This window comes from Nelumbo nucifera, chromosome 1 (genome assembly GCF_055504915.1).
Source record: "Nelumbo nucifera cultivar China Antique chromosome 1, China Antique-T2T, whole genome shotgun sequence".
Taxonomy (NCBI): domain Eukaryota; kingdom Viridiplantae; phylum Streptophyta; class Magnoliopsida; order Proteales; family Nelumbonaceae; genus Nelumbo; species Nelumbo nucifera.
Genome location: NC_142649.1, coordinates 1,639,333 through 1,700,280, shown reverse-complemented (window position 1 = coordinate 1,700,280; position 60,948 = coordinate 1,639,333). Strand labels below are relative to the sequence as shown.

The following is a 60,948-nucleotide window of genomic DNA, read 5'->3' as shown; positions in this document are numbered from 1 at the left end:
GGTTTTAAACATCAATATACCAAATGTAACTACGCAATTTTTTATCCACCCAAAAAAAAAAATGTAACTAACATAATGCATTTATTTTATCATCCCTGTAGCATAATCTTCCATATTTTTTTTCTCTATTTCATTGAGTAAGCCAAAATGAAACTTCATTGATAAGTAATCATCATGATGGGAAGGGATTTTATAATTTAGAAGCAACCTACTTTTCTTTCCATTTTGGATACGTATATATTCTTTGTAGCCACTTTTAGAGCTGGGTGGAGAACATGTGAGGCACCAGAAATTGCATCGGAGAATGAAGAGGGGATAACGTATCAGAGAATGAAAGGGAAGGGGAAGGGGTTGTCTGCTCAGAGAAGAGCTTGGAGATGGTGGTTGATTCCAAAAAATTAATATTGGAATTTAAAAAATTCTATACATCACGTCGAGCAGATTGTAATGGAAGGCTAACAGATGCTACCAGCAGAGAGGATTTAATCAATTGTCAAAACAAAACTAGGAAATACTTTTTTTAAGTCAATTTCCTAAAATCTTGGGGGGCATTTAAAAGATTTACATTTTACTACTAATTATTATCTTTTTCTAAAGCATTTTTAGGATACTTATGGATGTAGTGTTTGTTTGAAACTTTGAACGAAAATACTTTTATCGGCGGCTAGAATTCCTCTTAATAGAATCCTCCTACAGCTACAGAATTTGCAGTTGTCTTCAACTACCACCACCGGCGTCATTATCATCAGCTACCCACCAATTGACACCATGCGCCAGCATAGTTTTGTCCGACCCCACTTAACGTAAACTTCATGCTGTTTCATTCAGTGACCATGCTGAGCAGGGTAACCACAATTTCAATTTCCATATCTCACATCAATTATTGTGGTTCAACTTCAACATAAGCAGGAAATATCAAAGGTCTGCCCTGTGTTAAGTGTGTTTGTCTGTTTGTCTGTTTGAGAGAGAGAGAGAGAGAGACAGACTGAAAGGGGGCCACGGTATCATAAAATCATTAACATAATGGTAAAACCAACAATTCGCACTAACTAGAGAAGGAAAGGGGAAAAGAAAAAATGGAGAGTTGGATTTCACAAAAATTCCAATTCAACCCACAGTAGAGAGAAAACGGATTACCCAGACACGCTAATAAAGCCCGGCCCACCTCTCCATAGTCTGACCCCATCACAAACAAATAACGAACGCCCCCTACAAACCAATTTCTTTCTTCTTTTCCGTTGAAGGAAAAAAAAAAAAAAAAACTCCCATAAATTGAGAAAAAATAATGAAGATTATAATGATAGAGCAAATATTATTAATATAATTGAAAGAAAACCACAGCCAACTTAACCCCTTCTCTTCCCCTCGTCACTTTCAGGTCTTCCCGATTTCCGGTGGCCTCTTCTATTATTCTCCAGGAACAAACCTCGGCAGTGTCACCAGTGTATTCACGCGTGAGACACCTTCAAGCGCAGACCATTCCTCTAGTAGTTGTGTATCCTCTGTTGCCTCCATTAAACCACCTTCCTCCTCCCCTTCCTCTGGTAGGATCTCAGCGCAGGTTTTCACTGTTCCTGATCGATCCAGCCTAGTTGGGGATGACGGCTTGTGGTTCTCATTGCCATCATCATGTTGGTCCAATGAGGATGGCTGCTCTTTAGTTTTTAGATAGGCAGTGGCTGAACTGCTTGATTCATTGTCAAGGAAGAGACAGACTACTGCACAATCATCAATCTTGGACGTTGGATATTTGAATCTCCATGCTCGAACTGCTGATTCCACCAAGGTTCGAGCTGCTGAGGACCGTGCTGGAGCTGAAGCTACTATTTCTACTACTTCCTTGTTTGAGAGTACATCCCAAACCTGGCCAAAGAAAGGAACCATGCAAATTATACAATTAAAGTGTGATCACCCAATCAAACCTGATCATTCCAACACACATACATTTAGACTACTAGTTTTCATGTTCAACAGTGATTAAATTGATGCCTTTAACTGAATGAATGGTTTGGTGTTGATAGAATTTCACAATGGACTGATGTGAAGGATATGAACTTGCACTGTAACAATACTCCACAAGTGACCAGAATAGCAAGTGAATACATCTAAAATTTACATTTTCAGTCTTAAAATATAAAAGCAATTCAGAGAGGGATGGTTCGATTTATTTCTTGGGCAGTTTCACTTTTACAACATGGGAGTTAGAATCAGACATGTTTAAGAATCTAACTATGCAAGATGAGGAAAAATGGATTCACTAACACATTTATGGAAAAGCATATACTATTAAAATAGTTCTTACATTTTGAATTCTAACATTGTATATACTTCCGGAAAAAGGATCTAAAATGTTGCCTCATGTACATATAAGCTGTTCATTTATGTCAAACAAGCTAGGAGAAGGGAAATGTTCCGTAGAAGTATCCCTCAATAATATGTAGAGTGTTGGAATCTGGAGGATGGCTGACACAAACATGATGTACATTTAGGACAATCCATGCAACATTCCTTTGGTTTACCTAAGAAAAGGGGGAAGGCTTAGGAAAAAGTAATCTCAGTGTGAAAGCCCCATATGGAAGCACTTGTCAAATTGAATTTTGATGGCCATCTTTGCGGGCCTAGTGGAAGAATCTACTAGAGCTGAATTGTCTGAGGTACTACAGGGAATACAGATTGCAAATGAGATGAATTTGGAAAATGTGGTAATAGAAGGTGATCCTAAAGTGGTGGTGAGATGGTTGAAAGAGCTGGAATCTGTAATTTGGGGCTACCTAAATGAGATGAAGAAATTTAAATGGTTGATAAGAATCATGAATTTGAAAATACAATGGGTGAGGACATCCAATGCTTTCGTTGATACTCTTTAAGCAAGGGGTGAATAGGGAACAATTGTATTGGGCACGGTTGTAATTGATGTAATTGTTTTTTCACTATGATGGGAAAGGTCACACCTCACACCTCGCACCTCTCTGGAATGCTTGTACTGATAATATTTGTACTGATGTCCACTTGTAATGCCGTTACTCACAGATTTAAGAAAAAGATAGTCCATGCAACATTGTTCATAGGTTACTATGTATGAATGGCAATTCAAAGAGAGTTATTCTGCTTAATGGACATTAGTCTCAAAGATGGAATTCAAGCTTTTGTTTCAAATTCTCAACTTAAAACACCACCATAGTTAAAAGTCCCACAACTTAAAACACCTCACAACTCTCTTAAGAATATGTAATACAATTTTGTCCATTAGTAACTTCTTTCTTAACTTCTAGTTTAAGGTGGCACTTTTTCAAGAATGTCTAGTGAAAGATTAAAAAATTGTGAAATTTTTTTTTCTAGTACTTGAGTCAAAAACAGTAAGGAATAAGAAATCAATTATTTCGGTGTATCTTCTTACCCCATCTGTAGCCAGAACTATAAACTCATCCTTCTCAGTGAGATGTCGATAAAAAATCTCAGGTACGGATATCAGACCAAAATCCTTGAGGCAGAAATCCCCAAAAGCCCGTGCCATTGCTAACCCAGGGGAATCATAATTTGGCAGCCAGACTCGAGCAACCTCAGGCTCATCCCTAAGGGCAAATACCCTCCCTTTACATTTCCGGATCCTCTCTGCTTCCCCTATAAGGAATATAAGAAAAAATAGTTAACACATTCTCTTTTCATAAATCCAAATCCATTTAATTACTTGCATGGCTCTAGTGATGAATATAAACATAGCAAGAATACCAATAGAAACATGCCTAAAATAATAGCTCACACTTTTGCATTTATGAAAAGCCTAATTTATCAAACATCTCAATAATTTATTACTTATCTATTCTAACAATAAAAATTTATATCAACATGGTTAAATATATTGTATTGTTAAATGCTAACAAAAGTGAGAAAGGATTTGGCCTTGATAACAAATGATAATAACATTAACTCCACAAATGTTTGTCTTACACTGGCAGTCCCAAGCCCAGATAAAGAATGGTTGCATCAGGTTGGAAGTTGGCATCAAAACTTAGCCAAACTTTTATCAACATGGTTCCTAAGCTGTCTTTTCATGCAAATGAATAGAATGAAATGGCAAAACAGGATTCATGCAGTTGATCCCATATGGTTGGAACAAGGGTTGGTGCTAGGTTCTGGTTGGCCAAATTTCATTACTTACTTTTGCTTTAAAATAAAATGTTTTCATTTCCTAGATTTTGGGATTAGTCGGTTAGGGTTAATCATCTTTAGCATTAGAACATATATGGGGCAAAGTTATGATGCTTTAGGAGTACTATACTTAAAGTTACACTGAAAAAATCTTAGGATTAGCCTTTAAACTTTAAGATTGTTGATGCACATACATGCATAAATGCATACATACAATATTTACATTTCTATGCAAAATGAATAGACATGTGGGTTTTGGGTCAGTCAGTTAGCCCAAGGCCTCAACCCTAACCCAACCCCAAGTTAAGTCAGGTTCATATTTTTCAACCAAACCCAACATAACCCAACTTTTTCAGGTGCAGTGAGGACTAACCCAGCCAAAGTTGCAGCATTAGCTGGCTTACATAAAAAATGCATCTGTCTAGGTGACAAGGCATCCTCCTAGGCCACAAAAATCACATAGCAGGAGCTATATTGTATAATATTATTACAGCATAGATACATATTATTGCTATATTTGTTAATAATTATATTTTTATGCTTTCTTTAAAGGTTTTACCATTAAATCTTCTCTCCCTCCAAACCCTAGCCTGAATGCCAAGGTTTACATAAAAAGGCGTCGGTCTAGGTGACTAGGCACCCTCCTAGGCCGCAAAAATCACATAGCAGGAGCTATATTGTATAATATTATTACAGCATGGCTAAATTTTTTTATTCAGTAAAAGTTGGGGTGCAACACGAGGACTTGAACAGGAGGTCACAGCATGGCTAAATATTATTGTTATATTTGTGAATACATATTATTTTTTATCCTCCCTCCACCCTACCTCTGAATAAATATATTTTTATCCTCTTGTAATTTTTTCATTTTCGTTATTGTCTTCTCTTAAAAATTGTGTATTAGTATAAAATTATAGCCTTCTATAGTTGATAATAATTAACCTAGAATTTAGTTTGCCTTTGTAAAATTCTATCACATAGGTGACTAGGCACTCCACTATCACCTAAAATCAACTAGATGCATTGACAAGTATGGCTTGATTTATAATGGACATCATCCCATTATCCCTTTATGGTCCTCATCAATTAGCGTTCGTCACATAAAATATCTTTTAAAATGTTAAACTTAATCCTGATATTCCACAATGAAGGGGAATAACTGGTTAGGCTTCCCATTTTTATATATTCAGTGAAATTTACAATTGGATAGTAATTAGATAAGATTTAAGGAGAAACAATATTGCAGTTTAAGAAGTAACTAAAGGAGAAATATTGATATTTGACATTATACTTTCAACATGAAGAAATTTTGTATTCATAAAATAGAAAAACATGTAAATGGAATTCCATAGTGGCTCCTTTAAATGCTTGAAATTGCCTTTTTGTCTCCGATTTTGATCCAAATTTTCAGTTTGAATTCTTACTTTAGAGAGCATTTGGTTTTAAAATGGCATTATAGAAGTGGCATAAGCAACACAGAACTGCAAAATGCACTTCGTATTCTTCTTTTTTTTTTGGTCTTGACTAAGACTCAATCTTGAAGAAATCTTAACCTGATTAAGGAAGTTACCTAATTGTTATCTTCAGCATACAAAGGCAGTTAGAACTTTGGGTAATAATAAAACAGATATAGTTCCAAATTAAATAGGATAGAGATGTACTTGGCAGATTTGGTTTGAGGTCCACGGTCAACTGAACTGCAATAAGAGAGTTCTCCTGATTTCTTGTACCCAATACAGCTCTAGAATCTCCAACATTTCCAATGACAAGATCTTGACCCTGTAATGAACAATGAAGGCATTGAGAATATTGTAAGAAGTCATTAAAATTTATTAGGATCAAGATTGTGATGCATATTACCTGCTTGACCAATGTGACAGCGGTTGTGCCACTGCAGAAACAATCAATATTTGGGTGAAGTCTCAGTTCCTTGTCCATAACTTTGAAAGCTTTCAGGAATGACTCTTTCAAGGTATGATAGATTTCTGGGTGCTTCTCCTTTTCTTCAAGATCCACAGATACCCTAGATTCACCACCTGTATGCATATAGGCATTTTCTTCAGAGCTCATACTTCCCATGATGCTGCTGCTGATTTCTCTATACCCATCTTCGCTACCTCTGGTTACTTCCCAGTGGGCACTTAGCTTCAAAGGAAGAGAATCCCTCACTCTTCTTGCAACCATGTGACCATTGGGACCATGGCCATCAAAAACACCACAGAAAACAGTGTCTGTTCGTGAACCAAAATTCTGGACATACAGATGAATTCTTTTAGGAATATATTTAATATGGAATTTAAATTTCCTGTCCAGCTTGCACATGCTAGTTATATTAGGAAACTAAGAAACTAGATGATGTGCTAGAAGAGAAGTTGGATATTCTCCATAAACAAGGAAGCAAAGGGTAGAACAGTCTAATTTCCATATGATCAAATGCATCATTGACAGACTCATCCACTACAACATTGGCAAAAATAAATGCACTGGGAAATATACTCTGTTTCAACTTTATAAATATATACATATTTTTCTTTTTTACACTAAAGGAGTATTGAGATCAAGTGAAATAATAGGGCTAAAGTAACATAACTCACTAACTGAGGCTGATTGCAACACACAAAAACAACAAAATCAACTCCATCTTTCCAAAGGAAAGAGTGACCTGATCATCAAAACAGTTGAACAGATTAACTTGGACTAGTGGTAGCATAATTAGAGAAAAACCTTGCATCATAAGATGAAGGAAGAGAACCAGTATTTTAAATTGGAAATAATATTCTAATGCCAAGCGAATGCATAACTGTACAAGAAAAGTAAAAAAGAAAATATGAAATTAACAACAAGAAAGAGATGAAGTGTTATAACAGATGGGAAATAAAATCCAAATATAGAGATTAGAGAGTAATTAAAATTACAAGTTGATATACATGAAAAAGTACAGTATCTGGGCATCAACCCAAATCCAAATAAAGCATTATTAATTGAGTGAATATTCTTCCATGTTCCAATTAAAAAGGACATAAATCCAAACATACAGCATGATCACGGACCATATAAGGTAGAAAATTGGTTCCAACAAAATGATAGCATAGCATATTGAGAATCTAAGATTCGTACCTCCCATACAATCATGGCATCTTGATTAGTCCCTTTCTTCCCTTGTTGGGTAAACAGCGAAGCAACTTCGCTACCTCCATTCAGGAACATTCTCCCAGGAATCCTATGCAGCTGCTCTTCCCTCCTCGAGTCAAAGGAAGAACTCCGCATCCCAGGCTTTTTCCGCATGTTCTTCCTCTTCTTAGGAGTGGATGTCGGAGAAGAAGGGAGCGAGCTCCCCCCATCCAATGATAAGCAGGACCCCATCCTGAGGGCCCTGATTATATTCAGTAAGCACTCCAGACCAGCGTAACACCCACAGCCTCTATTTTCAATTGAAGGCTCCGTTAGAAATAAATCGGATTTCCCCTTTCTGCTTTCAACTCCTTGATCGTGTGCAAAGCCACAAACCAGATGATTCACCTTTCGTCTGACCCAATCGGAAGAACTTCAACGCCCTGAGAAGAGACGAAATTTCTACTAAAAATCCTGAAAGGCCGGATTTTTTGTGGGATGCCCTTCAACTGGCTTAAAGTGCAAAGCCTGAAATCCTTGATGCCTCTTTTCTATTTATCTTCCCAACAATTACTAAAGGTTGAAAAGGTACGGCTAAAAAGTAGACGGTAGAAGACGATACAATAGCCGAGAAGTAATTCCAACACGATCAAGGTACTGTAGAACGAAAACGAACTCCAATATCCACAGCAACTCCCTTTTTCTTACTGATTCAATCACAAACGCAATATCCCAACAACACCAATTATATTGTCTGCGGCATAGAGATCAATATACGAAGTTTACGATCCCTTTGCATGCACACTGAACGCAACAACAATTTCTCTTCCTTGATCTCAAACTTATCCCTAACCTTTCCCCTTATTGAAACAATCTAGATTCAATAGCTTCCGCCAGAACAAGAGATCAAACCACAAACAGAGCCCAAAAACAGAGAACTTTCCCCGATCTTGTAACTGACCTTCTTCCTTTAAGAGATCGAGCGCAACATCATTGCTAAACGAAGAAAAAACTTACCGAAATTAGCCAATACTTCTGACAAAAAAGCAGAAAAAAGGAAATCCCGAATCCTTAGGAAGAAGATGTGCTCGCAGATCAGCAACCTACCATCCGGGCCAGATCGAATTCAATGAAAGTAATCCGTCCGAAAACAAAGTACCCCCATGCAGAGATAGCACAGTTATATCGAATCCACTAAAAGTTAGAAGAAACCGCGCTAGATCACTCGAGTAGGACGTGATATCTCTTCAGAGCGATCAAAGAGAAGACATTATTAAACCAGAAGACCAACTCGATGAAATCCTCTTGTCTGCAAATCACCCACCCCGTTCGTCGCTTTCAGCTCGAAACAAGAACCGACGAGACGAATAAACCAATCGATCAATAGCTTCTCGTCGTACAAATTGACACGAATAAAAACAATAATAAAAGCAAGGCAAAGACGGATCAAACAGAGAGAGAAACCCTAAAACTCTGAACGAAGATCAAGAGAAGGTAGGAATAAGCAGTAGCAGCCATTGACGAGATCTCTGAACAAAACAAGAGAACTTCTCTTTCCAGCTTCTCGATGCTTGACCGGATCGAGATTCCAATTCCAATTCCATGGCGTCTGTTTCTCGTCTTCTCTAAATTTTTATTTCTTTTTTATTTAATTTCCATTTATCATTCTTATATTTTTCCAATTTTCTTTATTTTTCCTAAAATCTTATCCGAAAACCACGAACTGTAGATTTGGCGGGACTGATTCATTAGTTATTTATATTCTTCGTATTTTACCCTCACTATCCTAAGTAATTAACTTAATGCCATTACCTTCCCTCTCTTTTGAGAGACTAACCTAACGGTAATCCACATGACGAAACATCGAACTTGCAAATCAGAACCGTATACTCTCACTAAATCTGATCTTTGTGCCACTCATCAACGGTTCTGATTTTCGATAATTAATCTGTCAAACTGGAATAGTTGGTTGGATTAGGATGAGAGTTTGTTGGATTTACGAGTTTGCCCTTTTGGCTTTGGATAAGAAGAAAGCATCTGATTGACAGACACGGTGTTCTCTGGTTGTTTAATTGGGTCCCACACGGAGAATCAACATTGAACAGCGTGGCACCCACCGGCCATCAGACATGTTCCGACTTCCGAGATTAATTTAATATGGTGTCTCGGGTTTACCGGATAATATGTGAAGACACGTCTCTGTTGCAAGCAGTTTTTGACACGTTTATTAAATGGGATTGCATGGTTGTATTCGGACTTCGGAGAACCGTTTATTATGGTTTCTAGGGTTCATCGGATAATGTTCAGATGAAGCGATGTAGATGTGACACGTGTCTCTACCAATTAGAACTGGTGTTCAGCGGAAATCTAGATAGGATTCCATTTTTATGGTCTATAGGTGGACCTGTATCACCACTCACCAGGTAGACCAACTGCAACTTGCAACTTAGTAGGATATTTTGGTTTATGAATGGTTATAGAACCGTCATTAATTGGTTCTGTTTCATCTTTAACTTGTTTATTGGTCTACTGATTTGATCAACGATTCGCTGATTTGGATGGTTGAATTATTGAGCCATTCACTCCACATAATAGTTTTGACCATTTTTATTTTAATTGATTTTTAAAGTTTTTTGTTTTGCAAATTAGAATGATCCTTCATTCAAATCAGACCATTGAACCATTAACCCAAAAACCGATAGTCCAAATGGTTCTGATTTCATATCAATTTTTAAAACATTGTGTCTAGAAATGTTAACAATTTGGGTTTGATACGGGTTTTCCTCAATCCAAACCCGACCTTCCATGTGCCATTTATGGTATGTCTATGCTGACTAAGCTTATATTACAAATATTTCAATGTAGCGATGTCAATGAATCGGGTTCACCATGAGCTTAGCTCAAACCGTAACTGACTCAAAACCCGATCAGGGCTGTTCAACCCTAACCCAGAGTGTTGGGTTAAATAGTTAACCCGGCAATTGGCCGATACCTCCTTTATTGTTAGGGATGTTAGTGGGTCAGAGTAGGTAGTTAACCTGTATTGATTTGACCCTACTGGGTTAGGGATAGGTTAGCCTTGGTTGCCATTTGGGTCAGGTTTGGGTTGAAACTAAACGTTGTCAAACCAACGCACTGATTTTGAATATATAACCTTAGTTTGGTTGAATATATATGTATATATTATTTGTTGGAGCGGGTCAGATCGGGTTTGGCATCGCATGTTATTTAATTGGGCAGGGTTTCCAGATGGATTTTATTTGAGTGATAACCATACTAAACCCGACCGCGTTGGCCTTTATTGGTATACAACTTCTAAAACAAGAAATTTTGAAAAGTTAAAACAACGACTTACTTGAAAGATGATAACAAAGAAAGTGACTTTTCCTCAAAAATCATTTTTCCTTTTCTCCATTTTTGTACTATTTATGGAGTCTTTTGGATTTATAGCATCTAAAATTGTTTCTCTATTGCTTGGAAAGTTGGAATCTTATAAAGTCTTTTTTTCTTTCTTGGAATAAAAAAAATGCTTTTTTTGTCAACCAATATTAATTTGTGAGGAAAAGCAAAAGCAAAAGCAATAAATTAGATATAGTAATAATTCTAAAAATGAAATATCGGAAAAACTTTGTAACCAACCAAAAGCAGTAACCCATGATATGGGATTTATCAAAATTCAACCGGGGAGGGGGGGCGTCTGATTGACCAAAACCCTTTCAATGTCTTTTTCAGCACCATAGGTTTTTTCTTTTCAAAGTAAAACTTCAAACCATTTTTGTAATAAGCCTTTGTGAGTACACAACATGTGATATACAATGAAATATTTACGTAATCCAACTTCAATGTTAAGTGACGTGGTTTAATTCTCAAAAAAAAATATTTTCAATTATTTTATTCATGATATCAAAGTCATTTTTAATTTATTTTATTAATAATAGTATGTCAACTTTTGATTAATTTTCGTTTAACAAATTAATGATATTTAATATGGGAATGCAATTAATTTTAAGAAAAAGAACTCTCTCTAAGAAAATCTCCATCTGAGGATTGTCGTCAGGTTCTTCTCTTTTTCCCTTCTTCCCATTTCAATCATTCATTTTCTTCCCACTCTCTCCCTTTCTTCTAAGTTTTCTTCTTCCCTTCTCCTTTCCCTCACTCCTCTCTCTTCTTCTTGATCAACTCAGTTTTCAACCCACTCTCTTTCATTTATTCTCCTTATTTTTTTCTTTCTTCTTGTTTTTTCTTTTGTTCTTTTTTGCAGGGATTTTTGTATAGGAGACAGAGTGTTGGGCGGTGGCCTTAATCGCTACTTTGATTCATCGTTGGTGACTATTTCCTTATTTTCCTTTACAGACATTTATAGTTCCAAGTGGATCCAGTTCCGATGATAACAAATTCGACGATTGCACTTCCAGGTGATTAACATTCCACTTGGTTCCAGTTCTGGCGACAACAATTTCAGCAGTTTTAGTTCCGGGTGGTTAAAGTTCTAGTTGATTCCACTTCCGGCAATAACAGTCTCAATTCCGGGTCATTAAAGTTCCAGTTGGTTCCACTTCTGGTGATAACAATTCCGAAGATTACTTTTTCCAAGTGGTTAAACTTCTAATTGGTTCCAATTTCGGCGATAACAATTCCGTCGATTATGGTTCTAGACTTTTAAAGTTCTAGTTAGCTCTAATTCATTAAAGTTTCGGTGTTTATGGTTCCAAATGGTTAAAGTTATGACGAATTGATACTGTGTTTATCCCTCTCTTTCGGTGGTTGGAGATGCGCTCAATTATCTCTTCTATTGGTGATTTTGCCTTACCTTTTGTCTATTACAGAAGTTTCTTCATTTTCTCCTTTATCCACTGTAAATATTTTGTTCTTTCTATAGACTTGTATTCTTGCTTGGCATTGTTACTACTTCTCTGTTTTCATACAATGTTTCTGTACTTTTTTGCTTGGTATTGTTACTACTACTCTGTATTCATACAAGTTCCATAGTTGAATGAAATATGATGTTTTTCTTTCAAATAAAAAAAGAGTACAAATACAAATATGTAGAGTGCAAAAGTTTGTATTTTGTATGTATTTGCACTGTACATATTTGCATTTGTACTCTTTCCAATCTGAGCCATAGGGAAGAAAATAAGGGTGCATATTAGGTAATGTGAGATTTGGTTAAAGTAAATCCTAACCTAACCCAACTTTTTTATCTTTTATTTCATTTTGCTAAAATGTTCTTATTTATTAGATTATATTTCTTAGATTTAAAGTTTTTTTTTGGGAAAAACACATGAAAACTTATCCATTCAACAAATTACTCAATTACATCAAATTCCAAAAAGAAATCAGTTGGTATGGACCAAGTAACAATAGATGAACAAAAGAGAGCAAGTTTGGCAATATAGTGTGCAACCCGATTACAACTAATTGGGGTGAAAGTAATTAAGGTGATATTTGGCATCAATGCTGATTCCTCACCCCTAATTTTTCAAAAATTGGTGATTACTTGAATCAGTGATTTCCCAAAAATCACCTTTTTTTTGGTTGTTTGGTATCGTTTCCTCCAAGCTTTGATATTAGTTTGTATTGGTTTTCATTAGTCATTGGAATTATTATTCCATACTGCACTACCATGACTATTGAGAGCTTGATTCTTCTGTTGTCATGGATTAATATTAGATCCATATTCTAAATTTCCACATGCAAACTATCATTCTTAGTTCCAAAAAAAAAACTATCATTCTTAGTATGTTATGTAATATGGAGTACTGGGATGAATGATTGCTTAGTTTATTTTCACATTGATTCCAACTAAACTTCAAAAAAAAAGTGTAAGGCTAGTGGTTCTTTGCTATGATAGGATAGTATTAAAAATGGTGTGTCATAAGAATATGTTCACATGGATTCTAGTTATTCTTTCACAAAAGTGCCTCATTATGTGTGTTATTTGCAAAAGAATTTGAACACTTGCTTGTGTTGAATAACATAGCAAAAAACAAGAGTTTTTAAACAATCGATTAAAGAAAAAACACTCCACCATCGCTAAACAAGTGAGCTTCCGGTGAATGATTTTGAGATCAAAGGAGAAAAGCATACCTTAGGTGGTGGCTTGGTGGTTGAGCTTCCGAACTTGAATTGAATAGAACGAACAAGAACCTGCTAAAAAAAACATTAGATGCCCTCCATTTATGAACAGAGGAGCTGTCAACCATCCATTGCAATGACAATTAATCCCTTTTGAAAATGAAAACAATATAGTAGAAATCATAATGTAGCCACCTTCCAGTGGTCATTTGCAGTGGTGGGTGGTTGCTACTCCATGAGAAAAGAGCAGAGGTAACATACCTCAAGTAGCGGTGTTCTCTTGTACCCTATACCCTAAACCCTAAACCCAACACTGTGAGATGGTGAAGCATTGAATCACTTTTTCCCTTGGCAACGTCAAATGCCACATCATAGGAAAAAAATCGAAATGGTGGGAAATCGAGGAATCGCCTAGGGCCAATTTCAAGGAATGAGTATCTGTCGATTTCCCAGGAATTGACAAAATCAGCCAACCAAACAAAATTTTCACCATTGATTCTTCTATAGCTAATGTGGATCCGATGTGGCACTGATTTTTGGGAAATCGACACCAATGCCAAACATCACCGAAGTATGAAGGAAGGTGATGATGATATCTCTTACAATTCATAATGAGTATGTGAACACTCCAAGGAGGTGTGGTTGAATCCTCCAATAAAAGACTGATGAAAGATTGTGCATCACCCTCAGCGATGGCAGAATTTAAGCTAAGAGAAGAGGCAAACTTGATGCTTTCAATAAGAGTTGTAGCCTCAATAACTAAAGCCTGCTTAGGCTCTAGAGGAATGAAACAAGCAAATAAGAAGGCAGTAGTATCATTCTGTATCACAGTACCGACACTAGAAGTAGAATTGGTATTGTGTTGTACAAAGTCCTAGCCAAAATAATAGCCACAAGACTCTCTGTATGTTGTTGGATAAGTGTGTTGCCCCTACATAAGCAACTTTTGTACCTAGTCATTAGATGATAGACAATGTTGTCATTATGCATGAGATGTTTCACTTTCCCAAACAACACAAAAGGGGTACTGGTTATCTAGCTTTAAAACTAGACATGCCTAAGGGTTATGATAGGCTATAATGGCCCCATCTTTTGGTAGTATTAAATGCTTTAGGATTTTCCTCAAATTTCTATCAAATTATTAAGGAATGTCCTATTGTCTCATTTTCAGTTTTCATAAATGGCTCTCCTCAACGTCATTTCTCTCCTTCCCATGGGTTATGCCAAGGAGATCCTCTATCTCCTTATCTTTTCATCTTAGCTATGGAAGAACTGTCTCGAATTTTGTTACATGCAAAATTTGAAGGACAAATTCAAGGTGTTTAAATCTCCCCTAGATCCCCATCCATATCTCGTTTCTTCTTTGCTAATGATATCATGTTATTCCTTCGATCCCATCACGATGAGCTAGATAATTTGAAGAGGATTCTTCAATAGTCCTGCTCATTTTTAGGACAAGAGATTAATTTGGAGAAGTTGGGTATTTTCTTAAGTAAAAATATACATCACTGCCATCAGAGAATGATTTATATATATACCTCTTTGTTGGCAGCATAATAAACATTATTCCATCAACAACTTGCTAGAAAACATTAATGCCAAGTTGAGTATGTGGAAAGCTTCAGTAATCAGTCAAGTTGGGAAAAAACTCTAATTCCAACCAGTTCTTCAATCGATCCCTCTTAATTGTATGGATATGACCAAATAACCTCATAAATCAACTAACCAAATTGACAAAAAAAATGGAATTTTTGGTGGGAAAAATCTTCTTCTAATCCTTACCCACATCGTTGGTGTGCTTAGAAAATCACTCAACTAAAAGCTTATGGTGGTCCAGTACTTAGAGTCACCAAAATTGTGAATCTAGTTTTGTTGAAGAAACTAGTATGGCATTTCCATGATGAACAGCATAAACTTTGGGTTCAAATGTGGAAATCTAAGTATTTAAAAAATATAGGTCTTTTTCCCTATTGCATTAAATCTAATAGTTCTTTAGTTTGGAAGTCCATTGCACTTATGATCCACTAGTTGTTTCATGAGGTAGGTTTTCTTGTAACACCTCAATCAAATGTAAGGTTACTTGAGACCTTTAAGTCCTTACTTATAGTTAAATCCTCCCCTATGTAAGCGTGGTGAGCTCTTGGTAATGACTTTGCATGTCAAGCACCACTAAGAGAGAGAGAGAGAGCATTAAGGTGATGACCATGTAGTCGAGCATTACCCTGTCATAAATGTGCTAGAGGTGACTCGGCCAAAGTCATAATACTTATTATTATGGCTCCACATTAATCTAAGGGTGAAAGGATGAGGATGCCCCTCGAGGCCTACAAGATGATAAGATTGCCCCTACATGCATGTTGTGTGTCCTTGTATGATGACAAGGGTGAATGTGGCTACATCACTGGTGATCCTTAAAAGTTTTTTTTTTTTCATTTCAAACAAACCAAATATAATAAATAGCTAAAGCGTACCAGCTTAATGCTAAGGAAACAAGATTTTAATTAGATAATAAATTAATAAGAGGACAAATGCATTTCAACCAGGAGCCTCGAAAGATAGTGCAAAGATTAATATTCCAAAATGCTGGAAATAAAATAGATTGAGAAAATGGACAATAAAAAATAGATGGTTTATCAATTCAAGTGTGTATTGGCAAAAAACACATTGAGTCTCCAAAGTGGAAGTAAAATTTTCTCTTTGATAGGTATAAAGACATTGATCAATCACCACAAAAACAATTGATATTAGGGAGGTCTAGGTAATTTCCAAATCCACTTAAAACATTTATTTTGGATATGAGAAAGGTGTCAGAAAGTATGTTGTTGAAGCCAAAGATAAGCATGTTTTGTAAAGAATTTTCCTGTGGAATGTTTAAGCCAAACCAAATTAACCAAGTTGCCCTCTAGATAAATAAGGGTTTGGTTAATGGTTGCTAAATAAGAAGGGTGGAAAAGATCTTGTACCGGGTTTCCATTCCAATGAAAATTTATAATAAAATAGGAAATTGGTCTATTCAAAATGATGGAGGGAAAACCGATTAAGGAATCATAGCAAACATATTAGACTTTTGCATTCAAGGTACTTGGTTAATAGGGCTTACACTTTCCAAGTCACTTAACTGCCAATCTTCCATTGCATTCCTACCACCTTGGCTCGGCTTCCTTGAGTCATTGGTTGATTTGACCATCGAAGTCCTCGCCCCTAGGACCACATCCCAAGGCCTTTGATGTCTTTTCTATGCTTACAAGTGGGACCCTTAGCCTCATTAGTCAAATTTTTATTCATTGGATCGTATTCTCACATTAATTTTGTTTTCAACTTTCTAATCCACCCCGTCACTGAAGAGGATTTAGGGAGTAAAACCACGTTAAAGGATAATTTGAGCATCCATTATGAAATAGATATAATTCTTTTCATTAATGAAGGCTTAATATCCTTACATTCTTGTTCCTTTAGTGGCATTTTCTTATTAAAATCACTTTCTTATTTAGGTATAGTGAGTAGAAACCTACAAAGCTTGGGATCAATGGAAGAAGCCAAATTACAAGTTATTATAGAAGGAGTCTAAGAAGAAACAGCATTGTTGCAAAGATAACAAAATCTAACGGGCAGAGCTACTACACCTTTATCAAAGAGGATGGCAAGCCCACCCAGAATGAACCTAAGAAAGCAAAAACATAAGAGGTATGTGGACAATTGAATTAAATACTATATTGCGAAGAATGACCATATGTGGTAGAAACAGTCATTAAATGCTACTATGTTTGAAATGTAAAGTATGCTTCATATATTTTTCTCATATGATTCTCCATTGTTAATCAAGATCGTTCATTTAAATTCAACACAATTACTAGTGCAACCAATCATGGAAACTTCTCTATCAATGCATGGTAAACCAGGTTATATTTCTTACAACAAATAAACATCCATTTCAGAAAATATATTGTACTAAAAAACGCTCATTATAACAAAACATCATTCGTAATGTAAACTAGGTAAACGAGAACAAACCCCAACCCATGTTTGATTCAAACCTCAAAAAATATATATATAAATCCCCAACTAGAGAAAATTTTGCAAATAGGTTGAGTATAATGAGCTAGTAGAATACTGCGATGAGATTAGTCTTGCCGCAAAACAGTTATAAGACGCAAATAGTATATAGTAGAAGAACCCCTAGAAGATATCAACATCGTAAACTCAGACAATGAAAAGAATCCCTTATTTATCTCAACAAGATTATAGGGCAACCACAAGATAAGCCTCTTAGCACTATTCAAGGGTAAGTCCCACATTAAAACTTCCTTATTTATCTTGTACTAAACTTAGTCTGCTCTAATAACAAAGTTCCAATATGTCTTTTCTTGGTTGTATGACTAGATGTCTAGCTTGAACTGCAATTTATTTAAACATTTACTCTGCATTGACCCTAATCGCATACCAATTAAATAGCCCCATGAGTATTCAAATCAAAATTTGCACTACAAGTGAAGGAAGAAGTGGAAATCTTTTATTCATAGACAAAAAGTGGCCCCAATGAGTATTCAAATCAATATGTCTTTTCCACTTCCTGGGCCAAAAAATGGAGATACTCATAGATGAATTTCCCCTGCCCAACATGGAGGTACTCATAAACACAATGGTAGACAATGAATTGTTCTCATTCTTAGATGCATATAACAGATATAATTAGATCTTCATGGATCCCTTAGATACTTTCCATATAGCCTTCAATACACCTATACGAAATTTCTATTATCAAGTGATGCCTTTGGATTGAATAATGTTAGGGTAACCTACCAAAGGGTGATGACCTGTGTATTCTGCAATATAATGCACATAGAGATTGATAGTTATACGGATGACATCATAGTCAAAGCAAAAAAATGAATGATCATATAAAAGTTCTTAGGAAAATATCCACAAAGTGCATGTAGTACAATTTGTGACTAAGTCCTCATAAGTGTGCCTTCGAAGTAAAATCGATGAAGTTCCTAGAGTATAATGTTAATCAAGTAGCATACACCCAAACGATGCCAAGGTAAATGTTGTATTAGAACTTCTTCCTAGAAACGAGTCACAACTATAAACCTTCTTAGACAAAGTCTGTTGCTTGTGAAGATTCATCCCAAGACTAGTACTAGCAGTGTCCCCACTCCTTAAATTGACTAAGAAGGCCAATAGTTTACAGTGGTCTAATGAACATAATAGAGCCCTTTAGCAGATAAAGCAAGCCTTAGCCAATGCACCAACTATGTCTCATCTCCAAAGTTGTAAAAAGTTCAAGTTGTACATCACATCAAATCCAGAAGAAGGTGGGTGCCTCATAGAACAAGGCAATGTAGAAGGACAAAAGTGTCCAATCTACTATGCTAGAAGAACCCTTAAGTAAGTAAAAAAAAATATTCGAATATGAAACAATCATGCTTAGTCTTAGCGTTCATAGCGCAAAAATTTAGGCACTATATTATAGGCCAAAAAGTAATCTTTATCACAAAAAGTGACCCCATCAAGTATTTTATAGATATACCTCATCTATTTGGCAAATTGGTGAAATGGTTGATATAGCTTAATAAGTATACAATTGAATATACTGAACCTAGAGCCATAAAGTGCCAGGCCATAGGCGACCTCCTAGTAGCCTTCCCAATAGATGAGCCATTAGAGATATCTGAAGAAATATTAGGAAACCCACCCCTAATCGTAGTATTAAAAGATGGAGAATGAGAATTAGTTTTTTATAGGAGTTGTGCAAATTCTTCCACGAGAGCAAAAGTCACCTTAACCCTCACCCTTTGGTACAATTACAACATATTTCTTTAAACTATAGTTCCCTTGCTTATACAATGTCATAGAATATAAAATATTTGTCTTGCGATTAACCATTGTAAGAGATCTAGGTGTGGAGAAGATTCTAGTGGTGGGTTATTTGTAGTTGGTAATCAGACAAATGGATGGAACTATGATGGTGAAGGAGACCTTCTTGTTATCCTATAAGACCCTCATCCAGAAGTTAACCAAGGACCTCACCATCACATACTGACATTGCAATCAAGCCAAAGAAAGCTATGTAGATGCCTTACCCACCCTAATTTCCAAAATCAACCCTATGATAAATACACAATAGTCTATGTCCAGATGTAAGGAGAACCATCCATTGATAGATTGTCCCATTGGGTAGAAATACAAGATAGGGTTTGTAAAAGATATTGGAGATATCCCATCTTTCAAAAACATAAAAAAATCTCACTTCCTTAATCTTAGGACAATAAAGTCTTATTGTGATATCAAATTAGTGAATTGGGTCCTTTATTATAAAATGGCTGACGGAATGCACATTCAGTACCTAGGGTTTGAAGAGAGTAAGGTGGTACTAAAGGAAAACCATGAAGCATGTTGTGAAAGCATCATTGTCACATTGTATAGGATATTACAGTGCATGGGTTACTATTGGGCAGGCATTAAAGTAGATGCAATGAGAATACAAAATGGTTGAGAGAAAAGGCAGACAAATTTCAGTATTTGATAGTGGGTGTAGTTGATTGTAGGGATTCTTACATCACATATCTAATAATAGGCGCCCTATTAGCAGAAAAAATTATAAAGAAGAAATTGTTATTTATGATGTATGAATAGATTTGCTATATTGTAGATCTTTTAATGACAAGCCTTTAAGATGCATAGCTAGTGAAAAAATAGAACAAATCATAGAGGCTTCCCATAGCCAAGAGCTAGCAACACACCAGGGACAGAATGCCTTGTGCAATCAAATCTTACATCTAGGGTTTTATTGGCCAGCAATTCTTGATGACATTATTAAACATGTGAAAAATGCCATGTCTGTCAAATCTATTGGCGAAAAATACACAAATTAGCCAATGAGATTCACTTAATAATCACACCATGGCCATTTCACACTTGGGGGTAGATTTTATTGAAAAAACTTACATACCATTTAGACGGTTCTACTTCAGTATAGTAGCCACTTATTACTTTACTAAATGAGTTGAAGCCTTCCTCTTGAAAAGAATAATTGTCTCTAACGTTGCAAAATTCTTACACCAATACATCATTCATAGGTTTGGAGTATCAATGAGAATCTTAACAAGTAATGGATTATTAATCAAAAATAAAAAAGTTAAAGATCTACTGGGACAGTATGGAATGCGACTAAGAATATCTACCACTTAATACCCATAGGGGAACGGGCAAGCTGAAGCCACAAACAAAACCCTATTGAAGATGCTAAATAGAACATTAATTAAATACCAAAGAGATTGGGTAAATAAACTTTTCAGTACATTGTAAGCTTACAAAACCTCCATCAGGAAAAGACAAAATCTAACCCATACTACATGGTCTATGGATAAGAGGTAGTATTGCTCACTGAAATATAAATAGTTTCAGCGAGAGTGACCCATGTAATGGGAAAAACCTTTAACACAAAGGAAATGAATCAGTTGCGATGTGGCATACTTGAAGTCCTAGATGAAATTTGAGAAAAAAATCTTACACTTTCAAGTGAAATACAAATAAATCGTGGCCTCAAATTTCAATAAAATGGTGAAACCACATTTTCAATGAAAGTAGTAAAAATGATGCTACAAGTTAGACAAAGTAAGTTTACGAATAAATTCACTATAAAGTGGCTAACCCCTACACAATTAAGAAAGTACACCCATCTGATTATTATGTACTTTGGAACTTTGAAACCAATAAAGAGGATGAGACTATTAACGACAAGTGGCTAAAGATGAACTATGATTGAGCAGTGCAATTTGTATCCTATCATCAATGAAATATTTATGTCAATCTCATTTTGAATATGTGCAACAACTTATGTACTCTTTAATACTATTGTAATGTTATTGTCATCTTTACAAAATTTAAATTCATTGCATGATTTTTTTAACTATTTCAGTTTGTTTTATTTGGCAAAGTTACAAATGCACAACATAACATGTTGATTTTTCATTATTCATTATTAGCTTTTTATAAATCATAGAATTCACATCAATTTAAGCCATAGAAAACCACCCCCATTCATCAATATAAATGCAGAGACCTATTGTCACAAGTGTTCTCTTCGCCACGCCATCAAGTGCCATCCATCGTGCCTCCAGCCGCCACTCCAATGTCCAAGTGTGTGTCATGGATGGGCTATGCATGTATTTTTGTATGGGGGTTGTCATTGGCATTCTTGTAATTACCTAGTATGATTTTTCATCCTTTTGATGTATCTTTATGTCACTCCCCCAAAAGTTAACGTACTTTTTGAGGAGAGGTAGGTAGTCGAGTGAATTAAGAGCATGTAAATGTTAAGCATGAAATCCCGTCGACACTAAACTGTGTGCTTATGCTTGCCATCCATTAATGCAATACAAGTTGTCTTTTGTCTAATTTGTGTGTCATCTTTGTTGCCTTCTTTTGTGTTGTTGCTTGTTGCTTAGGCTTACTCGTCGCATTCGAGTGCCGCACGGGGCCCCAACGACTAGCCCCGTGACACTATGGCAAAGTCCATAAGCCTCACACAAGGTGCAATAACAACATGTTCAGCATAAATCCCTATGAAAAAGCTCATAGACTTTATACAACGTGCATCAACAATATCTTTAATGCAAAACTATATGGCAATGCCCATAGACTTCATACATCATGTGACAAATACATCTACAACTTAGAACCCCATGGAAAAACCCATAGATCTCACATAATGTGCAAATAGATCTCTCTAAGCACAAAAATCCATAACACTACCCACAAACCTTACACAACATGCAAAGAAATCTCATACAATAGGGAATAGACCCGTGTAAAACTATATGGCAATGCCCATAGACTTCATACATCATGTGACAAATACATCTACAACTTAGAACCCCATGGAAAAACCCATAGATCTCACATAATGTGCAAATAGATCTCTCTAAGCACAGAAATCCATAACACTACCCACAAACCTCACACAACATGCAAAGAAATCTCATACAATAGGGAATAGACCCGTGTAAATAGTGCCTACATGCCTCACACAACGCCCACATGTTGTAAATAACACGCATTGCGATACAATTCCATGGCAAATATATACTTTGTGCCGAAAGACTTTAAATCATAATACAATTTAATTACATCTCCCTGGTGCCCAATACCCAAGTACCATATAGTTATGATTGTTATGTGTGCCAAATACTATATATCACAAACTACATCTCAATATCATAATATTGAAAATGTAATGTTTAATTGTTGATTGCGAATCACATCGAATAACTACAATCATAGCACATACGATGCAATGTCTAAGCACAATGACTTATGATTATCCACATGCATTATTTGCTAAAAGAGTCAACAATACCTAATCACATCGCACATTTGCATTGTATCTTATATTTGCCATTCCTACCATATTACAAATCACATTGCATTATATATTATTATAGAAAGCACATACATTGGTGAAATAATATGCAAACGAAATTATAAATATCGCTAGAATGTTCTTGACTTTTGCTTTCATACTTAGAGAACTTTGATGTCAACACTTATTAGTGCATTTACAATTTAAATATGTATTGAATCGTGATGCTTAAAATAAAGGTTTCGTATAAAGACAAAAGCAAAACAATAATCAAAATGCAAAAAGTTTCATTTCATTTATTTAAAAATTACAAGTTTCAATATGATCCCTTTGTCTAATTCTCTTTGCAGGCAAAATTTCCTTCGTAGGAGTGCCATTGATGAGAATATGAAACGAAATATACTAAATGCATTTCATAACCCAAACAATCTAGTGATGATGTAAGTTAGATTTAACAAGGACTTTTTCCATAAAATCTCATTCCGTTTTATTGTATGTTTTCTCCATATCAATTTTACAAGCCATAATTTTAAGGAAAAATTCCCGATTAGTACCTTGTACTTTGGGCTAGTGACACTTTGGTCTTAAAATGTGACAATTCAATATTCAAACTTTTATAACCTACCAATCCAATACTTGTCGCTAATCAATTTGTTTAATCAACTGTTAAGTGACAATTGAAAAGACACAAATGCCTTTTGAGTGTCATCTAATTCTCTTTATCAACCATCCAATCATTAATAAAAAATGAACAGTCCTAAATCTTTGCCTCTCATATTCAAAAAAGTTGAGATCACCAAAATGCCTATCGAGACATGATCCCAATTTTCTTGAATAGAAGAGGCAAGGATTTAGGACCGCTCATTTTTATCAACGTTTGAATAATTGATAAAAATTGCTGCATTTTAAAACACCAGTTAACGAATTGGTTAACGACGGGTATTGAATTGGTACATTATTAAAGTTCATGTACTAAATTGTTACATTTTAAAAGTTCAAAAATAAAAGTATCACTAATCGGAAATTTTCCCTAATTTTGAGGAAATAAGATTTTTTTTATTTATTGGATTTGATAATGGAGATACCCATCCTCCTACCATAACCCCCGAAGGCCTGAACCATGGTGGCAGCGGTCAGGTCTCTTACATTAACCATCGGTTGGTCCAGTTTTTCAGATACGATGTCCCTTAATTAAACGGCGCATATCTTGGGATAAAAGCCAATCAAATGTAGGAATACTATAAGGGTGTTTTCGTCTTTTTATCGGACAGAAGGGGGGCCTCAGGATTAGATGCTTAGAGTAGATGATATGGAACCCACTTCAGGAGCGATTCAGATGCCACGTGTAAGTATTGTAAGCAGCGACGAAAACAACAAGACAGAGAATTGCGACTGTTGAAGAGTGGAGAGACTTGCAGTCGTTCAGAAAAATCTCGCCAACTTCCCTGCCAAATCCCTGTCTTCAGCTGACTTTGTTTTGGCAAAAGAAGACAGTGGAGAGAGAGAGAGAGGGAGAGAGAGAGGGTTTTTCATTTCCATTTCCATTTCCATGGTTTTGTTGGTTGAGTGGCATGGTGCAGAAGGACTAGTTGAGGAGGAGAGGGGAGATCAGAATATTTTTCACTTCTATGCTTGAGAGAGAGAGAGAGAGAGAGAGGAGTAATAAGAAAGCTCTTTCACTCTAGAGCGAGAGGGAGATCGGAGAAGCCAGAAACCCACGATAGAAACCAGCAGTCCAAAGATTGATACCCATAAAAAAATTCAAAAGAAAATGGCAAAATTGCCATTCACATCTTCCTCTTCGAATCCTCCGAGGAAAACCTTAGTTAGGGTTTTAATGATCACAATACTCTGTTCTGTTTCTTACATCATAGGTTCTTACAAAAGCTCAGCCTCAATTATTCCAACCCATTTTGAAGGTTCTCACTGTCTGCAACTCAACCTCTCAGTTCTCAAAAGCCCTTCATTATCCCTAGATTTTGAACCCCATCACACAATGTCTCTCCCTCCGGACGCCTCAGAAGAACCCGAATTCTTTGAATTCTGCAGTGAGAACTTCACACATTACTGCCCATGTCAAGACGCAACAAGGGAAAGACAGTTTAATATGGAAAAGATGTTTCACAGAGAGCGGCATTGTCCGGGGAAGGATGAGGTAATCCGGTGTTTGATTCCTAAACCAGTTGGATATAGGAAACCATTTCCATGGCCGAAGAGCAGAGAAGTTGCTTGGTTTAATAATGTACCGTTCAAGATGTTGACTCAGTACAAAAAAATGCAGAACTGGGTACGCTTGGAAGGTGATAAGTTAGTATTTCCAGGAGGTGGGACATCTTTCCCCATGGGCGTGAAGAATTATGTGGATCTGATTAAGAAGGTCGTCCTGTTAAAATCGGGGAATGTCAGGACAGTTCTTGATGTTGGTTGTGGGGTGAGTTAAGTTTAAAGGCAAATTTTTTCTTGGAACTTCTTGATGCCATTATTCTTCTGTTCTGTCTGTGGTCAAAATACAAGTGTTTGCTACAGTGGTCTTTTTGTTAATATGATTTTTCTAATTGATCAGGAAATCTGGTTTTGATGCAATGCTGAGTTTCTCAGTTGTCTTGTTGCATCTGTTTCTTGTGTGTACTCTGCATTTGATTCATTTGTATACGTTTGCCTTATTTGGTTCTTAGTGTCAATGATGAATTCATGATCATTAACTTCATGGTCAAGTGAGTTGGATTTTGGCTGTGTTTTTTTTTTTTTTTGTTGGTATTTTGATTTGCAGCTTTGAACTTAAATGGGGTTATTAAAAGGAGAAAAGAATTTAACTAAGAAATGGAGTAAAGAAATTTCATGCTATAATATTGTTGACCATTAGCTGGAGACCACTGCTTTGGATGGCCTGGGTAACTGATAATTTAACTGTTTTGACAAGGGTTTATCAATTATTGTTGGGTTTAGTGGGTATGCCTTGGCGGTGGCTGCAAATCATGTAATGGCCCTGCAGATGCTAATAATAAATCTTTCCACAGCATTAGGAGACCTTGACTGATGGTCTTATGAAATGACACGGAAAGGCAGAGGTGCATCATTGCTCACCTGATTCCCAACCAAAGGATATGGTGGGGCATTACCGCATTGGTCCATGGGGGTGTACTGTTTAGAGATGTAACAAAGGTTAAGGCTGGGCATATTGGCCTGTTCAAATTTGAATTTGAAGTCTTGGTTTTCTTTGAGAGGTTTTCCTTTATAACACTCTCACTTCAAAACTCTTTCTCTAAGAGGTTTTCCTCTCAAGCTTGGTCATCAAATGGACGGCGTCATTTGATAGAAGTTTGGTCATCAAATGGACCAAACTTGGTTATTCTCTATTACAGATTTGACAGAAGGTTTTCCTTTATAACCCAGACCATCAAAGCTTTTCCTTTATAACACTTGGCGTCATTACTTGGTTATTCTCTATTACAGATTTGACAGAAGGTTTTCCTTTATAACCCAGACCATCAAAGGTTTTCCTTTATAACACTTGGCGTCATTACTTGGTTATTCTCTATTACAGATTTGACAGAAGTTTGGTCATCAAATGGATGGCAGAAGACTTTGATTGGCTAGATACCTTTGTTTTTCAGGTTTGCATACATGGCCTCCAGGTGGTGTTTTTGGGTTTGCCTATGTACCTTCATGGCTTTGCTCTGTTTGTTCCGATTCTGCCATGCTTGACTGTTCAGTTGGTCATGGCAGTTCCACGATTGTTGGGCCTACACATGTAGTTGGCGGCATAAAGTTTGCAATCATGGGCATTATGTGGCATTATCTCGGGCTGTTTGAGTGCCTTTTGGTTCCTATCTTGGGTGCTATGTTTGGCATCATCTTGAAATCCTATCTTGGGCAACTTGAGTGTCTTTTTCCTTGTGTATGCTAACAGTGGCACATCTGATCTCTACTCTTCTTGTCTATTTCCTTTATCTTCTATTGGTCAATTGTTCCTTTTTTTGTATATGCTTAGTATCATGATTGTATTTTGAGCAGTTGAGTTGAATGAAATAGCCTTGTGGCCTCAAAAAAAAAAAAAAAAAAAAAAAGTGAAGGCCTGGCCTTCAATGGGGGAGTGTATTTTCTGTTGGAACACTGATTTATTCATTATTGAAATAAATTCAAAGGGGTAGAAACCCAAAATAGTTTTTTACATAACTGCTTATTTGGCCATTTTGAAGGAGAGGTGATGGACATGGAGACAGTGGAGAGATGTGCCTTCAAATCTTGGCAGTCTCTGTAAAGGTAAAAGCAATAGTTGTCAAAATGTTATGGTTTGTGATGGTGATTCTCAAAGGTTTCAATTCAAATATTATGTTTGAATCCTTTTTGCAAAGATCTTACAATTATTGTGTAGAGATGTTGGGCTAGATGGGCCTTAACTTGCTCCTTTCTATTTGTTATCCTCTGTAGTTGTCTTTTCTTGCAATAGATCTCCTTTTTATTCATTTTATGTTTAATAAGTCAGCCTCCCTATTAAGGGCATCCATGTAATTACGCCATTAGTTAATTACATAATTAATCAAAGGGATTAAGTGGATTGGAGAGTGATACGATACTCTCTTCTCCTTCTCCCTCCACTTTCACTCTTCTCCTTGCTGTGATCTTTCTTCTTTCTTCTCTCTTTTATTTCTTGTGATAAGTCTTCAACCCTTTTGATGCATTCTCGTGACGAAGTTCTGAAAATTGTGAGACAATTTCATGAATTATTCTTATTCAATTTGATACTTGTATCGAAATATTCCGATTTGATAATGCTAGGGAATATTTTGGAAAGAGTCTCTCCACGTACCTTAAAAATTTTGGGGTTGTTCACGAGATTCTTGTGTGCACACTGCACAACAAAATGGAATGACAGAAAGAAAAAATCATCACATTGTTGAATTTAGTCTCCTTTTTTTTGCTTCAAATGTTCATATGATTTATTTATTTATTTATTTTTTTTTGGGGGGGGATGCTATTGTTATAGCAACATATCTCTTTAATCTATGCCATCTAGAGTCTTTGGATTCAAGTCTCCTTTCAGTCTCCTCTTTCCTAACATCGATATGTTTTCCCTTCCTCTTCGTGTTTTTGGATGTATTTTCTATGTTCATATTCTTAGTTCTTAGAGACACAAATTTGAACTTAAGGCTTGGAAATGTGTTTTTCTTGGTTATGCCTTCACATAGAAGGGCTATTGTTGCTATTACCATGTTAGTGGCACCTGCTTTGTTTCTTTGATTCTCACCTTTGGAGAGTCTATCCCCTTCTATAGTCTTCCATGTAAGGGGGAGCACTCCTTCGAATTGTTTGACCTTCCTCTCCTTGCTCCTATCTTGGTGAATCAAATGAATCTTCTCCCATTTCTTCTGCTCCTCCTATTGAGTCATCCTTTGTTCCTAACCCTCCTCCTCTTGCTAATCCTCTTATTTTATTACTCCTATTATCAATCACAAGTGGTACCAAAGGCAAAGGCATAGGGATTAGCAAGTTGTTTCCATTGCTACAACTGCCATACGCTTTCAGTTCTTGAAGAGACAACATATTTTGTACCCCCTCCTTCAACTTCCCCACCCATCTTTCTAGACCTCTTGGACCTACCTATTGCTACAAGAAAAGGCAAAAGAATGTGTATGGCTCTTTGTATCTCTAAGCACCTTTCTTATGGCTTCCTTCATTGTCCTATTACTGCATTCTAGCCTTTGTTTCTTCTCAACTTATTCCTAAATTTGTTTCAGAAGCATTATCCAAACTAGAATGGAGGGATGCTATAAAAAACTGAAGTAGAAGCATTACTTAAGAATCATACCTAGGATATTGTTGAGTTGCTTGAGGGGAAGAAATTAGTTCGATGTAAGTGGGTCTATACTGTAAAGTACAATGCTGATTGTTCTATTTAGTGGTTTAAGGCTGCTTGGTGGCAAAGGGGTATATACAAATGTATGGAGTGGAGTACTCTGATGAAATTCACACCACCGTGGCATGTGCCTATCTCTTCCTGGGTTCACATGTGGTGGTTGAGGTGATATTTCGATCACTTTGTCTTTGACTTATGTTTTCATGATTAACAGTACTTCAGTCTTGCTACGTTCAAATAGTGATGGTGGGCTGGCTTATCTCCTCTTCTTCCACATGTTGGCGTTGTAGGATAGGACATTTGCCGCGGTCTCCTGTTCACTGCATAAGGTTCTTGTTCCTGTTGCTGCTATTGAAATCGGTTTTGTGATTCCCATCTGTTGGATTCGAGCCACCTCATTGTCCTTGTTGTGCGTTTAGTGCATTCCCACAATTGGAGAAGCTTTGCAACTCCGGATTCTGTAGAGCGGCCTTGTACCGTGGCTGCATTCCCCGCACACACTACTCAATAAAATCCTTCTCCAACATGTGCTCATGGTATACTACCTGAGTCACCTTTCTAAATCAAAGAACATAATCTGTCAACTCTTGTTAATACCTCCATTCTACATTCTACAGGGTCACCGTCGTCATCCTACGTTTCATCGTGAACAACTGTCCAATTAATTTCTTGACTAACTCCATGAGTCAATGCTGCATAGGGCTAGATTAATGAACCACGTTTAAGTGGGATAAGTAATGTACTTTGAGGTTCCTATCTAGAGCAAAGGGACCTAACATATCCTTGAACTTGCTGATATATTCTTGCGGGCTTCCTGATTGGCCATCATAGAGATGCCACTGTTGGGGTGGATGGTAACCACTCGGATATTGTTTTTGGGTGATCTTGATACTGTGCAGTTTCTAGAATGTGGAATTCATGTGAGGTTTGCTTTGTCTTGTTTTGGCCATGCTTTACATGTACTCTTAGACGTCTTTTTTGCTAACGAGAAGCTGTGGTGCGAGGTGAAGTTGCGATACAAAAAGAAGTGAGGTTGCAATACGATGCAATTAGTGTTTTTCATTGCGTGTTGGTAAGTTGTGAAACTGTTCACATTGCTATGCTGCCGTTCATTGCACTGCTAGTGATGTGCGATGGCTAATCGCAGTGTCCTATAGGTACTAGAGGCAAAGGCAACAGAACAGGTTGTTCCCCCGCCTTCAATTGAGCTTCAGGCACTTGCAATTTTTGAAGAGAGGAAAAGTCCTTTACTACCTACTCCAATACCTTCCTTCCCAAACCTCGACTTACCCATTGCTCTGAGAAAGGGTAAGAAGTGGAGATGTAAACTAACTACATTTCAAAACGCCTTTCAACTTGTCGTTATCATCATACTATTTATTTCTAGCCCCTATTTCCTCTCAACCCATCCCCAAGTTTGCTATAAAAGCCTTGTCCAAACTAGAACGGAGGGAGGCGATGAGAATTGAAATAGAAGCACTTTGCAAAAATAATACCTGGGGCATTGTAGACTTGCCTATTGGGAAGGAACCAGTGGGATGTAAGTGGGTGTGTACCATCAAGTATCGTGTTGATGATATAATTGAGAGGTATAAGGCCCGATTGGTTGTCAAGGGTTATATAAAGGTGTATGGAGTAGATTACATGGAGATTTTCTCCTTAGTGGCCAAAATGACCTCAATGAGAGTTTTATCATCTTTGGCAGTGAGTTATGATTGGCCTCTATATTAGTTAGATGTTAGGAATGCTTTCTTGAATGGTGACTTAACTATAGAAGTTATATGTCACTTTCCCTAGGTATGTATGGTAAGGAGATGTGGGGCAAGGTATGTAAATTGAAGAAGTCCCTATATGACCTTAAGCAATCGCTTCAAGCATGGTTTGATAGATTCCAACTGCACTTGTTCAATTTGGCTACACCCAAATACAACTTGACCATACCTTATTTGTTAAGAGGGGAGATTCTCGAGTCACCTTCCTTATTGTTTATGTTGATGATATTGTTGTTATTGGTTGTGACACAAAGGAAGTTTAGGCACTCAAGATTCAGAGTTTGAGATTAAGGATTTAGGGGAGTTAAGATATTTCTTGGAGATTGAAGTTGTCAGGTCTAAAGATGGCATCTTCATCTCCCAAAGGAAATATATGTTGGATCTTTTCACTAAGATTGGGAAACTTGGTGCCAAACCTGCCCCTACTCCTATTGATGCAAACCATAAGCTTTCAACCAATGATTGTGAGCTCTTGGCAGACAAGGGAGTGTTCCAGAGACTTTTGGGGAAGTTGCTATTATCTTTGTATGACATAATTGGACATTTCATATGCTATCAGTGTGATTAGTTAGTTTATGCATGCCACCAGAGACGTACATATACTACAATAGAGAGGGTTTTACGTTACTTAAAGGGAACTCCAGGAAAAGGCATCTCCCATGGGTTGGTAGTATAACCGATAGAAGAAGCAGTTTGTGGTAGCTAGATCTTCAATTGAGGTAGAGTATAGGGCTATCTCCCATGGGTTTCAAAGTTGTTATGGCTGAGCGATATAGTCATGGGCACATACTTATAAAAAAAAGGTGTAGTCATGGACACACAAAGCAGAAAATAGTGTAGTGATTCACTTGCAAAGAAAGGGGTGAGTTCACTAAACAAGAAAGAGGGGCTAGGTAGCAGTAGCTAGCCTGACTAAACAGTAGTTAATCATTGTACTAATATTCTTTTAACATAATTAATAAAGATCACTGTTTCCAATAAAGAATCACTTTGTGTCTAGTCATCCTCCAGAGATCACCTAGGTTTTTGGGCCCAAGAGGTGGCTTGAGAGACAGATTTGAAAAAAACCAATTAGCTCGACAGTTTTGTGAGTCAAAAAATTTGATCCATTTTCTCTTTTTTCTAACATTTTTTTATCAATTCTTTTTCTTCCACTTTTCTTCTCCATGGTCTACATAAAAAAGGTAAAAGAAAAATCTTATAATACCCATATTAAAAGGAGTTGCCAAATATATTTTGATCAAATGCCCTTTTGTCTAATCAAATCCATTAATTCCTTTTATATCCTTTTTCATGTCCATTGAACCTTAAAATTTTTTGGTCTTCCCTTTATTTGAACCAGACATATTAATGCCTTTTATGACTTTTGAACCTTGTATGTGCCTTACATGCATTGGATCTCTAGAGTATTTCTTAAAGCCTATAAGCTCTACTGGTTGTAACATTGCAGGTTCAAGTCCTATATACCCATTTGAACATCAAAATCAAGGTTAATTCATCAAAACATAACAAACATCCAAGTGAAATCTACCTAGATTCAAGTGAGGTGCATCCATAAAATGAGTTTCTCCTGTGAGGCACGCCTTTTGAAATATTTCCATTAGCTAGAGAAATTTCCTTAAGAAGGATTTTTTTTTTTTTGATCAATAACAATTTCATTAATTCAACATAAGAATAATTACAAAGAGGAAGACAAACTTTCTTATCTTCCAATTACAACTTGAGCCCCCAAGAAAAGAAAAGAAAAAAAAGAAACAATAAAATTACATCTGAGCCCAAAACATTGATTCCCTCTCCACCCCTTGTTTAGCTAATCCATTAGCAAAAGAATTAGCTGATCTTTTAACCCAACTAATCTTAACTTCCATCTCTCGCACCAGCCACTTAAATTTCCTCCTCACATTGCTGTAATTCCATAAGCCACTGTTGTCTTTATTCAGCCACCCTACCACCACCTCCGAGTTCCCTTCAATTATGAGTTTTTTGATATTCATCTCCCTAGCTTTTTGGACTCCTTCCATAGCTGCATAGATATCAGCTCTAAGGGAGTCACCCACTCCAATTGGGCCTAAGAACAAGGTAGAAACAACCCCATTCTCATCCCTAAAATCACCCCCACTCCCTTAGTGTCCAGGATTCCCCCTACTACTCCCATCAAAGTTTAGTTTTAAGAATCCAGCAGGTGGGGGGGGTCCCAGACACACTCATTACTGTTTTGATCTGGGTATAGTTTGCAATCTCACCCCACTTCCTCAACATGTCATCCACTGTGTAATCTGTGAATAGCTCTAGGGATTTCAGCCACTGCACAACCCTTATATGGATTAGAGCCCTCAGTTCTTCAGCACCTCTCTCTACTTTTGAGAAAATCCTGGAATTTCTTTTTTCCCATAATGACCAGCATACTGCAGCCCTCAGTCCTCTCCACATAGTCCTTCCCCTTTTCATACGCCACCTGAAAAAAGAAGGGGAGAATAGACTTTGCAAATCTGATGGAGGGTTCCAACTACACCCAAAGAGGGAGAAAGCCCACTCCCAAATTGACTTTGCAAATTGGCAAGACACCAGTAGGTGAAAACTAGTCTCCCCATTAGCTTTGCATAGACACACCAGTGAGGTGACAAACAAATATTGGGTCTCTTCTTTTGGAGTAGATCACCAGTGTTGAATCTTTCCAGATAGGCTTCCTAGCAAAAACTACCAACCCTAGGAGGAATTGGTCTGCACCAAACCTCATTAACAGGGAAAGGGAGGGCTACAAGATTGGTGGACTGGCTTAAAACTTTGAAGAAAGAAGCACATGAGAATGAGCCAGTGGGGGTGGGGGTCCAAATTGTAGAGTCCACCTTAGTAGGGTGTAAGAAAATATTATCAAGAAGTTCAAGGAGATTCGAAATACTGTCGAGGTCTGAGTCCCTCACAACCCTTCTTAAACCCAAATTCCACCCAAGCCCAGAACTGGAAGAGGAAGGGGTAATGAAAGAAGAAACAGGCTCATTTTTAAAATCAGATAGGGCATACAAAGAGGGAAACTGGTCCTTTAGGGGGGCATTCCCCACCCAAGTTTGTTCCCAAAATTTTATGGAGTTACCTAAATTCAAATCGTACATGATAAGAGGGGAGAAGACTGACAACAAATCATGAATGGCTTTCCAAGGTGAAACACTTGTAGTCCTGGCTCGGATTCCAGCATTTCATCCATTTTGCTCCAACCCATGTATGCTTGCCACTATTCTAGCCCATAGTTTCTCCTGCTCCAATGGGAACCTCCACAACCACTTCCCCAGAAGGGCCATATTCCTTTTTCTAATGTTCCCAAGCCCCAAACCACTACAATTTTTACTCTTAGTCACCACCTCCCAACTTACTCTATGGTCCCTCTTCTCCTCTCTCGACTCCCAAAGGAAATCTCTCATCATCTTTTCCAATCTACTAGAAACCTTTATTGGGATTTTGAAAACTGACAGGAAATAAATGGGTAAATTTACTAGAGTGGCCTTAATCAGTGTAGTCCTCCCATCAAGAGAAAGGTAATTCTTTTTCCAAGAGACAAGTCTCTTTTCAAATCTTTCCACCACTAGGTTCCAGAAGCTCTCTCTTGGGGTTATCACCTAATGGAAACCCTAGATAATTCAGTGGCTAGCCTGAGACTTCTAGCACTTCTACACTCTCCCTAATCTCTCCCTCCAATTTCACACCCACTACACAACTTTTTCCCCAAAGTTCACCTTCAAGTTTGAAATTTGTTCAAAGAGTTGTATCACCAATTTCAAGTTCTTGATGAATCTCACATTACCTCCTTCACAGAACAGAATTGTGTCATCAGCAAACTATAAGTGGGTGAGGGGGGTTTCCTCCCTTCCAACTCTCCAACCTCTAATGAGGCCCGTAGAGTCTGCTCTGTGAATCAATTTCCCTAAAACATCAGCAATTACAATTCCAAACACACCGCATAATCCATTTGCACCATCTAGCCCCAAACCCAAATTTGGTCATAACTTTCTTAAAAAATTCACAGTCCACCAAGTCATAAGCCTTTTCTAGATCCAACTTACAAACCACTCCATTCTTTCCGTCCTTCCTGAAATTCTCCACACTCATTAGCAATTAGGATTTGATTAGTAATTTGTCTTCCACTCACAAAAGCTCCTTGATTTGGTGCAATGATATATGGCAGTACTTCCTTCAATCTCAAAGACAATACCTTTGCAATAATCTTGTACAGGCTATTTACCAAACTGATTGGCCTGAAATTCCTTGGATGGGATGCAGCTTTCTTTTTTGGAACCAAAGCTAAAAAAGTGGAATTAACACCTGGGTTAACAAGTCCTCTCCTATGAAACTCCTTAAACACCAACAAAAGGTCATCTTTCAAAATATCCCAACAGTCTTGATGAAAAGCCATTTTGAACCCATCCGGCCCTGGAGCTTTTGTTCTATCCATAGAAAACACAACCTCCTTAATCTCTTCCAAATCAAACCTTCTTTCCAACCTTCTCTTGTTATCCACCCCTACATCTGGCCAGTCCATTCCTTCTACCCACACCCCTATACTTACAGACCTTCTTAGAATGGATTTAAAGTGTTCTACAAATGTCCCAACTATCTCCTCTTGTTGTGTTAACTCAATTCCATCCGCTTCCAATTTGGAAATAAAATTTCTCCTTCTCCTTCCATTTGCCAAAGAATGAAAAAACCTGATATTTCTCTCTCCCTCTTGCAACCATTTACATCGAGGTTTTTGCCTCCAGCTTATTTCCTCCTTATGTAGGCAGTCCTCTAGCTGTCTTCTCAAACCTCTTCTTTGTTCCTTGTCTGCCTCTCCAAATTCTCCCCTTTCTTCTTTAGAGTCAAGGTTCTCAAATTGGTCCATCAGAGCTCTCTTTCTTTCTTCTAACCTCCCAAACTCCAATTGATTCCACTCCTTGACCCTTGCTTTAAAAAATTGTAGTTTTTTATGAAACCTCATCCCCTCCCATTCCACCATTGGATTACACTAGAATATAGGGTTTGCATATTTTACTTTTCAAATCTTTTCAATATGCTGTATGCATAAGCTTTTTTTACTTGTGGATACAGTCTCAATCCCTGATTCATGATATCCCAACTTTGATTTCCCTAAATTTTTGTTTCCTTGAAGTTGATTGTTGGTGTCAGAATGTTACTCTTTCTCTGTCAGGTTGCAAGCTTTGGTGCTGCACTGATGGACTTTAACATCTTGACAATGTCAATAGCACCGAGAGATATCCATGAAGCTCAGGTACAGTTTGCACTGGAAAGAGGGTTACCAGCCATGATAGGTGTATTAAGCACCTATAGGCTGCCATTCCCAGCGAGGTCCTTTGATATGGTTCATTGTTCAAGATGCCTAGTACAATGGACTGGCTATGGTAAATATGAAACTCTTTGATTGAGAATGGAATATATGCTAGAAACTCATATGCTGACAATTAATTCTTTTATTAAATAATTAGATGGGCAGTATTTGATGGAAATTGATCGGATCTTACGTCCTGGTGGTTATTGGGTATTGTCTGGACCACCTATCAATTGGAAGGTCAACTACAAGGGTTGGCGGAGGCTGCCTCAGGACTTGGAAGAAGAGCAGGCTAGCTTGGAGGATCTTGCAAGGCGATTATGTTGGAAGAAGATTGCAGAACGGGGTCCAATTGCAGTATGGAGAAAACCTTCTAATCATGTTCACTGCACACAAAAGTTAAAGGCATGGAAGTCTCTACGTTTTTGTGGTAGTGATCCTGACGCTGGTTGGTGAGTCTTCACTTGTTTGCCTCTTTAACTTTTTTTTAGTCTACTCATTTTGAAATTCAGTAAATTTTCCTCCCGTCAGGCAATGAAGTGTGTTTTGTGACTTTTTGGTGCCTATTATACTTTTGACTTTATGGTGTCTCCATTGAACATGCTGAATATATGCAAGAGGTTCAGGTTATCCAATTTGGCACTTGATCAAAATCTATGGCCCTCAACCATATTGGATAACTCTTTAAGCCGCTTTAGTTTCCTTTTTTCACTGGGCAGTGGTTATTATTACCTGCTGTTTGATCCCCAGACCTTTGGGTGCAAACCCTTCAAAACTTCACTAACTAGCCAAATTGCATCTTCTACGATAAATCTCGTTTAGTCATGTTTTTTTTTTTTTTTCTTTTTATCAATTTCTCCTTCCCTTTTGACTTAGTAAATGAATTGAATGTTTTAATGATAGGGATATTTTCTTTTTAGGAGATATTCTTTAAGATTTTCTCCATTGGATGATTTGCTTTGACTGCTTTTTTTATTGTAAAAGAAAAAAAATTATTAAAGAAGACTGATTACAACCACTTAACAGGTTTTAAGAAAACACCTCACAAAGAAGAAAACACTGTCTTTTAGATCTAACCATTCACTTCACTGGAATGGATCCACTTTTGATGGTCTGGGTTTTAAGTCTACAATGCCTTTTTATCATGTAAATCTTTTCCTGATAGAGGCTGAAACAGGTACAAGAAGATGGAGACATGCATTACTCCTCTCCCTAAGGTGAGAGATATCACAGATATATCTGGAGGTGCTCTGGAGAAATGGCCTAAACGGTTGACTGCAGCTCCACCAAGGATCAGAGATGGGACCATTGGAGGAACTACTGTTAGGAACTTTGATCAAGATAATCAGTTATGGAATCATCGAGTGTCCTACTATGGGATTATTCTTAAATCTCTCCCCATGGGTAAGTATAGAAACATAATGGACATGAATGCTGGCTTTGGGGGTTTTGCCTGTGCACTGTCCCAATATCCAGTTTGGGTTATGAACGTGGTTCCATTCGATGCAAAGAACAATACTCTTGGTGTCATCTATGACCGTGGCCTCATTGGGACTTACATGAACTGGTATGCCTTCAAAGCTGTAACTACAGCAGTATCTGATTGAAAAATTGGATATTTGATTGTTAGCAAACTAAAATAGAAACATTGCTATGTCTATAATAAGGGCAAAGATTTTATAATCAGGCTAAGTAATGAACTGTGCTAAAACACTATACCTGTTTTTGCCACAGTGAAGATCTCTGTGATGAATCTGAACTGTGCACCAGATAGGTGATCCTCTGAATCAGCTGCGTCAAACTCCCAGTCCACTTCATCCATATACTTGACATTGTATTCTAGTTTTCCTTGGTGTCATAGTTATAAAATTTTAGTTTAAATAATAGCTTCAAAGAAGTGTTTGTTTTGGGAAGTGGCAGGGTTTGTCTTGAAATGTGCCCCATGAATAAAGGGCAGTAAGAGTAACATGGAGGGCCCTTTTGTGTCCCCCAAACACATTGACACATGGAAGTTTCTGTGTCATTTAGATTCCCTTGCTAAATGACACAATTAGCAGACCCATCTCCTTACCTTAAACCTATTTCTGCATTACAAAATTATTCAAAACTGGTCCTGGCAGTACATGATTGAGATCAATTTTTTATTTGAAATCAAGAAAATGCCAAACAGTTAGGTCTTTATCCAGTCCACCCCTCCCAAGATTCCAAATAACTGGGACCAACATTGTGTAATGGTCTTTTTTATGAGATTTTTCCTGATAAATATTTCAAACTAAAAGGTTTAAGGAGAAACATGGGAACTTTAATATGACGTTGGGAAATGCATGAGATTGATAGCATGGTGCTTTTTCCTTGCAGGTGTGAGGCATTCTCAACATACCCCCGCACATATGACTTGATACATGCATCTGGGGTTCTCAGTATGTACATGGACAAGTAAGTTGTCTGGATCATTTCATTTTCTCAAGAAACCGATAGCACATATACAGGTTATCAAACCCAACTCATCCATACAAACAACTAAGTCTTCATTCAATCTTTGAATTATACTCCTGCTTGTTTTTTTTTTTTTTTTTTTTGATCAATAACTGAATGAGGTTCATTAAATAAAAATCAAGAAATTACAAAGAGAGGAGGGGAGATAAACTTTCTTAGCCCTTCTGCCCACCCCTTGCTTGGCCAAAACACCAGCCAAACAATTAGCATCTCTCTTAGTCCAATGCAGCTGAATTTCCATGCCTTGAGTTAGGAACCTGAATTTCCTTTTTTCATTCATGTAGTGCCACCAGCCCGTTTCCTCCTCCTTTTGAAGCCATCCAATAACGAGTTTTGTGTCCCCTTCAATTATTAGCTTGGGAATATTTAATTCTTTGGCCTTCTGAACTCCTTCCATTACAGCATAGATTTCAGCTCTCAATGAATCACCCACTCCAATAGGGCCTGAGAAAAGAGCCCTAATGAAACCATCATCATCTCTGAAAACACCTCCAATACCTGAAGGTCCTGGATTACCCTCACTACTACCGTCAAAATTCAGCTTGAAAAATAAAACACTTCCATTAGATGACTTTGCCCATTGTTTAATGAAATTGATTGGAATTCCTGTCTATTTTCATCTATATCTGTACTACTATAAAAAGTAAAAATGGCCTGACATTGTATCTGGAATTTTAATTTGACATAAAATGCCCTCCTATCTTCCTGTTAACTACACATTAAAAAGGGTAAAAATGTTTTTTCAAAATCTATATTTAATACATTGTGTTAAAAGACATTAAAAGACGAACACTTCCCTATGCATTAATAAGTTGCTACCCATTAATGCAATTGAAGTGAAATTTATACTATTATTAAAAGTGAGAATGAGAGTGTGAAACTTTTGCTTGCCTAAAATACCACAATTTTTTGAATTTGGTCCCTCTTTAATTGTAAGGACAGAAATGTAATTTGAATAACCACTTTCTCCTCATTCAAATCCCTCTCATTAAATCTTATATTTAAGGTATTAATTCTGATTATTATTCATTTGACTCCTACTCTTGATCAGAATACTCCTATTTTTGAATTTGGTCCCTCTCTAATTGTGAGGGCACAAAATGTATTTTGAACTATTACATTTCTCCTCGTTCAATTTCCTCTCATTAAGTCTTACATGTAGGGTATTAACTCCCGTTCTCTCATTGAATCCTATACTTAAAACTGTTTTTCCACCAATAAATTCTATCAATTAGATCTATATCCAATACTTTTAACGATATAAAATACATGCATTTTTAAAATTGACTAGAAAATGGAATCGTTCTTCCATCCTTGTGGCAAGTAAGCAATTTAACCATTAAGGTAAAATGGGTCATCCGTGATGTCATAGATGTGATTCAGTCCTGTAAAATCAAAATAGAAACCTGGAAAAACTAAACAGAAATAGAGAAGAGAGGAGAAACAGTGGAAGAGGAAGAAGAAAAGAAGAAAAGAATGAAGAAGGGAGAAGAAGAAGAGAGTTCAATCAGATATTTCTATTCTCCTAATCCGTTTTATTAAAACTAATAATTATGGATCAATTACAATCTTGCCCTTAATGGGGCGGCCAGCTATTACAAAAAATAAAAATATAGAAAAACTGGGCACATTCTAATTGGTTCCCTGGAAACATAAGGGTCTGTTTAGTTCTTAATGACGTTGGAATGAAATCTAAGGGTCCATTAATAATAATTAAGTACAAATAAAATATTAATATATAATTAAAGTTACAATAAAATACTAACATATTAATTATTAAATATTAATAAATTATGTTTAAAACAACAAAACAAAAACAATAGAACATTAATAAACTAATAATAGAACATAATAAAATAATAAGTTATTAATAAAATAATAATAACAAAGTACTAATAAAATAATATTTATATATTCATAAAATATTAATAAAATAATAAATAGGCTGATATAAAATTGAAAAAAATTTAGTTGATTTTGATTCCAACTCCAATTGAACCAAACAACAATGATCGAAATCTGATTCTGATTCCTATAAGAACTAAATAGGCATTGGGAATAGGCGATTCCAATTTCGATTCTAGGGGATTCCGATTTTGATTCCAATTCCAATCCTGATTGCGAACCAAATGGACCCTAAATTTAAAGCTAATCTATGGTGGTGGGTCAACAATTCAACATTTTGAGTCAAACGTGTCAACCCTTGAAGGAAGTTGGAGTGACTTTCAAATGGGCAAGGAGATCAGCAAATTTTGTGGCAGATAGCTTGGCAAAACAGGGGACCTTCAGGGAAAACTTTTTTTGGGCTGTACTGTAATTTTTGATGTCATGTTTGGGGTCAACACTCTTTGTTTTTAGTGGCTGACAGTACAAGATGTAATTTGGTATCCTTAATGAAAGTCACCGTTTCCAATAAAAAAAAGTGTCAACCCTTGATATCATAATTAAATAAAAATTTAAAAATATAAAAAAACACAACAACCTTATTTAATAATATTGAAATTTATAAAAACCATTTAGGAATTTATCTAATATTTTATATTAATCATATCAAATAAAAATAAGTGTGATAAATAATAGTCGTTTTTATTAATTATCAAAAAATAATAATAGTTGTTTTTATTGATGTTGGAAATAAAATATAAAATTTAAAACTGACCCAAAATGAAATTATTTCCCTCGTGGCGGATCAACAGTTCAACCTTTCGGGTTATATGTGTCAACCCTTGATCTCATAATTAAATATCAAATATTTAAAAAATCATAGAAATACAAAAATATGAAAAATATAAAAATTCTATTGAAAACATTTGGACACATCTCTAATATTTTATATTGATCATATGAAAAATTAAACACGATAAACAAAATTGTTTTTAACTTTTTATTGATGATGGAAATAAAATACAAAATTTAAAACTAACCCAACAGTGATATTATTTTCCCATTTAGTGGTAGATCAACAATTCACCCTTTCAGGTTAAATGTGCCAACCTGTGATGTCATAATTAAATATAAAAAATATAAAAACACAAAAGCACAAAAATATATAAATTATGTAGAAAACCATTGTTCATATCTCTAATATTTTATATTAATTAAAAATATTAAAGAAAAATATGAGTGACAAAGAATAATTGTTTTGTCTTTTAATAGACTTTTCATTTCTTTCTCAAAAAAAAAATATAATTGTTTTTATTGATGATGGAAATATGGCGCAATTTAGAAAGAGTACAAATACAACTATTTACTGTACAAAGCTTTTTATTTTGTATTTCTAAACCTGTATTTGTACTGTACATATTTGTATTTGTACTCTTTCCAAACTGAGCCTAAAATACAAATTTAAAACCAACCCAAAAATGGAGTTGTTTTCGTGTTTGGTGGTGAGTCAACTATTCAACTTTTCAGGTCAAATGTGTCAACTCTTGATGTCATAACTAAATAATAAAAATTAAAAAAGATGAAAACACAAAAAGTATTAAAAATACAAAAAATGGTAGAAAAATTTGGGCACATCTTGAATATTGTATATTTATCATATTAAACAAAAATATGTGTGACAAATAAGAATAATTTTTATAAACATAGAAATATAAAATAATTGTTGAAATTTTTGGAAACAATTTATTTACTATCATCATCATCATCAAAAATTGTCACGTGCAAAGCACGCGCACACTTACTAGTTGGATTAAAGGTAGAACAATTGTTGCAATTGATAAGAGGAATGCACATTATGGATATAAATATCTAATATAAGTGTGTTAATTTGGAAAACTGAAAAATGGGCTACATTACATTCACGGTTAATATGATCAATATCACAAAGTGTACAGGAAAGACAATTTTAAGATATGTATCAGGATATGCCTAGGAAACGACATGGATATGGTGGAACAGTTAGGATATAAATCCAAGAAATGCATCAATAACACCAAGTCTAAGTCTCAAATGATCAGAAATAAAGTATAAACACATAACAAACACATGCTTTTAATGTTTATATTAAATTTGAAAATGGTAAAATCTCGGGATGGCAAGCGCTGGAATGCTGGTTCAAGTCTGAGAACGGCTACTTTGTGCAAAAAAATGCCAAAGATCTAAAGGTTAGGACTGTATCCAATCTATCCCAAGACCCCATATATCTGGGGCCAACATTAGGTAATGGCCTTTTTTGTATACCTTAAGGAAACCAAAAATAAATTCTCATTAATTCTTAAAATACTAATTTTACTAATCGATTAATTGTTTTCTTTCTATTTTAATTTTCTGGTAATGGTAATAACCAGAGAAAGTTCATAAAAGGTGGCTTAAACTTCTAAAGCTTTAAAACCAATGTTATCTTAATGTGATTTTTAGCATGGTATAGTGGCAAAAGACTCTTGTCTGTCACCTAGGTGACCAGGGTTCAATTCTTGGCAATGATAATAATTCTTGAGTCTGACTATGATACTGGAAAGGCATTATACCTACAAGGCCGATAACCAACCAATAAGAGTTAATAAGTTGAATAGGTTTTAAATACATAATTAATAAGAGTTAATATGTTTTAAATGCAGGGGGTGGGAAATGCATTAGCCTTTACACCCATGATTGATACTTTGCATTTTTGATATAATACGCCCTTTATCAGCCATATCATATTGATACTTTGAACCATGATTGCATTTTTCTTGATAGCCCATAGCTGATTATGTTAATTGTCAAACTCAGATACATAGAAGGTTTTTTTTTTTTTTTTTGATGAATGACTGTAAATTTTATTAAATAGAAACAGAAAAGGTACAAACACCCTAAGAGGAGGCACGAGGTGTTGCCTTGCCTCAAGGATGGATCAATCCCAACTCTTTTTCCAGATTACAATTACAAAGTATCCCAAAACAAAGAATCCCTTGAAGCCCCTTGTTTAGCTAGAGAGTTTGCCATAGTATTGGCTGATCTTCTGACCCACTGAAAACTAATCACCATGGTTCTTGTAAGCCATTTGACTTTTTTGATGACGTCCCTATAGCCCCAAACAATAGTATCCGGGCCCGACAACCATCCCACTATCACCTTAGAGTCTCCCTCAACTATCAAGTTAGTCACGCCAAGGCCAAGTTGGTTGACAATCTGTAGTCCTTGTCCCGCAGCTAGTAGTAGTTCAGCCCTTGTTAAATCTCTAAAGCCCACTAGTCCTGAGAATAAGGAGAGAATGTTACTATCCTTGTTCCTCAAGATCCCTCCTATACCTGAAGGTCCTGGATTGCCTTGACTGCTCCCATCAAAGTTCAACTTTACAACCCCTTCCGAAGGTGGAACCCACCTTACTTGAGGTTTATTTTCCTTGGGTGAAGTGGAGGCCACTGCTGCCCAACTCCTTTGAAGGTCATCACTAGAGTAATCCACAAAGAGATCAGTAGTTTTTAACCAAAGGATTGCCCTTGTCAGTATATACTCCTTTATTTCAGCAATGCTTCTCTCCTCCTGGAAAATTCTAGCATTTCTTTCCTCCCAAATGGTCCATAAGAGAGCTGCCCTAATATATTTCCACATTAACTTCCCTCTCTTGGTTGGCCATCCAAAAGTAGATGGGTCGATGAGCAGATTTACTTCAGATGGCAAGTTCCACCTGCACCCAAATAGCATAAAAACCCAAATCCATATCTCTTCAGTAAAGGAGCAAGGGATCAATAGGTGAAAACAGTCATCATTCTGCACTTTACATAAGATGCACCAGTTGGGGGACAAGCAAAAATAAGGTCTCTTCTTCTGTAGGTTATCCACAGTATTAATTTTACCATAATAAACTTCCCAACAAAACCCAACAATTTTAGGTGGAATAGGCCTTGACCAGACTTCTTTAACTGGTAACACCAAAGGGGAAGGAGTAGAACAAAGAGACTTAAAGAAGGAAGAACAAGAGAATGAGCCACTTGAATACAAAGGCCAAATTCTTCTATCTGGTTTAATAGGGTCCAAACAAACAGAAAAGAGGAATTTTGGTGTAAGAGGGTTCAAACCTCTATGGAACCCAAAATCCCAATTAAGAGACAACAAGAGAATGGGGGAAGAAAGAAACCTAGAGACAATCTCCTTTTTATAGAGGGAAATAGAAAAGAGGGAGGGGTAGAGGTCTTTTAGGGGTTTGGTTACCCACCCAGACATCTTCCCAAAAAGCACGTAATTACCATTGCAAACATCATACCGTACAAACTTGAGGAATTTTGGGAGGATGCTGAAAATTGCCTTCCAAGGTGTTGTGAGTGAGGCCCATCGAGATATCCCATCATCCCAACTAGATTCAGAACAGCCATGGATACTAGCCACCACCTCGTGCCATAGTCTCTCTCTTTCCAAAGGTCACCTCCATAGCCACTTGCTCGAAAGAGCTTCATTCCTATTAACTAGGTTCCCTAACCCTAAGCCCCTATGTTCCTTACTTTGACTCACCACCTCCCACCTAATCAATGATCATTTTTTACTTCGCCTAGCTCCAACAAGAAGTCCCTCATCATCTTTTCTATCTTCTTGGCTTCCCTAGCAGGTATCCTAAAAATAGACAGAAAGTAGATGGGTAGGTTGGCAAGTGAGGCCCTAATCAAAGTTATTCTACCCCCTAGATAGATATAGTTCTTTTTCCATGCCGCCAGCCTTTTTTCAAACTTTTCCACCACTGGACTCCAAAACCTAGTTTCCTTTGGATTTGCACCTAGGGGGAGTCCTAAATAGGTCAAAGGCCAAGCAGAAACAAGATGCTCTAAACAGGCAGCAATAGACTCTAACTCCTTTCCCTCCACATTTAGCCCCACCACACAACTCTTCTTGAAATTAATTTTCAAGTTTGAGGCATTCTCAAAGAGAATTATTAGATTCCTCAGATTTTTTACCCTCCACAAATCACATCCCTCACAAAAAATTATGATATCATCTACAAACTGAAGGTGGGTTACCGGGACTTGATTTCTCCCTAATCTCCAACCTCTTATTAGTCCAGCTTTGTCTGCTTCTAACAAAAGTCTGCTAAACGCATCAGCAACCAATGTGAAAAGGAAAGGGGACAACGGGTCACCTTGTCTCAAACCCCTACAAGCTGGGAAGAAGTCCTTTATAACCCCATTTACTAGAGCTGAGTAGTGGCAAATTTAAGACAACCACCTATCCACTTACACCATCTATCCCCAAATCTACACTTCCTAAGAACCTCTAGCAAAAACTTCCAATCCACTAAATCATTGGCCTTTTCGAGATCTAATTTGCAAACAAATCCTTGCCTACCTCATATTCTCATCTCTTCCACACTTTCATTTGCTATTAGAATCTGATCAACTATTTGTCTACCATGAACAAAGGCACCCTGAGCTTGACTAGTGAGGGGGGTAAGTGCCTTTTTAATCCTCAAAGATAAGACCTTAGCCATGATTTTATAGATGATTGTTGCCAAACTGATTGGTTTAAAATCTTTAGGATGTTTGGCTTCTTGATTCAATGGGACCAGGGCTAAGAAAGTAGCATTAAGTCCACGACTAATGACTAATTGTTCCTTAAATTCTTTGAAAACCTCCAACAAATCTCCTTTAATTATATTCCAGCTATCTTGAAAGAATGCTATAGTGAAGCCATCTGGCCCCGGTGCCTTCGATCTATCCATTGAAAAAACTGCTTGCCGGATTTCCTCCTCCTCAAAAAATAACTCTCCAACCAAGATTTTATTTCTTCAGAAAGTGTAGGCCATTCCAGTCCAACTCCACTCAGCTAGCTAGAGGTTTCCTTAAAATAGATTTGAAGTGGGCTACGAAACAATTGGTTATTTCCTCTTGAGAGTCCAATTCCACTCCATCCACTTCAAGTTTAGTCACCAAGTTTTTCCTTCTTCCATTGGCTAACTCATGAAAAAATTTGGTATACCCGTCACCTTCCTTTTCCATTTGTGCCTTGATTTCTTCATCCAAGAGATCTCTTCTCACAATAGGACCTCCTCTAACTCCTTTTTCAACCTCCATCTTAATTCTCTTTCGTGAGTAGTCATGGTTCTTTGAGATTCCTTCTCGTCCAAATCCTCTATCTGAGTCATCAAATTGGATTTCAGTTCCTCTAGTCTCCCAAAATGGTCTCTATTCTAATCTCGTAAATTCATCCTCAATCTTTTCAACTTCTTGTGAAATCTCACCCCTTTCCACTTCACCCCCCTCATCTCTTGACTCCACCACTCTTCAACCCTTTTTACAAAATCTGGGTGTGTCAGCCACATGTTTTCAAATCTGAAGGGTCTAGGTCCTCTCCTAAAAGGTTCTTGTCCTAGCTCAATGGGGCAATGGTCAGAGGTAACTCTAGGTAGAGCTTTGGATAGCAATTCTCTCTGATGATTTTTCCAACTCTCACTAAATAGGAGTCTATCCAGCTTCAAGCAATTTGGGCTTTCTTGGAAGTTGGACTAGGTAAAATGGGTTTGTGCAAGAGGAAGCTCCTTGAGCTCACTACAATTAATGAAGTCATTGAATTTTCTCATACTAGTTGTAATGAGTTGTTGGGGGTTATTTGTCTCATTAGTAAAGCGGACTACATTGAAGTTACAACCCAAACACCAAGGACCCTCCCACAACCCTTGGATTCTATATAATTTTTCCCAAAATTCATTCCTCTCCCTGTAGTTGTTTGGGCCATACACATTGGTCGACACCCATACAAAGCTATCATCCACCGATCTGAACTTTATAGACACTGAAAAGATTCCTATTAACTCCACATCTGCCTCTACAACACCCTTTCTCCACAATGTGACAATACCCCTTGAGGCCCCCCAAGAGGGTGCAGAGACCCATCTTACTCCTCTTGACTTCCAAACACTTTTGGCCCATCTTCTATCGAAATCAGCTAATTTGGTCTCCTGTAGCATCACAATATCAGACCTATTCCTTCCGAGAAGATCCTTAACTAATCTCCTTTTCCTTGCACTCCCTAAGCCCCTCACCTTCCAACTGATGATTTTCATGGAAACAGAATTTGATAACCCATCTAAGGTTCCAGGTTCCTACCTAGGAGCCTTTCTGCTTCCCCCTCTGCCACTAAACTCAATGTCTCCTTCTAGATCTGAAAGCAGCCTCTCTACCTCAGTTCTTTTACTTTTTTTTTCCTGGTTATTTCCCCCTCCCAAACTGCTTGGACAGTTTTTTAGGTTCTTATTCTCTTATGGGTTTTCCTCCACATATTCCTTCGTGTGCTTATACTCCTCAAGTAGGGTGCAGATTTGCCCCCAAATCCTCTCTAATTCCTCTTCCTGCAGCTTCTTCAAGAGCAGCTCTCCCCCCTCATTTTCACAGCCTTTGTCCACACTCTCCCCACCCATCTCCTCTCTCCACTTGTACTCCTCTAAAAGGGCACATATTAGGTTCCGGATTCTCTCTGTCTTCTGCTTTTTTCTCAAATAAAGTTCTCTCCTTTTCACCACAATCATTATCAACTCTCACACCTTCCCCTCCATTAGCTGTTCTTTCCTGTTGAGAAGCTAAGATACCTGTTCCAAGCACATAATCCACATCAGTACCATTAACCTAAAGGACAGACATACCTGGACCAGTAGGGAGAGGAAACACAGGGTCTGCAACCAACCCTTGTGTCTGAGGTAAATGTGGGAGTGTATTAGATTCTATTAGTACTGTGTTAACTGTCGCATCCAATTCCACCTTAGAAGTTTGTCCCCCAACCACTGAATCTCCGTTCTGTGAGAAGAGAGAGTCCTGTCCTTTTGATTCGAAAAAGAGAGTGTGCTGTTCTGTTGGAATGGGAATAGACTCTGGGGTAGGTGTACCTTGTTTCTCCTTTGTAAATTCTGCTAGTTTCACCACCACTTTTGGTGATCTTAGAGTCTTCGAACAATCCTCCTGGACATCTTCTAATGGGCCCAAAGCACCATCTTCTAAGAAGAGCAACTCTGTATCGAAACTTTCACCCTCTGAGAGACACCTTGACTGCCGCAGATACATAGAAGTTGTCCTTTAGAACTAGAAGCTGAGAACAAATAAAGCTCAGTTCAGAGAGCCAAGAGAGATCACATTGAATATCTTGCTTGGCTACGAGATGAGATGCTTTTATTTGCACTACAAGCAATGTATTGTACTGAAACATGTAATAATTAACTATTAATTTCCTGCAATTGGATATGATTGATCTTACAGGCCATGGTGGATTAGTTGCTTCCCACCAATAGTATTGGGGTTACTTATATAACAAGTCTCCTTCCAATATTATCGAGCTTAAATATACAATACAAATGCAGCCAATGCTTCCTTGATTTCATTATCACCAAAGACCATGAAAAATTGCACACCACATATTATCATGGAAGATCTACTTTGACAAATTCTCTCTGGTTCGGTTTGCAGGTGTGACATCCTTGACATTCTTTTTGAGATGCATCGTATTCTTCGCCCTGAAGGGGCTATTATTATAAGAGACCATGTTGATGTCATTGTGAAAGCAAAGAGCTTCATTGATCGGATGAGATGGAACAGCAAGATTGCTCATAGTGAGAAGGGGCCTTTCGATCCAGATAAGGTCCTCATTGTTGACGGTTCAGAACAATAAAAATTTGCTATCCATGCCACAAACAAAGAATTACTTGTTAGTCAACTGTTGTAAATAATAGCGAGTTCACAAAATTGAATGAAAACTTTTTTTTTTCATTTTTTCAGTAGTTGAGCAACTAAAAAGGCGAACTACGAACAAAACAGAAGTGCTTAACAAAACAGGGGTGATCTTCAGCCCAGCCCGGACCCGCATCGGGCCCACAAATTTTAGGGCCGGCTTGGGCCCATATTTCAAGCTCAACCTGAAAACAAATAAAAGTTCAAAAAATAGTTAATAAAAATATCAAAATCACACAAAAATAATGATTGGGTTGAACATGGAGGTTTCTTTCTGTTTCAATTTCACTTTAAGAAATCTCATACACACGCTAAAGCAAGTGATAAAACTCGTGAGTGAGTTTTATCAATTGTTGGCATTTTAATAGTTTGAATGTCGAGAGTTAGGATCCTCCTAGATGTTTGTTAGGGGGAGAGAGAGAGAGTAGCAAATTTAAAATCTCATAATTAAAATTAATAAAAAATATTAAAGTTAATAAAATGATAAGCTTTAGCAAGTTTTTTTATCTAACAATTATTAAAAACTAAGAAACTAATAAAAATAAAATACATATGATTTCCATTTACAAATGATGAGGGGGTGATTTGGTTTTCCGTTGACTTAGCGACACGTGGCATTCGTCTTCGTCGTTTGATACCTTGGCACCACGCGGATAGATGCGTATCTTGTTGAGTCAAGGTGATGCACCTCGGAATCAGTCCAGGGCACCTCATTTGCAGCTCGGGCACCTTGGTAGGGTGGCTAGCAGCACCTTGTCCAGGGCCGACCTGTGGTACCTCCTCGTTATTGGTTGAAGTGATCTCGACGTGGGGAGCGACCTCTCAAGAACTTGTTGACCTGATTGAGATCTAGTGGTGACCTGCGAGACGTGCTCGCCGACCTCCTCTGTGTGCATCCCGTCATTCTCAGGTCTTTCGGAAGTTAACTCTCGTACCGAATATTTTGGAGGAAGGCAAAAAAACCTATTCTGCATGCGAAATTACCCCCGAGGATTTTGGATTGGTCAGCCACGCTTTCTCGGAGATCTCGGACACGGTGCGTGGAATTTACACCAAACAATACCTATATAAAGGTCTTATTTCCACTTCAAGAGGTATGCATGATTCAACTCTTTCAATACATTAGCAATATTGCTTTCAGGTCTCTTAAAAACCTCAAATTCGCTAACTTAAGCATTGGAGTGCCCACATCAAGTAAAACACCTCGAACACTCTGATCTCTCTCTTCCTGCAATTCAACTAGATGACTTCCCTAGCCCGATGTTCGAGCTGTCCTCCAGTAAGGAATTGACAGATCGCACATCATCAACAAATAACTAATAGAACGAGCTAGTGACAACACAAATTGAGCCACCCATCAGTTGGGTGGCTTGGAATCAGCTTGACCCATGTTTATCTATATTTCTACTTAAATATCATGGGATCCTTTTGCTTTCAACTTATCATCTTTTTCCTTTTCTGTTTACAGTCAGTTTCTCAACCCAAACCCTACGAGGATTCTCCAACATGAGATCTACCTCTACACAGACACAGAGCTGCCGTGGTCTTGGTTAAATGAGCAGTAACCTGATCCACTTTTAAAACCCTACCAGACACCTGTGCTATGGATCGTACAAAATTATCATTGTAGAAGTTCACTAGGAGTTTCGGTATAACCGAAAGGCTCCCACCCCAATTCCATTCTGGTTCAGAAAAAGAAAAAGAAAATCTTTTATTCTGACTACCTCTCAAAGGCACACCCTAAGAAATTCTACTTCATCAACAAATCTGATCGACCCATGCCTTAGATCGAGCGATGTCACCACCACTGCATTCTTTTAGATGAAACGTTCTAACCAGGAATTCCCTTGATCTCACCCAAGAATGGTCGGCCATGCACGCTTTTCCCTACCAAAGCAAACTAAAGATGTTGAAGAGATTTCTCACTCTCTTCATCTATAAATTAAATAAACTAAACTGTTGGTTCTTCCCACTTCATGGACGGAACCTTAATCGGAATATCAACAATACGTGGATCTAAGCAAGCCGAAAAAGGATTCGCATTTGACGTAAGAACTGCAACGAAGCTAGGATTTTCAGGGAGCGGGTTTACCCACTATCTCTCCCGGCCATCAGGATGTTGAGTCATCATCCTTGAGCAACATTGGATGGGCTAGTTTGCTTAGTTTCAAGAAACCTGTCTAAAATATAATACACTGGTTTGATACTTCTTAGCTAATCTCTCTTTCAATCCAAATGAAAATAGGTTGAAGACATTAGCCAATGACACTAGAGAAAATATATATATATATAACACCTACTGAACTCGGAAAATTCTTAAAATTTCATGTAAGGAACCTATGATTTATGAGAAAAGACAAAAGAAGAGGATGGCCAAAACTCATGAATATTGCTAGTTAAGGGAAGTATTTGAGGATCCCCATATTGATAAGTCCTATTGACCAAAGTCGAAGGATTTAAATGTTCCTATAAGGGTTTTATATATTATAGTAGCCAAAGGAATCCTTCTAGAGAAAGGTTCCTTTTAAGGGGGCGTTCTTTTTTTTTTTTTTGATTTTGAGAGGGGGAAAGTTGGTCAATGGGATTTTGGTTCCCATTGATCAAGAATCCCATATTCTTTTTTTAGATTTATGTGGGGATCAGGGAAAGTTTATTTTCCTGTATCTCCTAGGTGGGTAAATAACTTTCCCACTTAGGGGGAAAGTTGCCAACACTTGAGTTGAACAAAAATACCCCTTTTAATAATGGATTTTTATGGCTAAAATGGTCATTGCCTTATTTACATGAGAAATAAAAGAACATGGGTAAATGCACTTATCCGGGTAAGTGTTTCCTAGGAAAAACTTATTCAGGTAACTGCATTTACCTAGGTAAGTAATTTACCGGAAAGCGAACGGGGCCTAATTGTATTTCTGGCATGGAACTACTTTTATTGTATTGCATCAGGACTCTCATGCCCTTCAATTTGCCTTATGCATGTCATCATGAGGCACATGTCACAAGCAACTTTAAGTATGTGTTTGGCATCGATGTCGTTGCTTAATAGCCATTTTCTGAGAAAACGGTGCTATATGAATGAGGGTCTGTTGCACCATTCTCAAAAAATGCATCATTTTTTTTTTGTTTGGCATTGATGCTGCCACATAGTATGTTTTTTAGGGAAACAACACTGGTTTTGTTTGATACCGTGTTGTATAATTGTTTTCAGCATTGGTCTACATTATCCTAGGGGTGTCAATGGACTGGTTTTGGATTAGATCCCATCAGATCCAAACCTTTTCAAATCAGATTCGTATAGTCCATTATAATTATTGGATTGGGCCAATCCAAAATAAATTGGTCCATATTCTTGTCGGTCTAAATCAAACATAAACCAAATTCCCAATAATCCGATCATGAGGCCAAATCTTATCCAATTTGAAACCGATCAAAATTGAAGCTACCAAAAAAGCACTTTTACGAAAGCACTTTTACAAAAATAATTTTATGAAAAGTACTTTTACAAAAGTACTTTTATGAAACACTTTTACAAAAGTACTTTTGCAAAAACATTTTTGTAAATGTACTTTTATAAAATCGCTTTTATGAAAGTACTTTTACAAAAGCACTTTTATGAACTGAAGTACTTTTATGAAAGCACTTTTACAAAGTACTTCTATTCATTCACTTTGGATTGGATTGGATCCAATCCGATCTGTTTGCATTTTAATTGGACTAGATTGGATTGCAGTAGGTGTTGTAGTTTTTTTATATATTTTTTGGATTTCTCATTATTTTGGTGTTTGATTCAATTTGGATTGGATTGAACCAAATCTGGTCCATTTGCATTTTATTTGGATTGGATTGGACTTGGTTTGTATGGATTTGGTCCAATCCATTTGTAAATGGACCAAATCCAGTTTAATTGTCAGTCCTACATTATCTAATGCTTTAAATGATGCCACATTGGTGCCACATCATTGTACTGTTAGCAGCAACGGGTTGGAACCTCAGAAAACATTGAATTTAAAGTTTTCTTAGACCATGCATTCCCGGTTTCCAAGGCATGGTCTAGGGCAACATTTTTCTGAAAAAACAAGCCAAACATGAGGCCTTTTTATGGGACAATGTTTTTTTTTTTTCTGACGTGATGCCATTTTCTAGGGCAACAACATCGATGTGAGGTAGTACAACTCCTTTACCCTATGGAATGATTTTGGTTGATTTATTCACTTTTTTGGGGGGAAACTTGAAAATGGGCCAAATGTTGGTATTGAGGATTACAAAATCATCAATACTAGAGCCTTCAAAAACATTCATAAGGACACAAGGGGAATTTGCATGGTTTTTAAAAACGATCCGGAGATTGAACCGGTTAGGGTCCGGTTATCGGGTCGAATGGTCAGCCTATTCTGATAAAAAAATTAAAAAAAGGTCAAAACCGTTCGAACGATTAACTGCCTGGATTAGTGATTTGCTGACCAAAATCAACAGTTTTGGACAAATTTTTGGTTTTGAAAACCATGGGAATTTGGGTCGACAATGAAAGTGAAGTGTCTTGGAGAAAACGAGGAATATAGTGATCCCACACACGTCAAGGCAACCAATTTGAGGACTTCATTGGCTTTTGTAGGGATCATATGTTGTTCTATGATTCTATCCCTAGATATAAACATGAAAGATTCTTTCCCATAGATATTTCATCCTCCTCCAACCCTTCAACCTCCCTACTGATGGACACTCTTACCCAATATCTGGACACCGTATCCGGTAGCATCATTGAGGATTTGAGGCACAACAGAGGGTTATAGAACTGGACAACAATATTGCAACTTATTAAGAAATGGTGAACTCTAGGCTGAAAATCATGAAAACTCAAATAGAAGCCATTTATGACAATGAACTTCAAGATACTCACTCCATCGGTTTGCTTCAATCCAAGATCTTAGAGTTCCATGCCATGTAGCAAAGGATTATACCTCTCATATTCAATCTTGGTAGATTAAGTGGTTGAAAAGAGCAAATCAAGGTTAGGAAGGAGGTAGAGAAGGAAAGGCAAGAATTTGAGGCCTTTAAAGGAGAATGTAGAGCTTGATAGAGGAGCTAGTTATTATTATTGTGCCAAAATTAGAGAGTGTTATTAGGTGTCCTAGATAACTTTATTTGTTAAAAAACTTAATTTTCTTAAGGAATAGTGTGCTTTATATTCCTATAATCTTTACTTTATTTGTTTATTCTTGTTATTTGATTGCATTAATTTCTGTTGCATTTGCATAGCACACACAATCTTTATTTTATTTTATTTTATTTTATTTTTGCATTTATCATTCTACAAATGGTTTAGAAGGGGGAAGTTTCTATTACCCAATTCATCCCCTCTTGAGCTAGGCTATCAAGGGAAAACTTGTTTTTGTATTTAGAAGTAGACAAATGTATGTTTTGTTTATATTGCACCTGGGTTTTGAAAACTTCTTGCAGCATGGTGTTTACCTTTGAGGACATCACCTTTAAGCTTAAAATTTTTGACACATATAGATGGATACAAATGTATACTAAAATATAAAAACTTGCAACAGAAAATCTATACATACATACATTTGATTTACAGTTAGAATTGGAATCGGAATCAGAATCAGAATCGGAATCAAAATGGTCTATTCCCTTCACGGCTTCACCTATTTGGTTCAGTCTTGAATCAGAATCAGAATTGGATGAAAATGATTCTCATTCCTAGGGGAGAGGGAGGGAATGACCATTCCCTTATATGGGGGAATGCCATTCCTCTAGGAATGAGAATGGGATTCTAATTCCGAATCCCTATTCCCATAAACCAAACAAACCCTAAATATATACACAAGTATTTATGCAACATTTATACATACAAATATGAAGTTAAGTTGAGTTCGAGTTGGGTCGGGTTGATCAAGCTCTCAACCCTAACCCAACCTGAAAGTTGATCTAAACCCTAACCCAAACTTCAACCCAACTCAACATTTTTTCCTCGAGTTGGGAGCCGGCTAATTAACCTGGCCCAAGTTGCAGCCCTACTCTTTACTTTCTTAAGGTAAAAAGGGTGAAGTGAAATAAAGAGAAATGTTTATATTCTTTTTGGGGTATTTTAGTAAATGTACATTTGAATGAAATTAATCAAAGGGTAAGTCTGATACTTTAAAAAGTTTAATTCATTAAATCAACATTTTTCAAATAAAAAATCAATGAAAACTCGAAAAGGAGGCATTTGTACCTTTTTTTTCAAAACGATTGTGGAGGTTTTTTGTTAGGGTTAAAACATAGGGGTACATTGAATTATCATAAAACCCAGGGAGGTTTTTATAATTTTTTTAACAAAATAGAATAAAATCTGGATTGTTTAGTATTGATAGGGGTTTCCGTTTTTTTATTTTTTTTTACTTCAGTTCAGAGTAGAGATCGCACACTTCTCAATCACTTTGTATGTGTTTGGTTTTGTGAGTGTTTATGGATGAGGTGTTTCTCATATAAAAATTTAATTGAAAAACATTACTCGTGCGATGCACGAGATTTATCAACAAAAGTGAAATAACCAATACTTATAACCAAGGAAAGAATGTAATGTTGTTTAAAATAATTCAATCTTTATTTTAATAATTTATTACAAAAATGTTTTAGTAATTTAGTAATTTGGATTAATTATATTAACAGTTTTTAGCGAAAAAATAATAATTATTGCTAATTACTTAATAAAATAGTTTCAAATTTTTGTAAATATCACTTAAATATTTAAATAATTAAATATTAGTAAATATATAAAATGAGGCTATAGTCATAATTAAATTAATCTATATTTAACTTTTTTAGTCATAAACTAAATTAATCTAAGCCCAAACTCAAGGTTTAAGACTTGGGATTAGGCTTGGATTGATCCTCATCCTAACCCAATCGACCCAAGTTGCATGCATCATAACATTTGTAATTGGACTGGACCAAGGTCACCAAACCAAGTGCAACCCATGCATGCATTATTTTTAGTTTTTTAACTATTTTTAGATAATATTGAAGCCAAAGGAACTGTGAGGGATGGGCCACCCACATTGTGTAGCCTGATTAACCAAAAAATTAAAAATTGTGGGCTACATTTTGATAGTGTATTAGCAATTTTTAAGATTGCTTGGCCTAACCCAGGCCACACCTTAAGTGTAATAATATTTGTATAGACTTACAAAATTGCCCTTGTTAATTATAAAACTATGGTTTTTTTTTATAAATTAAAATTTTTATTTGATTCTAGTCTAGTATAAAAAATATATAACATTTCTATATATATTAATATAAAATTTGTTATCTAAATATTATATAATAATATTTACCATATATGCATATAACTTTCAAGTTGAGCTTATTAGGGGTTGTTTAGCTTGGGCCCTATCCGTTGAAGCTATCATTGGACTCCAAAAGTTTGATACCCAATTAGACTTTGAATCTGATTATCTCTGATAATATGTGGGCTTGGTGCATATCTCAACTAAAACCTAACTCAAAAAGAAAATAACTGCTGAGCTTGGAAATTTATAGATCTAATCAGGTTAGGTTAAGTTATAAACGACTTGTTACTTTTTATTATTAATTTTAATTATCCTATCAATACAATTATTAATATTGTTTTTAATAAAATTAAATTTATTAAAATACTATTAATTTTTAAAAATACTATAATTATTAAAATATTGTAATTATCAAATTACTGTATTTATTTAAAATACAACAATTTCTGGAAATTATCATATTTTTAGAAATATTGCTAATTTCTTGGATAAAACTAATTAAATGTAAATTTCTGGTAATTAAATATAACTTTTTTGGTAATTAAATGTAATTTTCTACTATTTATAGCTTAAATTATAATTACTATTAATTACAGTTTAAAAATAATTATTGTTGATTATATTACTGTTAATAATTAAAATACATTATTTTTTCATTATTATTCAGTATTTTTTTCAATAAAATATAATTAATTAAATCTTTTAATTATTTTTAGTATTTTAAATAAGTTTTAGGTTTTTTCAGAATTTTCAGATTTTTAATTAATTTTTGGTATTTTTTCAATATTATTCAGTAATTTTTTTGCATATGAGTATTTTTCAATAATTTTCCGTATTTTCAGCATTTATTTTTGCATAGTTGTCACTACAAAGTTAATTTGTATTTTCTTTCAGTAAAAATAAATTGAATAACTAAATAAATACCATAGTAAATAAAAAATACAGCTAATTTTCAATAATTTATGGCTTGGGTACTTTTTAATAATAAAATACTATTAATTGTACTTCTTAATTATTTTTAGTAAATACCCTTATTTTCAATTTTTTTAATTATGTTTAGGTTTTTTAAAATTTTTTGGTTTCGTAATTAATTATTGGTATTTTTTTCATTATTGTTCAGTAATTTTTGCCTATGAGTAATTTTTGCAATAAAATACTATTAATAAAACGAGTTCTGCATTTTAAATTTTTATTAATTTTTATCATTTTAATGAGTTCATTATGCACAATAAAGGTCTCGACTCATAAAAATTATTAATTAATTAAAAATGCATTAATACAAAGTTCTCTAATAATATCATTAAAACTATCAATTAATATTTTTATATTTAAATTTCTTATTTTTATTTAATTCTTGGTATTTTTTCATTATTATTCAGTAATTTTTGCAATAAAATATTTTTAATAAAACGGGTTCTGCATTTTAAATTTTCATTAATTTTTATCATTTTTAATGAGTTCATTATGCATAATCAAACTTAGTGTTTATTAAGTGGAATTGAAACACATTTTTAATATTTATCAAGTTTTGTTAATATTTATTTTAAGTGAAAGCTTGGTGAAATAATAACATGAGGTTTTGAAAAAAGTAGAATTATCTCTCTCTTAAATTTAATAATAATATTCATTAAAATAAGAGACTTTAAAAAATCCATATCTCTATAATAGTGTATAACTTTATTGATTCAATTAAAATAACATCCAATTTTATTTTATAACTTCTCTTCCACCTCAACTTAACTTTTTTTGGTTGGGCATTTCAAATAATACTCCCATAAAATTATCTTCCACTTCAGCTTACAAAATTCCTGCTAAGCATTTCATTTCAATAAACTTGAGGCATTGCCGCATTGGAAGAAAACAGAATTTGATATTTCCCCAACGCCTTGATCAATGGTTCCATGCACAATAATCGCCGATGGCTAAGTGTCACTGATGTGCGGCGTTTTTCCTGTAAAAGCCCACGGAACCAAATATTTATGCGTTGAGCTGACGTGGGGTATTGATATTTCGAGTGATTATAGGTCTGCAGTGGGATTCAGAATGCAATGGGCCTGTCCGTACTTCTCCGATTTCTGTTGTCTAACACAACCATCCTAGTGCAGCACGTCCGGACTTCTCCCTGCACATCTCTCGGGCTCTCTCGCAAGTCGCACCACGCCAACTCAACGGCCTGCACCCCGCTCCCCCCCTCTCTCTTTCTCCTTCCCGTCGGCAAACTTTCTCTCAGATAATGCCTGAAATAACAAGGGTTATCCAACTACCAGTCTGAGAAAAGGAAAAAGCGTGAAGGAGCAACCACCCGTCACCATTCGAAGGATTCTGCTTTGGAATTCTCAGTTTTAAAGAAGGTTTTGGTTTTCCACCTCCCTACTCTGTAAGTCATATGCTTTTATTTCTTAATATCATTGAAATTAGTGGTTTTCCTTTCCTGTGCTTAAAATGGTGTGATTTCTTCCAAGTTGCCTCATAATCTGGTAGATACAATTCGCTTTATTATTTATAGTTGTATAACACTGCAAACTGTTACTGGACTCTGTGTAGGTAAAAAGAGATATGACTGACATTCTCTGATTGGGGAACGACAGGAAGAGCACTACTTAACTGAATATGTGCATCCATTTACAGGTGCAGAGTTTCTACTTGCACATATTCACTAATTAGTGAGGTGAATGCGCTTCTCACTTGTTGACTTGCAAATTGGTGTTGAAGTTGCGTCATGTGAAGCTTTTTTTCTTTTGTTGTCGTAAGTGTAAATATGTTTGACAAAAAGATCCAATAAACTATTGGTTAATCTTTTTAATTTAGTATTTTGAAAATACAAAAACAAAATATTTTGTACAAAAACCTTCCTGGATGTCGTAGCAATGAATTAAGCATGAAAAAAAAATACTTCTGTTATTTTTTTTGCCTTCATACTCTAGAATGGATTGCTATATGCTCAAATTTGGATTTAGATCTTGGGCGGCTCCTTTTTTAGCTTCTGTATTTGATCGCATCTTCTTTCCCAGTTGGATGATACTCCCTCCACTTATGACAAATGGAACAAAGTAGCATGTCGTGATGATTTGATTGAAAACGAACGAGCATATTGTGTTAAGCCGCAAGTCAAAAAACTGTCAGTTACTTGATGTCTTCCGTTTAGGTTTATCTTTTTCTTGGTATTTGAATGTTATTTTGTATTTTTATTTTGTGTGTAGGATCTCAGTTTTACTGGAAGTGAGAAATGGTGGAGGGAAATAGAAGGAGATCAAATGCTCTTTTGTCCATTAGTTTAAGGAGTTTTTGTGGAGTTTAATTATTGGGTTGTGATCCAATGGGTCCTATATTGCTTCCTAAACATGTAGCAGCCGTCATTAAATATCAGAAAGATCCAATGAAGGCACTAGAAATGTTTAAAGCAGCTACTAATGAAGATGGGTTCAAGCATACCTTGTTCACCTACAGGTGTATGATAGAAAAGCTTGGTTTTCATGGGGAGTTTGAGGCTATGGAGGATGTTCTGTCTGATGTGAGGATGGACATTGACAATAGTTTATTAGAAGAAGTGTATATAGGGGCTATGAGAAATTATGGGAGGAGTGGGAAGATCCAAGAAGCTGTGGACACTTTTGAGAGAATGGATTTCTTCAATTGTGACCCATCTGTTCGTTCTTATAATGTAATCATGAATATCTTGGTTGAAAACAGCTATTTTGATCAAGCCCACAAAGTCTATTTGAGAATGTTAGACAAAGGGATTGCTCCCGATGTGCACACTTTTACTATAAGGATAAAATCGTTTTGTAGAACAAGTCGGCCTCATGCTGCTTTGAGGCTTCTCAAAAACATGCCTGCTCAAGGGTGTGAACTCAATGCGGTTGCATACTGTACAGTGATTGCAGGATTTTACAAAGAGGACTATCGAATTGAGGCATATGAGTTGTTTAATGAAATGCTTAGCAGAAGATTTTGTCCAGACATCACAACATTTAATAAGCTTATACACATACTTTGTAGTAGGGGGGATGTCCAAGAAAGCTGGAAACTTCTCAGCAAGCTTCTAAAGAGGGGAGTTTCTCCCAACTTATTTACAATCAACATATTTATTCGAGGCCTTTGCAAAGAGAGCAAGCTCAATGAGGCTGCTTGTTTATTGGATTCTATGGGTACACAAGGAATTACCCCTGATGTTGTCACATATAATACGCTTATATGTGGCTTGTGTAAGAGCTTTAAGGTTGCAGAGGCCGAGAATTATCTACACAAAATGGTAAATGAAGGGTACTGGCCTGACGATTTCACATATAACACCATCATTAATGGATACTGCAAATTGGGCATGGTAGAAAAAGCATATAAGATACTCAAAGATGCAGTTTTCAAGGGGTTTGTGCCTGATGAGGTTACATATTGTTCCCTTATTAATGGGTTATGTCAGGAGGGTGATATTGATAGAGCAATGAATGTTTTTAATGAGGCAACGGGAAAAGGATTGAAGCATAGTGTTATCATCTATAACTCTCTAGTCAAGGGTTTGTGTCAACAAGGACTTATGTTGCAGGCCTTGCAGCTGATGAATGAGATGTTAGCAAATGGTAGCAGTCCAGATATATGGACATACAATATAGTCATAAATGGGTTGTCTAAAATGGGATATGTTTCTGATGCTAAGAGGCTCATGGATAATGCTTTACTTAAAGGGCACCTTCCAGATGTTTTCACTTTTAATATATTGATTGATGGCTACTGTAAGCAGTTGAAGTTAGAGAATGCCATGGAGATAGTTGATAGGATGTGGGAACATGGTGTTACTCCTGATGTTATCACTTACAATTCTGTATTGAATGGCCTCTGTAAGGCCGGAAAGGTTGAATATGTTCTGGAAATATTCAACGAAATGGTTGGGAAGGGTTGCATTCC

At 36.3% G+C, this 60,948-nt stretch overlaps 3 protein-coding genes across 15 annotated transcripts in view; 2 read left to right on the top strand and 1 right to left on the bottom strand.

Annotated features, from left to right (window-relative positions):
- Window positions 1-983: 983 nt before the first annotated feature.
- On the bottom strand, window positions 984-8,975 carry LOC104589352 (putative protein phosphatase 2C 33). 2 transcript variants are annotated; one of them, XM_010247644.3, is made up of 6 exons: window positions 8,368-8,975; window positions 7,267-8,256; window positions 6,010-6,399; window positions 5,811-5,928; window positions 3,398-3,621; window positions 984-1,863 (listed from the first exon to the last, which is right to left on the bottom strand). In XM_010247644.3, exons 2-6 carry the CDS (start codon window positions 7,510-7,512, stop codon window positions 1,408-1,410), a joined length of 1,434 nt encoding a protein of 477 aa, XP_010245946.1. In that variant the 5' UTR covers window positions 7,513-8,256; window positions 8,368-8,975; the 3' UTR covers window positions 984-1,407. The 2 variants fall into 2 exon arrangements, with proteins under 2 accessions (XP_010245946.1, XP_088752500.1); XM_088896374.1 differs by lacking the exon at window positions 8,368-8,975 and having other exon boundaries at window positions 6,010-6,811; window positions 7,267-7,531.
- Window positions 8,976-24,105: 15,130 nt separating this feature from the next.
- LOC104589350 (putative methyltransferase PMT19) lies at window positions 24,106-48,810 on the top strand. Its single transcript, XM_010247642.3, has 6 exons — window positions 24,106-25,130; window positions 35,508-35,718; window positions 35,803-36,097; window positions 36,823-37,212; window positions 38,004-38,081; window positions 48,506-48,810. The coding sequence occupies exons 1-6, from the start codon at window positions 24,471-24,473 to the stop codon at window positions 48,705-48,707; spliced, it is 1,836 nt and encodes a 611-aa protein (XP_010245944.1). The 5' UTR covers window positions 24,106-24,470; the 3' UTR covers window positions 48,708-48,810.
- Window positions 48,811-57,818: 9,008 nt separating this feature from the next.
- Window positions 57,819-60,948, top strand: part of LOC104589349 (Pentatricopeptide repeat (PPR) superfamily protein) — a 10,306-nt gene continuing 7,176 nt past the window's right edge. For 4 of the 12 annotated variants that reach the window (XM_010247641.3, XM_010247640.3, XM_010247639.3 and 1 more), the window contains exons 1-3: window positions 57,819-58,423; window positions 58,591-58,714; window positions 59,247-60,948. The exon at window positions 59,247-60,948 is cut by the window's right edge. In XM_010247641.3, coding sequence (XP_010245943.1) covers window positions 59,363-60,948 — 1,586 coding nt within the window. In that variant the 5' untranslated portion in view covers window positions 57,819-58,423; window positions 58,591-58,714; window positions 59,247-59,362. Of the gene's footprint in view, window positions 58,424-58,590; window positions 58,793-59,057; window positions 59,165-59,246 lie in introns of all 12 variants that reach the window. The other 8 variants (XM_088896728.1, XM_088896727.1, XM_010247636.3 and 5 more) reach the window with 6 other exon arrangements.

What these genes read in the sequence shown, in the direction of transcription:
- LOC104589352 (XM_010247644.3), bottom strand. Translation starts at nt 7,512, where the DNA reads ATGGGGTCCTGCTTATCATTGGATGGGGGGAGCTCGCTCCCTTCTTCT. An exon ending in ATGCCATGATTGTATGGGAG is followed by an intron (nt 6,400 to 7,266) that starts GTACGAATCTTA and finishes CTGTATGTCCAG; the next exon opens with AATTTTGGTTCACGAACAGA. An exon ending in TAGTTCTGGCTACAGATGGG is followed by an intron (nt 1,864 to 3,397) that starts GTAAGAAGATAC and finishes TTCTTTGGCCAG; the next exon opens with GTTTGGGATGTACTCTCAAA.
- LOC104589350 (XM_010247642.3), top strand. Translation starts at nt 24,471, where the DNA reads ATGGCAAAATTGCCATTCACATCTTCCTCTTCGAATCCTCCGAGGAAA. An exon ending in TTCTTGATGTTGGTTGTGGG is followed by an intron (nt 25,131 to 35,507) that starts GTGAGTTAAGTT and finishes TTTCTCTGTCAG; the next exon opens with GTTGCAAGCTTTGGTGCTGC. An exon ending in ATTGGGACTTACATGAACTG is followed by an intron (nt 37,213 to 38,003) that starts GTATGCCTTCAA and finishes TTTTCCTTGCAG; the next exon opens with GTGTGAGGCATTCTCAACAT.